Genomic DNA, 72,089 nt, shown 5'->3' with positions numbered 1-72,089 from the left:
TTTCTTCCATTATATTTCTCAACAATGGATTGCAAATACACATTTTTGACCCGCAATCAGGAAGATGGAATTTTTATCACCAGATAGGACATCTCAACTACCCCAGAGGCTTTGAAGTTCTAACTGAGTTCTTTTGTGTTTGGATGAACCAAGAGTTAATTATTAAAGCGATACTTATACCTTCTTTAATGGCATCATTTTTCAGTTATAATGTGAAGACAAGAAATTTGAGGATGATAAATGTCATAGGGCTGGGTTTGTATGACTTGCAGCCTCATGTCATTAGTTTGATTTCATGGAAAAACGTCGTGGCATAGCCATGTACAAATAGTATGGTATTTCTCATAATATGTATTTCTCTTAATTTCATTGAATAACATAATAGGTATATTTTAATTAGGGACAAAGCATGGCATTCAATGTCATAATGTAAATATTTTAGTTTTTTCTTATTGATAATATGCTTGGTGTCTATTATTTTTCCTTGTGCATGCTCAAGGGAATTTATAAGAAGAAGAATTCGATTAAAATCAATGTTGTCAATCATTTCTACACTTTTCCTAGCGCATCTCAGATGATTTGTGTGTCATCCTTCTACAACTAGATATTGATTTTGAAATTTCATTGACACACTTAACTTTGAACCTAGATTTCAAATTATTTTCATCTTAGAAACCTGAACCTTTTTTGAAGATTAACCCATCCTTTCGAGGGTTGATGCCAAATTTTAAGCCCTAACTTAACGCTTCTTTATACTTAACCTAATTGATGTGGTTGTTTTCATAAAATAATTTGCATTGTGGTTGGTTGTGTAGAGTGTACCCATCGAAGATTCAATTAAACTAGGTGCCACTAACAACTCCAAAATCTTTTCTTGATCGGCCATGGAAGAAATGCAAATTTCTTTCAAATATGAGCAATTTTTATTAATAAATATTTATAAATACAATCATTTCCTTTATACAATTGCTAGTTTTTTGTGCATAATTATTGAATAAACTATATAAATCTTTTATTATTATTATTATTATTATTATTATTCAATAAACAATGAAAGTTGTTGATTCTATTTCATAAGCACCCTCAAATATGGTACTCAAATAATTGTACTGCAGGTATGGTAAATGTAAGGACCTGCACCACTAAATAAGGAATTAAATAAAATTAATAAATGATAAGTCATAAAATTGGGAATAATGTTCTATAATTAAATTAGAATAATTATAGAGGAACCATAATGTGGAATTAAACCTCTTTTCGGAATAAAAGTGTAAACACTGGGTATTTCGCGATATAAATATGTACTGGTAAAGTAACTCGAAAAATAAAAATATTAATATTAATATTTCGAGAAAAATGTTTAAGTTAAGAATACTAAGTTTGAAAGAAAAAAATTAATAGAGCACCTAGAACAAATACTGGTAGTTTAATGAATAGTGTCTTAAATACCTAAGACTTACTCATTCCTTTCACTTTTTCATATTCTATACATAAAAGACACTTCTTAAACCCTAAAGAAGCCCTTCTTCTTTCTCCCCAAGTAACTCAAGTTTCCCTCATGAAAACTATGAAAGCTACTCACCTTCTTCATCTTTCTTTCTTGAAATCACTATAAACACTTGAGAGCTTGTGTCTCGTGGTAGAAAAACTCATTCTTTGGGTGTTTAGGTTTCTGTTTTGGTGAGTTTTGAGAGTTGTCTTCTTTGTTATAGGTGTAGGAGCCATTTCCACATACTTGAAAGCTTCAAGAAACCTTCTTTGTGGAGAAAGGACCTAACTTGTGGGCTTGAATTTGTGCAACCATTTGGACAGTAGCTTAGGATTACTTTAAGACCTCAAAGATCACCCATTTCTTCTGTTTTGAGCTTTGGGTATGTGTTCACCTTTGTTCTTGGAATTTTTTTGAGAAAGATTGAGTCTTAATAATGTAAAACTAGATAACAAAGTAACATTGGGGTAAACTAGCATGAACACACCTGAAAACAAGCGCTTGAACCTCTGTGAAGTGTAAAAGCGGGACCTTGTTGGATATCTTCGCGTGAAATGAAATTCTGCATTTTTGTCGCGATATATTCGGAAACCTCCGACAAGTATCAGGATACGGGGTATCCGGATACGTGCCGACAAGTATCAGGTTACCGGGTATCCTGATACGTCCCGACAAGTATCAGGATACATTCTGCAACTTTCGAGTTTTATGTTATCTTGTCAAAACAGAACCTATGTTGATGACCTAAGACCTCTAAATGAACAATATGAACCTTTGTAAAATGAATCTGAGTCATAATCTAGGGTATGCACTGTTTGAGGATTTGGAAAAAGCCTGTAGTATGCTAAAGGAAAAAAAAAATTTGTTTGAGATGAAATTATAAGATATGATTGTTGATGATACGTTTGCCATTAACCAGATTGTGACTTGCTGGATTGTTTGGTTGTTGGTGACCACGTTGATACTGAGTTGGTATTAGATGACTTTACCGATACAGGTAAGCTTTCGGTCCTCAGTTTTATCCATTATTTGTTCTACCGAACTGCATAATAGGTTAGTTTATATGCATAGTATATTTTTGAAAATGATATTGGTTGATACTATGATTATTGAATATATTACTGAGTTGAGGTCTGTTTATATTATGATTATTGGACATATTGTTGGTTGGACATTTGTCATAGTGCATTACCATATTATATGTATGTGGGGTATTACACACAAGATGGTAATCCTTGAGTGTAATGTGGAGCTCCACAAGATGGTAATCCCTGAGTTTGGGTATAAGGTAGAGTCCTTATGCTTTTTGGTGTACGTAGCAGACGTGCGTAAATCATACTTATTCTCTGGCCAGTAGGATGCATATACACATAACATGGATATATGTGGCATTGCTCCCCATTTGATATACTGCATTATGAACCCATTTTTATTTACTGCATTATACACTATTACAAATGGCCTGGTATAGCCATTCTACTTACCTATTTACATTTTGTTTCTTTACACTATTTTTCGAACTTATATTACACTTGTAAGTGAGCTTGGGATGGAGGATTCCTTGAGGACCCCTTTTCTTGCTAAGATTTCTATTAGAAATCTCACCCCTTTTGGGGTACATTTTTCAAGAGATGACGTTCGTGAGACAGACACTGATAGAGGCAAGAGGTCAGCATAGAGATTTCATTATTGTTATGAGCCATGCATATTATGATTATTTATTTTGCCATGATAAAACTTTATTATAACTAGACTTGATGGATTATGTTGATATTTATGGTGAGCATATGGGTTGTCTATGCCACTATTAAATATTCCATTTATTTGTTGTCTTGAGTATTTGTATTATAGCACCATGAGTTATGGATGCTTTTGAATTGTTATTTATGAATACGAGGTATTTCAGATTTTATTTTAGCATTGCAATTACATAAAGATTGTTATTAAATTCCAAGTTAATTCACCATAAGGATTAGCCTTGTTTATTTAAACAAAATAGTATATTGCTTTCGCGATTAATTGTTGCAAGCTGCACTTTAAATACCAGTGGTATATTAATACACCGGTGGCCGACATAGTGTTACATTTTATGGTATCAGAGCAAACTTTCTAGGGAAAATCCTTATGTATTGATATAATCTAGGATATCTTTTGAGTGATAAGATGTCTTGTGAGTTGCTCTTCGAACTTACCATGATGATGCATGTGTGACCACCGAGCATGGGCTTGATCAACTCATGTCTTTGTGTAACAGGTGCAGAGTTATGGTCAACCTTAAGAGTACTCGAGAGGCAACAAGATGTACCCATGGGAGTATCAATGGCCTTGGAGTTGTCCATTCCAAATTTTTTGAGTAACTCCTTGCAATATTTAGCTTGATTGATGAATATCTCATCCTTTTGTTGCTTTATTTGGAGACCAAGGAAGAAGTTTAGCTCTCCCATCATGGACATCTCAAATTCGCTTTGCATAAGATTAGCAAACTCTTAACAAAGATGAACGTTAGTCGCATCAAAGATAATATCATCAACATAGATTTGTGCAAATAATAGATGATCATTTTTCTTCTTTATAAAGAGAGTTGTGTCCACTTTTCCTCTTGAAAAACCTTTTTCTAAAAAAAATTTGCTTAATCTTTCATACAAGCTCTTGGAGCTTGTTTCAAACCATATAAAGCCTTTTTGAGTTTAAACACATGGTTAGGTAAATCATGATCTTCAAAATCGAGAGGTTGATCAACATATACTTCTTCTTGAATGTATCCATTTAGAAATTCACTTTTAACATCCATTTGAAAAAGTTTAAAATTCATTATACATGAAAATGCAAGTAATAATCTAATAGCTTCTAACCTAACAACGGGAGCATAAGTTTCATCATAATCATTACCTTCCTCTTGATTATATCCTTTAGCAACAAGTCTAGCTTTATTTCTAGTTATTATTCCGTTTTCATCAAGCTTGTTCCTAAAGACCCATTTTGTTTAAATTATTGGATAATCATTTGGTTTTGGCACAAGTTCCCAAACTTGATTTCTTTCAAATTGATTTAGTTCTTCTTGCATTGCCAAGAACCAAGGTTCATCAATAATTGCTTCATTTATGGTCTTAGGCTCAATTTGAGAGACAAATGCTAAGTGATTACAAATATTTCTAATTGAGTTTCTAGTAGTTATCCCTATGGATATATCACCAATTACCACATCAATGGTGTGTCATCTAGCTACTCTTCAATCTTGTGGTAGATTGTTTCCATTATTGGTTTGTTGACTTGGTGCTTCATCATTGTTTGCTTCCTTTTCTTTTTGCCTTTCATCTTCCTCTTTGCCATCTAAGTTTATGTTTTCCATGCTTTCTATAAGATCATCATCATGAAGTTTCTTTCTAGGCAAGGAGTTGTTAGTCTCATTAAATACAACATGAATAGACTCTTCAATGACCATTGTTCATTTATTATAGACTCTATAAACTCTACTTGTGAATGAATAGCCAAGAAATATGCCATCATCGGCTTTAGAGTCAAATTTGCCAAGGTTTTCTTTTTCATTGTTTAAAACAAAACATTTGTAACCAAATACATGAAAATATGAAATATTGGGTTTTCTTCCTTTTTGTAAAGTTCATAGGGAGTTTTCTTCAAAATAGGTCTAATTAAAGCACGGTTCATAACATAACAAGCGGTGCCAACGGCTTCCGCCCAAAAATATTTTGGAAGATCATTTTTATTTAACATGGTTCTAGTAAGTTCTTCCAATACACGATTTTTTTCCTTTCTACAACTCCATTTTGTTGTAGAGTCCTAGGAGCGAAAAAATTATGTTTAATACCATTTTCTTCACAAAAGGTTTCAAAATCTTGATTTTCAAATTCCCCACCATGATCGATTCTAATTGAAACAATATTTGAAGATTGTTCATTTTGAATAAACTTGGCTAATCTCTTGAAAGATTTAAAAGCATCGCTTTTATGTGTAAGAAATAAAGTCCAAGTATAGCAAGAATAATCATCCATAATGACCAAAGCATAGTAATTGCAACCAAAGCTTATTGTTCTAGTTGGTTCAAAAAGATCTATATGCAAAAGTTGTAAAGGCTTTGTGGTAGAAATAATATTTTTTTGATTTAAAAGAAGTCTTTACTTGTTTTTCCATTTGACAAGCATCACAAACTTTATCTTTTTTAAATTTGAGCTTTGGTAACCCAATCACTAGGTCTAAGGAAATCAATTTGCTTAATTGACCCATGTCAATGTGTGCTATTCTTCTATGCCATAACCAAGAGTCATCTTCCTTACTAATCAAACATTTATCATCATTTGAAGGCATACCATCTAAGTCTATCATATAAATGTTATCCACTCTATGACCAAGAAACTTAACTTGCCCATCAACTAGACTTTCAATTTTACAAGAGGTTGAGTCAAAAATTACTTTATAATTTTTATCACATAATTGACTAATGCTAAGCAAGTTATGTCCAAGGCCCTCAGCAAGTAAAACATTTTCTATAGAGACAGAGGAAGAATTACCAATTTTTCCAATACCAAGTATCTTTCCTTTGTTGTTATCTCTATATGAGACATGTTCATGCTCTTTCTTTGTGAATGATTGGAATTTAGTTACATCTCCTGTCATATGACTTGAGTAACCACTATCCAAGTACCACTTGGAACTCTTAGTCTTCAAACAAACCTACATCACAAAGTCAAGATTTAATCTTTGGTACCCAAACCTTGTTGGGTCCTTGTGTGTTAGTCTTGGGCTTAGTTCCCTTAGGAGCCCACACTTTCTTTTGCCCAATAATTCCTTCTTTCTAACTTTACATGTGGAAGCACTATGACCTTTTCCACCATAATGAAAACATTTAATGAATGGGCTACTTGTCATGTAGGATGGAGAAATGAAAAAAGTTTTTATATGATTTTTCTTGTGTGCTAATGTCAGAGCCTAAACCGGATTTGTTGAACATGCATCTTTGTTTACCAAGCAACACATTTAAGTTATCTCTTCCACATGTGAATTTGATTAGAATTTCATTTAAATCATCAATTTTACTGTTTAGATCTTTACATCATGTACATGATGATGAAGATGCATGATCATTTGAAGATAGGCATTTGATACAACTATTGCTAGCATTAAGTAATTTGAGAGTTTTATTTTCATCTTTCAAATCTTTCACTTTATTTTCTAAAGATGCAATTTGTTTTTCCAAAGAAATAATAGTTTTTCTTGATGCTCTAAGAGTTTTAACTTGTTCTAGTGTTTCATTATGCATTTCTTCGAACATGTCAGACAACTCATCATATCAAGGGGAAATGGTATAGCAAGATGAATTTACCTCGGTTTCGAATTCATTTTTGTCCTCACTTGCCATTAGACATATATGTTTAGTTCTTTTGCTTGATTTCTCCAGTGGTCTCCCATCTTACATGAAACATAGGTTTGCTTCTTCCTTGGAGCCATCATCGGAAGAACTAGATTCATCATCCCAAGCAAGATAAGCCTTCTTGAGATTCTTTCTATCCTTGCCTTGCTTCTTTTCATATTTGTCTTTCTTTTGAATATTTGGACAATCTGATTTATAGTGACCGATTTTTCCACATTCATAGCAAGTGATAGTGAGTTGTGAGGATCCTTCATCTTTAGATCTTCTTCTAGGAGGAAATGCAGGTCTCTTTGAAAAATTCCTCTTAAAAAATTTTCCATACTTCTTCACGAAGAGACTCATCTCATCTTCATCAAGATCACTTTCGGAATCTCCATTTTCTTTTTTCTCATTCTTCTCTTTGCTTGGTGTTGAGGTTTTTAAGGCAATTCCCTTACTTTTCTTGATGGCTTGTTCCTTCAAGGTTATTCTACTTAGCTTCATTTCATACTCTTGAAGTTTGCCGAACAAGATTGCAAGATCCATGATTTTCAAATCTTTTGATTCTGTTATAGTCGTCAACTTGGGTTGCCATTCCCTATTGTGCATGTAATAGCCCATTGTACACCGGTATTATTAACATTGATTATGATATTACGCGCAGTTACAATCACAGCAATTCATTTATAAAAATGCGAGTAAATTTTTCCTTTTTATTACGCGAGCATTTAAAACAATAAAAAGCGTAATAAATAAAAGCTATGAACGTAACTGAAAACTATTTGCAGAATAATTATTTAAACTGCCTAAATATCATATAATACTTCTCTCCAGTCACTAAGGGGTTCCCATAAACCCACTTAGCTAAAATCTCACTTTTACGTTTTCTACCTATCCGAACGTGGTTCGGTAATTTAATTACTGCGGGAAAACTGCATGCCACCAACTGCTCATCTTTTAGTATGTTATTCTAGACTTAATTTCCTTTCTAACAAGCTATCACATGATTCATAAAGTTCTTGTTTGCTCCGAATATCACCGTTTGAAGTTGGACAAGCAAATCTGTCAGCCAACGTCAAACAGGGCTTCAAACATCCATCACTCTATCAACTATTCTGGAAAATACACTCATCCAATTGCTCTCACATTTTTATAGAGTAAACTAGACACTTCAAGCTTCAATTTAACATATCATACACGTAATTTGACCAAGAAAAGAAGTGGGAATAAAATTTCCAATATCTGCCAAAAACAGCCCCTGCACAGGGGCGTCCAGAGTAGTCCATTCTCTCTGGATTCTACAGGACAGCGAACACCTTCTATGGTTCTCAAATTTTGACACAAGGTATATGACATCTCAAGCTTTAAAACTGTGTATGGTACGTCCCTATTGGACTTTTGTGAAGGGAGATATGTTCTCCCAAAGTTCACCCAAATTCTGCCAATTTCTAGAAACTTCGCCAGAGTTTTCTTTGTTTTTCCAATAAATCCCACCTTTGAAGGTGTGTTATCTAAGCTCAATTTTGTACCTAATAGTCATGGGTGGCACTCAAAGACTAGCAATGCCTTAGTGCTCTTATAACCCTTCACAATTTATATCAATTGGCTTACTTTTCCATTCAATAATTTCATTATGAAACTTAATTCATTTCAATCACATTAATTCCTTTGCATGCATTCTTCTTGACATAAAACATAAATCATATCCTAGAATAGGCTTATTTCTCTTTCATCATTTGCATGCTTCAATATTACATCAAGTCTCCATAATACAAATTACAAGCCTCTTACAAATATTACAACAATTTTTCCAAATATACATAATGATCCACCAAAATAAATCATGCTAAATAAATGACTAAACTTAGGCAAAAAGTGACATGAACAAGGATGACAGGTAATGATCCTAACTCAATACGATTTTCATGTTCTAAGTCTAGCCTAGGCCATGTGACCCCAAAATACCAAAATCTATCACAAGTCCATGAGCTCATCCTACGAGCCTCTTGTCCGCTGCTCCGACTCCACTGGCACTACCTGAAATAAAATTCCAAAAACGGGGTGAGATATACAGATATATCTCAGTAACCCAGAGGTTCTAGAGAATACTCTGCCCAATGGCTCACTTCGATGCATATCAATAACATAATACAACATTTAAAATGGGATAAAGCAAGGGATTTAGTGAAGTAGGGAAGCATAGGGAACAAAATACGATGAAACTGGAATGGTTGACGCCAATACCATGCAACATCCGGCCTAGTGGCCTCGGCACATATCCTACGGGTTCCAAACCGATGAGTGTTCCTAGAACATCAACCAAGACACCCTCCATCCATATACACCCGAGACTTCCTAGTGTGCTCCTCTCCGGATGACACACCACGACCCCAAGTCAACTGGAACTCCCTCATGGAGACCTATCCAGTGGAAGTCTATAATGCCCGAAGGCAACTGTTTACTGGCCAGAGACTCGATACATCCTATGTATGACTAAACATACAACAATGCATGAACATGTTATACTACATTACTAACATACACCTCCAACCACTACCTTCAACGGGCATGGTGGAGCACACATGAGAATCAAACTCCAGTACCAAGGGATTACCTTAATAATCTCCTCCGCTTGATAGCTCCCAATCACAGTGTCACCAAGTTTGGTTCACCAGAAATGCCTACACATAGGCCATTTTCATTTCAACATCAACCAACCAAGAACTATGCAAGTTCATCAACTACACATGCATAGGTTCAAGACCACTTACCAAAATTCCTTTGGTCCGGGACCAAAGGCAACCCACCAAGCTCACGGTTCTGAGTTCAAATCCGAGGGAGGCAACCTACAATGATCACACAAGGATCATCAATACAAGGTGACATCCACCAAGATTACAAAACATCAAAATCCTCCCCCACCACATGGTAGGTTCGGCCAACATAGGCTATTTTTTCAAAATATTTTTATTTATTTTCTTTTAATTTTTCTTTAGCATCCCAAGACTACCACGACACCATTTTAGGTCCCACTTTCCATCCTACACCATCACAACATCATTTTTCCAATTATTCTACTCTAGGTCCAAATACACATCACACACACTCCCATTATTTTTTCTTTAATTTCCAATGCATCCACTCAACCCACAACTCATCTAAATACCATTTAACAACACAACACATCAATTAAATAATTTCACAACATCAAACCCCCAATTTCCCCAATATGGCCTAATTGTTCATGGCCTTACACCAAGGGTTATTCAATTCAATTCAACATTCCCACACATCATACAATCATACTATTAACTCATACAAACACTCAACAACTCAATTACACAATCCTACAACACATCAATTTCACAAAGTCATGAAACCATACTCAAAATTCACTAAGTTAAAATCCCAATTTCACCGATAATTTTTATCACATCAATCACTCTAAAACATCATTCTAAGCCACAATTTTCTAATACACAATTTCAATTTGAGCTCTCTAACTACATTAATCATACAACTCATGCTCTAGGTTTTCAAATTTTAGATTCATGATTTACCCTATGAAATGTGTTAAAATATACTCACAAGCTAAACCAAAGACTCCTCCAAGTGATCCCCAAGCAATGGCTTGAACAAACAACTCCAAAAACTCAAGAATTCCTCCAAATTTCGTGGCTGGTTTTGCCCCTTTTTTCTCAAATGAGAGGGTTTCAAGGAAAACTAATCGGTGGGATGTGTCCAGATGATGATTTCCAACAACTTTGCTCACAAACTTTACTTGATTTGAGGTTGTATTGAAGGAGTTATGATGGAAGAAGAAATGGAAGAGAAATGGCCATGGTGGGGGGGTTGCTCACGATTTTGAGGAGAGAGAGGGAGGAAAAAGGTGATGAATAGTGGATTTGGTCCATGTGGACTAAGTCACTTAAGTGAGGTGGGCCACACCGTCACCTCACGCGATTTCAAACTAATTCAAATCTCCTGCCTATTCCGCTAAACGTCCATAATTCCATAAACTATTTAGAAACTCTAATTTTTAACATTAACCATTGTCCTTTAATTACCCTTGATCAGATGAATCCGGAGTTTTTCGGTCGTTCGGAGAAATTACAGTTTTAAGTTGTTATGCGCGCCGTGGGCACGCTTCCCCAAACACACTAAATTCCATCAATTTTCATCAAAAATCATATGTCATAGTCATATGTACCATTTATAACTTATATCCAAACCTAGAGCTCAAAATTTATTCATCACGCTTTACGGTGCAACTGTATCGCGGTATTTTTACCCGGTAAAAACACTATTCACCAAATTTTCAGAAACTTGCCTAACCAGTCAATTTTTCGTTCTGAATCCATTTTCAGAGTTAGTTTTCCCATTTGAGACCTCCTATTCAATTTTACTTTCCTAGGGTTACGTGTTTGGCTAATTACCGTTTTACCCTTCCTTTGTATTTTGGCCTTAATTTCAGGATTTTCACTAATCCTACCCTTATATCCATATTTAATATATTAATATATGTTTTAGAATTGCGAGGTGTTATAGTGCACACTTCTCATTACCTTAGCAATTAACTCAAGTTTAGTAAAAGATTTATCTAAAGCATTTAGATGAGTGACAAGGTGTGTGAACCTCTTTTCCATACTTTGAATGCTTTCATTTTCATGAATCTCAAACATTTCAAATTCTCTAGTGGGTGCATTTAATTTTATAAATTTAACATCACTAGTTCCTTCATGGGTTATTTGAAGAATATCCCACATTTCCTTAGCATTCTTAAAATTTGAAACACGAAAATATTCTTCACGACCTAAGACATTTGTGATCAAGTTTTGACCTTTAGCATTCCAATTTCCTTTCTTAACTTCATCTTCGGTGTAATCATCTATATCTTTAGGAACATATTCATTTTTCTCATTTTTTATAGTAGGTGGTTATACCCTTTTTCAACTATGTTCCACACTCTTAAATCATTAGATTGAAGAAATATTTTCATCTGACTCTTCCAATAAGAATAATCGACGCCATTGAAAAATGAAGGTCTAGTACTAGAAGATCCCTCAAGGGGCATTGGTTCAAAGAAGCCATCCCTTCTCTTGAAGCGGTTAAGCTCTTTATACAAGAGTTCAAGCTTTGATACCACTTGTTGGACAAGTGGCTTCAATACTCAAGAGAGGGTGAATTGAGTTTTACAAAATCTTTTAACAAAGTACCTCCTTTGATATTTTAAAGATTATTTCTTCAATAAAGTGATTTAATAAGGATAAATCTAAGTGTGAGAGCAAGTGTAGTGATCAATAAAGTAAGCAAGCGAATAGATAAAGACAATCTAAAAATGCAATTTCAATACTAAAGTAAAGAGGTTAAGGTTAGAGATTGGAAACTAGATGTATCCTGGTTCGGTCACCACCCCGTGACCTAAGTCTAGACTGAAGCCGCTCGATCAATCTTTTTCACTAACTATCAAGCTTGAGGGTGCTTGACAAACCACTACAACCTTTCAAGACTTCGGGCTCTTGATGCCTTACAATTTTTCACTCCAAATTTTCTTATGAATTTGGTGACCTCTCAAGTGTATAGGGTTCACTCCCCTAACTATTCAAGAAATCAAATGAGGTGTTTAACAATGGCTAAGCACTCTCAAAGTACAAATAACACAAGTTGAAGAACAATGTTTGTTGATACTCACAAGAATAAAGCTCAAAGAGAATTTATAATTAAGAAGACAAGAATAATGCAAATAGAATGATAATAAATGAGTAAATAATGATCAAGAAGTGTGTCTCATCAAGAGGAACAGTAATCTCTATTTATAGAGGGCCCCCATGGCTGTTTTTACACTCATTTTTGCAAACTAGTCGTTTTATAGCCGTTATTTTGTCTTCTGCACAGTAGGTGATCGATTACCATTGAGAGAGTAATCAATTACTAAGAAGGGTAATCGATTACCATTGTTTGGGTAATCGATTACCAACCTGTTGACAGGTTGGATTTCACCCTAAAATGGTTTTCTCAATTTAAATCAATTTCAAATACTTCTTAAACATTTGATAAACATTGAAAACTATATTTTTATGCTAGGAATGTATTTGAATGTCAAATGATGATTTAATGCATGTATTTTGAAAAATACTTTGAGCTTTGTTCATGTAAGGAATCAGTTACCCTTTCAAATAATCCTAAGTCCTATGATATGTTACTTTGAGATTGCTTGGACTTAGAGTCTTCTCTTGAAGCTTGAGTCTCGATCTTGTTTGGACTTCTTTTTTATGGTTGCACTTTGAAGTTTTCTTTCCATGCTTGTTTGTTATCATCAAAATTGTTGAACCTTTATATTCTTTTCGTAGAGTGCATTGGTTCCACAACCTTTACCAGCCCAAATATTATGGTTCGATCTAATTCCAACCTCACATTAGGTCTTGCCAAGGCAGGATGTTGATCTCACCTATGTAGCACCGATACGACACGTGACACGACACGACACTCCGACACGTCAATCCTAGAAAATTATGGATTTCGACATGTTGGGACACGTTTTAATATTAATTAATATTTTTAATTTATATAGTGTATATTTCATTTAATATTTAATAATTTAACAAAAAATGAAACTAAATTAATAATACCCATCAACACGTTATAAAGATGGAAGCTTTAATAAAAAAAAAATAAGAACTGGAATAAGAGATATATAATATCAGATAGAGAGATCAAATCATATTAGAGAGAGAGATCACAGACAAGGAGATACAACAAAAACATGATAGGAATTGACAACAATGATGCTGAGATGATCTCTTATCTACTTAAGGGGAAAAAAGAAAATAAAATAAAATTGATATGATCAGGTAGAAGCTTTATTAACATATTTTAATTTTTTTAAAATAATTTTTTTAAAAAAAATTAAAAAAAATTACGAAAATGCCATTTGACCGTGTCCGACACGGTCAAATTCGCGTGTCGGAATGGTCAACGTGTCGGAAAAAGTTGATCGCGTGTCTGACACCGTGTCGGGGTGTGGCGGAGCGTGTCGCCGTGTCGGACACGACTCTCTCTGTTTTTACAAGTGTCCGTGCTTCCTTGGATCTCACCAATATTATGCAAAAGTATCCATCATTTGGAATGGGTTATGATTAATTTTAGATCAAATTCACTCTTAAAATTATGAGTTAGGTTCGGTTCTATTTTTTTCCCCTTTCTTTTGAATTTGACTTGATTGTGGGGTGTGAGTTGGGCTAAATCAATAATTTTATTGTATGATATATATATATATATATATATATATATAACAATTTGTTTTTAACTTACTAAAATAATATTAAGAAACAGTATTAAAAATTAATTATACTTAACAAGTTTAACTAAAATTAATATTATCCCAGGTACTTAGGAAGACCCATCTGGTGAGCTAGAAGAGATTTTGTAAACCCAAGATGAATGGTGGGCTGGGGTTCAGGAACCAGAAGCTCATTAATAATGCTTTTTCCATGAAGTTGGGATTTGGGCTTCTTTCTAACAGTGAGGACTTGTGGGTTAAAGTCTTGCGCAGTAAATATAAGGTGGAGAAGGGCCATGCTCCTGCTTTATGCAGTAGCAGCAATTGCTCCAACACTTGGAAAGGGATTAAGAGAGTTTGGGAGAAGGTTCTTGAAGGTACCAGAGTCATTATTGGGGATGGGTCCACAACTATGTTCTGGTTTGATAGATGGGTTCCAAAAGCTAGCAGAGTAATTGATTTGGCTATATCTAGGGTCCCAGATGAAGCTAAGAACTGGATGGTGATGGATTGTGTTAAAGAGGATGCTTGGGATTGAAGTAAGTTTGATGCCTTCCTTTCCTAAAGTACTCTGGATGCTATTGCTAAAATTCTGCCCTGTGATAATAGGGAGGAGCAGGACAGGCTGATATGGAATCACTCTAGTTCAGGAGCTTTTTCCATATGTTCAGCCTATAAGCAGTTGTCTCTAGATGATGGGATTTCTGAATCAAAAATCTGGAATGTTGTGTGGAAGTGGGAAGGGCCTAATAGGGTCAGATTCTTCCTTTGGTTATTGGCTGGTAATAAGTTGCTCACTAATGCAGAAAGAATGAGAAGACATATGGCAGTGAATGGAGCTTGTCCTAGGTGCAATGCCTACAGTGAGGACAGTGACCATGTGTTCAGATATTGTCCCTGGATTCGGGTGGTCTGGAGTTTGTGGTTAGATAGCAAAGATATGCAATCTTTCTTGGAATGCAACATGGATACTTGGCTGCTAAAAAACTTGCGCAGGGGGGACCAGAACAAATCTTGGTGTTTGAAATTTGGTGTGATATGCTGGCTCATATGGAAGGATAAGAATAATTTAGTATTCAAAGGTGATACCTCAACTCAACTGGATTTATTTTCACAGGCTTCTCTCTTTGTGAATAATATTAAGATGGCCAATGGACTACTTATGGCTGCTGGTCTTGGGTTGGATATGGAAGAAGAAATCTGGATAAGGTGGAAAGCCCCTGCCCCTGGGTGGTTTAAGATGAATACTGATGGGTCATTTGTTAGCAGTGAGCTGAGGGCTGCTTGTGGTGGGGTTTTAAGGGATGCAGAGGGAAGATGGATTATTGGCTTTTCCAGGAAGTTGTATCCAGAGTCAGTCCTGATGGCAGAGCTCTGGGGTCTTTTTATAGGATTGGAATGGGCATGGGAGAATAATCTGAAATTGATTGTGCTGGAATGTGATTCTTTGATGGCTGTAAACTTGGTTAGAGAGAGCTGTGTTTGCTCTGATCCTTGTTTTGCAATTGTGTCCAGGTTAAAGTTGTTGCTTAAGAAGGATTAGCTTGTGGAGGTGTGCCATGCATATAGAGAGGCAAACCGAGTAGCAGACTGGCTGGCTACAGATGGGAGCAATGCTGATTGGAGTACGGTTTGGTTTGAGAATCCTCCTGATGGGTGTAGGAATTTGGTTGCTGATGATAGTAGGGGCACTGTTATGCCCAGAGTAGTTAGTGTGTAATCTTTGTTACTTTCCTTTCTATAAAAAAAATAAAATTAATATTATCCTAAAAGATTAAAAAGTAATTATGTAAGTTTCAGAGATAACTGTAGTTACATAATTCAAGTCTTCCAAAAATATGTACAAAATAAAAAATTAAGGTGACATAACAAGTTCCAAAATCATAAATAATAAGTCGATGTATGTCAATTGAATTTGGTGTTGGCACGTACAACACACGGATCGCTGTAATAATTGACTCTATAGTTATTTTTTTTTCTAAAAAAACAAAAAAACTTATTGTTAATATCCAGGTAACGTATCGATTTCTCATTAAAATATGTCATTTGTTTTCCACTTTTGCTAGGATTAAACTGAAATAACCAGTTATCCCCTCATCCAATGGATGAAGTTCAGTCTTCATAAAAATACCGAACAGAATTTGACTTTTTTCGAAAACAAATATGAATCTTAGATATGATAAAAGCAAGTTTACCTTTCAAAAATTATTAATAATATATAGAAGAAAGTATGAAGTCCACCTCCAAATGTCTTAGTTATGATAATATTCCACGTGCATATAATATATTATTCTTGAAATAAATCACATAAGATTTATTTCAACTTAAAGAATATAGAGAAAAAAAAAAGTATTGTAAGAACTAAGAAGTAAGAAAGCTTAAAAAGTTCTCTCAACAGGGTATCGTACTCTTCTGTGAATAAGGCCTTTGGCCCACAAAACATGTCAAACACGTGGGAGAATTGTTGTAAAAGGTAATCATTATTTATTCCAATTCCGCCGTCGAATTATATTCCAAGTCTCTGTTCATCTCCGTTTATGATATTATTGGTCGAGTGGACTTTTATTTTATTTTTACTAATAGGGTAGAAATTTCTATAACATAATTCAAAAGATATATATTCAAGTCGATCCTAAATCTGACCTTAGCATTGTGGAATTTAGGGGGGGGGGGGGGGGGGGGGGGGGGGGGGGGGGGAATAAGCATAACCATCCCTAATCAAAACTACAAAATGTCTCTTTTAATTTTGTTTTAATTAACTGCTATATTCTTCTTCCACTATCCAAAAAATTAACAAGTCTAAAATTGACGGCTTAATAATTCAAAAATCAGTGCGGTAAACTTTATTTATAGTATCACAAGTTTTAGTTTACTTTTAGAGATCTTGTTAATGAGTATCTTTAAAAGACGTTTATTTTGTATAAAAAAAAAAGACGTTAATTAATAAGAATTTGATTTTCTATATATCGATTTTAATTATTTGCAGAGGTGACTCAGGTAAGTAATTAGTTCTTTTGATTTTCAAACATATTACTTTTTCCATTCTAAAATGTCTACTATTTTAGAAAAATTATTTTTTCCATTTTATTTATCATTTTAAATAATTGATGAATTTTTAATTATTTTTATAATTTATTTTTATCTTAATTATGACATTTTCATTAAATAAAATGAAAAATATAAAAACTAATATCTTACTTAATTTTTTTTAATTTTACGATTTTTTATTGATTTTCCAATTTTTGATAACATGCTTGGATAAAATATTTATGCAAAAGGAAGATTGGTAAATTAAAGTCTTTGTTTTTTTGTTAATTAAAGATCTTGATTTTCAATTTTGGAAGTGAAAAACAAAATTATTATGGGAGAATCGTTTTGTATGTGTGTTTGACAAAACTAAAACTGAGTTAATTAAATAATTTATGAATTAATAAAAAAATTAAAATAAAAAGAATGGGAAATAGAGGGAAAAAATCGAAAAATTTCATAAATTTTCATAAACCCTTCTTTTAAACAATTCTCTGAATTATTTTTAAACTTGGGATGAATAACAACTCAAATTACATTTTAATAATATTTTCATGTTATTTTTAAAGGGAAAATAATTTTTAGTAAAATAAAAAATTTTGAAAGAATTTTTTTTTTTTAAATAGAAAAAATATTTTTTTAAAACTTGTGATTAAAAATATATTATATTAATTTTTTTATTAAAAAATAGTTAAATCATAATTTTTACTATAATCAATTATTATAATTTAACTATCTTTCCATTTCCTTTCCCTTATATATTTTATTGTATCTTTCTTACAATAAAATAGTAACGAGAAGATAATTGAGTATAGGAAATAATCTATTTCTTAATTCTATTACTGGTTTATGAATAATCTGAAAAAATATATAATTTTATTAAATAAGATAGAATCATATCCTGCAACCCAAAATGATTTTTTGTGGTTTGAAAAAAAAAATAGATAAAAGTTTGAAAGTTTTACTTCTCGCTTAGAACATAATTTTTCTCAAAATACCCTTTATTATTTTTTTAAAGTTTAAAATGAAGACATTTTTTATTGTAGTGTGATAAAAATAAAAATAAATCATATAATATATTACTAAATAAAGAAACTAAAAAAATAAATAATAAAGTTGGGAGATCTCAAGAAGATCACGGAAAAAAAAACAAAAACAAAAAAACATTAAATGATTATTATAATCACGATAATTGAGTATCTTAAAATTTTGAGATTCAATATAAAAAAAATCAATATTTATCCGACGGGATAGGGAGAGATCACGCTGAAGTACCACAACCAATAACCTAAGCTATACCTTTCGTAGAAAGTAGTAGCGGACCAAAAAAATTTATTTATGTCTACATATTTAGTAGCAGAGGTTGTGTTGCTCCCAAAAATTTCTTTTTAAAGAAATTTTAAAATGCATTAAAAATAAAAGAATATAAACAAAAAGAAAAAAGAAAACTATTTACATATATCAAACTTTGCTATTTCAAGCTATTTCACATATATCTCATTTTTTGTCAATGTTATTTCAAGCTAGAGTAAAGTACCTTTGGGTCCTCAATAATATCATCGGGCCTAATTTAATCCTTTAGAAAAAAAAAGTTGACTCGTGGTCACTCTGAAATTCAAAATAGACTTATGTTATTCTTTTTGAGAGACTAATGTGGGTCTTATTTGAAATTAAGAAGGACCACGATTTCGACTAAATGTGTCTATTTCGAATTTCAGAGGGATTATAAGTCGACTTCTTTCTTTCTAAGGGATTAAAATGGACTTTGTGACTTTTGTTGAGGACCCAAAAGGTACTGTACTCTTCAAGCTATTTCAAACGATTTTTTTTTTTTTGTGTTTGCACTTGCACACATAAGCAACCATGGAGGTCCGCCAATGGTAGCAAGTGTATCCGACCTTATATCTTAACTCAAAACTTTAAGTCATTTGGATCATAGGTCCTCTTATTATATAGTCTTTACTTAGTTCATTATCAACTAATATAAGACTCCGTCACACTTGAATATCTCAACAATCTCTCCCTCAAGTGTGAAACCCCATATCAGCATCCTCTCCCTCAATAGAAGCTTCTTCGAGTATTTCAAACCAAACTGTCTCTAGCCAAAATGTTGGGACCAAGCAATCATACACAGAAATGTAAAATAGATAATATAGTAGGGAAAAAAGAATGGAGACAGTGATTTATCCTAATTCACCTAATCTGGGTCACTTCTAGTAATATTTCACTATAGTATTTTCATTGTACTCAATTCAAAGCACTCAGTTTATAAGACAAATATAAATAGACATAGAAACTCTAAGGAATACTAGTTATTCATGAGCCCAAGTATAAACTACTAAATAAGAGATTAGAATAAAATAAACTTAAGGCCCATAATAGTATTAGACCTCCGCAATCTCGGCAGCATTGTATTCCCACACCTCGTTGGCTTTCTCTGCGTTCCACAAACAAGAATCATTATCTAAATGAAGTATGAGTCATACCCAATAATATTTTCTTCTAATAAAAATTACTAGATTGATTTTGTCCAACCATCTTTGATTTTCTTTGTGCCTCTACTCGGTATAACTCACGCATTCGTGTACAAACCAGTGCAGACGAAGTAACACGAATATCTCTGGTAGTCAGTCTATTTCCATCAGCCGGCCGGTGGGAGCGAGAAGTTTGGGATATGTTTGGTGATCGACTCAAATAGATGCTCATCATAAGCTTTTTTTTCCTCCTCTTCCTGTTCTATTGATCAGAAGCATCCAGCAGCGCCACGCCAGTGGATTAAGTAGCGGAGTTCTCATCGAGATCCCAGATTTCTGCTCATTGCAGTCACCTCCGGGGTTCTTCGCACCTGGATAGTTACTTTACTACATTTGTTAATATATAGAAGGAATTAATGTTTCTTATATTATAGAAAATAATTTTATCTTTTATACACATAAAAGTATGTGAGACCCATACAGAGTCATGTAAAGTGAAGAGAGATAAAAATAAAATATGAATCTCACATATACTTTTATATATATATATATATATATAAGAGTAAATACCATTTTTTGTCCTAAGCAAATTTCACGATGTCCGCTTTAGTCCCTAGCAAATAAAAAGACTATTTGTGGTACCTAAAAAATTCAAAATGAACCCATTTAGTTGAAATTTTGGTCCCTCGCAAATTCAAAAAAGACCCACATTAGTCCCTCAAAAAGACTAAAATAGGTCCACTTTGAATTTCTTAGAACCACGAATAGCCTTTTTATTTGCTAGGGACTAAAACGAGCATCGTAAAATTTGCTGAGGACCGAAAATGATATTTACTATATATATATATATATATATATATATATATATATATATATATATATATATAATATAAATAGGTAAGATCCTTTGACACCTCATCTGAGAACCGTTAAATCAAAAAAGATCAACGACTCTGATTTGTAAGCATGTGACACCATTGATCTTTTTTGATCTAACGGCTCTCAGATGAGGTGTCAAAATTGAAATTTGACACCGGTGTCAAAAGATCCTACCTCATATATCTTTTTTGATCTAACGGCTCTCAGATGAGGTGTCAAAATTGAAATTTGACACCGGTGTCAAAAGATCCTACCTCATATATATATATATAAGGTAGGATCTTTTGACACTGGTGTCAAATTTTAATTTTGACACCTCATCTGAGAGCCGTTAGATCAAAAAAGATCAATGGTGTCACATGTTTACAAATCAGAGTCGTTGATCTTTTTTTATCTAACAACTCTCAGATGAGATTTGACACTGGTGTCAAATGATCCTATCTATATATATATATATATACATATATATATATATATATATATATATATATATATATGATAAAATTATCTCTTGAAAAAACGCCCGTCCTTTTGCTTTTGGTTTTACCTTTCAAAAGAGAGGCCGAGTCTAAGCAATATCGAAGAATGGAGGGAGACGAAATTAAAAGGAGAAGATGATTTCTGTGAAATTTCCGCCTGGGCCCCAATAACTCAAGATTAAAAGTCACACTGCTCTTCGTCATTCTCTGCCATCACCCCCCACACCGTAATTGCCTCTCTGTCAGCAACCCACATCCTATCTTTATGTCCATTCTCTCCTTTCCCTAATTTTTGTTCGTTTTCCATATTCTCATCATTTTCTTCCAACTCTATTTATATTATATATATGCACCCCAAAAGATGATGTTAAAGATGAAAATGATGCAGCGAGTAGTGAAGGGATTGACTCTTTTGTTGGGCTTATTAGCCAAGGTACTGTTCAGACAGAAACCTCAGTGTCACAAACAGAGTATTACTCTTGATGATGACTCCGATGATGCCTACGGTCTCAGCTGGAGGTTGGCGGTTGAGTCCAACAATGTGCGTCCATGGCGTACGGTCCCACTTCAGTGCTACAACCACCTCCATAACTACATGACACGTGGCCAATACCATCATGACCTCAATCTCATCGTCGATCAAATTTTGTTACATTCCTCTGAGATACCCCTCTCTCCTGATGGCATGGATGCCTGGATTTTAGACGTCGATGACACTTGCATCTCTAACTTATCTTATTATCAAGCTAAGCGATTTGGGTAATTAACTACTCTTCTTCTATATTAAATCCTTATGTTAATAAAATTTTATTCATATATTTATATCTCATTTTCTTATTAATTAAAGGGAAATAGTTTTCTCATTTTACACGAGAAATTTTTTCATGTTACACTCACAATTAAAAGGTGGGATCCATCTTGATTTTTTTACTTTTTTGTGGACCTCACTCATGTATTGTGTGTGTAACATGAGAAAATATTCTCATGTAAAATAAGAAAATTAATCCCCTTAATTAAAAGGGATATGATATTATGCTTATTCTACTTATTCATTTCTAACACAATTAGAAAATAATTTCATAAAAAAAAAAAGGAGAGTGAAAGTTAGTTCAAATTCTGATTTAACGTGTTTAGAAAACACCAGATAGAATAGGCATGAAAAAAGATAAACACATAACTATAAAAAAGAAGAAGATAAATATAAAATTGATTAGTGAGATATAAAATTTATTTATTTATATTTACATTGATTCATCAATTACCCAATTAGGGACTCGAAGAACACGAGCACCAAAATTTTCTTATTAAGTTATTAACATATATATTTTGTATATCTAGAACTCGAACACACGCATGTGTTGAATATTCTTAATTATATGAATGTTGAAACTCTCTCATTATCATATTATTCATATTGCTGGTAAGTATCGAGTATTATTAATATATAAATATGTGCGAGGGTCATGAGGCACATGTATTATGAATTATATGCAATATGTGCAGGTGCGACCCGTTTGATAAAACGATATTCAAGGCATGGATAATGAAAGGAATGTGCCCGGCAAATGCAGCTGTACTAGGATTATTTAACACTTTGAGACAAAGAGGATTCAAAGTTTTCTTGCTAACAGGTAGAGACGAAGCAACACTCGGAAAAATCACCACTGACAACTTGCGTAACCAAGGATTCATCGGCTATGAGCGTCTTATTTTGAGGTATGCATATAAATTATTTGCTAGCCACCTTTAATTTTATAAAAACTATGTTTTTATATTATTATAATTTAGATTAGTATTTCTCGTTTCGTAGGAAATAATTTTATCTCTTACATATATTTTAAAATATATAAAACTTATATGAAACCATATAAAAAAGAGAAAAAATAAATAAATTCTCTAAAATTTTACGTATATATAAAAAATATTTCATTATAATATTATAGTAATTATTTGATAGCTGACGACCTATGCAGTATGCACAGTCTAATTTGTTAGCCCATGCCTGATTAGGTAGATTGGGACTCCTACCGTAGTAAGAACAAAAAAAAACTCGGTTCAGACAAAAGAGCATCTTTAGAATTTCACATGCGCCAAATATGTAGAGAAAAAATTAACTAGGACACTGTTCTATATATGATGCTTTTTAGGGTGAACATGATGTGTATCATATAATATGTGATATCTATCTCATCTTTTTAATTGAAAAAGTTATAGAAACTGCGCCTGATATATGACGTTTGGAATCACATAAGACATACGACAAAACAGGTGGCGTAATTGATGGTGTGAAGTGGATTCCAATTATGTGTTGACCTTTGAGCAACTTCCTAGAAGCACTGCTCTTTAATCGTCTCTATCCACTCATTATTTTCTATGTCGATTGGTCAAACTTTCAACATGTACTCAACAACATGCATGCCATCCCAATTTTTATTATACCAAAATATACTCCCGAAAATTCTATTTTTATTTATTTTTACCATAACTATGAAAAAGAGAAAAAAAAAAAAAAAAAAAAAATGTTGGTGAAGCCAACATTAATTTTGCATTTATGCAAATGACACACCTGCCTTATAATGTTTTACCAAGAATTTTCACTTAATATTTACTTTTAAATAAAACGGAGTATGATTAGATAATTTTCAAAATTTATATAACCATTGTAAAAAAATTATGCATAAATGAAAAAATCGAATGAAAAATTTTTGTTCATTAATTATTCTTTTCTTTCCGTTCGCCTAACTAACCCGTGTGTTTGATTTTTATTATATAGTCCACGGGAAAGTCGGCAACTAATAAAACGGGTGGTGTTAGGTATCTAAAACCGCACAAAGTGAGTTGTAAAAGAAAGCAAAACAATCCTATATAAAATATGGGATTTGCATTTGTCATTATTTAATATGACACAACAAAATTTTCTACATACACAACATTTTGCGGGGCTCACACTTTTTGAAGAAAAAAAAGAAAAAGAAAATTACGGCACGCAAAACGAATCTCTATAACATTAGACAAACATTTTTCCTACAACATAACTCTTATAAAATCCATAAAATATTATAGTTTTAAAAGTAAAGAGTTTGGGATAGGATATTTTATCTATTTTTTCATGCCTATTTTATTTACTCGTCTCTAATATTATTATATCAGGATCTCAAAAAGAGAGACAAAAATTAGAAATTAGTTGAAATTCTAATCTAATAGTGTTAGAGATGAATAGATAAGGTAGACAAAAAACTAGGTAAAATGTTTTATCCAAAATAGTTTATATATTCATTATTTAATAATAAATATTCATTTGTTCATTCAATTTACAAAAATTTCTTAAAAGGAAATAGGAGTTTCTTATAGAATATGTAATTTAAGAATAGAATATAAGATAAGCATGCATTCCCATCAATACTATCTTGAGGAGGGGTATGAAACCTTTATCTTAGATACTCGACTTAAAGAATGAAACTTGTAAGGATACCGAAGGATACCACTTGCCTTAAAGAGAGAATTAAGGTTGGTACGGAAAAAAAAAAAAGCACGATAATGATGAGGATTAGAGACTTGGCTAGTTGGAAGATGTTGTGATAGGATAACGTTACAAGTAGGACAAAAGCATAGGTTTTTGCCGTGCCTGCACTTTCTATTTTTTTTAACGGTTAGTGGATACAGGAAACTTCCTCCAATAATGCAATATTCTTTGAGAAAGATAGAGGACATGGAAAATATGCGGTGCAATCATGTTTTTCCATATGCAATTTTCCAACCCAGATACGTTTTATATTTGATGACTTGTATATGACCTGCCCCAATGCCAAATATAAATTTCATAATCATATTATATCAATGTGCACCGACCTACCTACGTGGGTTGAGGTGGAGAAGAGAACTTTTGGTATAGAGGGAGTACCTACATCCATATTAAAAAGGGAAATTTTTTTAAGATTTAATGAGAAATATAAAGAAAAGTTGGGATTGAAATTAATTTTTTTTTCTATTTAATAAAAGAGAGTACTCAGTTCGATACTCTCAATATATTGAAGAAATTTCCGCTAAGATGGTAGTAGTGTTTACTTTTGAATGTTGCAGTGCTTTCATTGAGATCATTGGATTTGATTGTTTGATATTAAATTCCTGTTTAAACTTTAAAAGAAGGGGGAAAAAAAGGCAATAGACTTGGTCAACTATCATTTATTTTTTTAAACTTATGGTTGAACTACAAAGTCTACAACGCCATGCTGAAGTTGGCACCTTCCATGTTACACATGCATGCAAATACAATAAAGAAAGATTTTGACTGCTTCCTCTTAATTTACTTTTCGTCTGGATGTGCCGTGTCAGACAACTAAAGCCAAATTAAAGGACAATCTCTTTTAGTCTTGTGTCTTGTGATTGCAAAAGTGTCACTTAGTCTAGTAATAAAATGTAACAAAGTTGGTTAATCATGTGTCTTATTAACCATTGGTTGTGATGAATGCTTCATTGTAGGACTGAACAATACAGAGGGCTAAGTGCAGTGAGATACAAGTCAGCAATTCGGAAGGAGATAGAAGGAGAAGGGTACAGGATATGGGGAAATGTGGGAGACCAGTGGAGTGATCTTCAAGGAGAGTGTTTGGGAAATCGTACTTTCAAGCTCCCTAATCCCATGTATTTCATTTCTTGAACTAGTTTTAAGTACCATCATCCATATCCATTTACAGAAGCAAGTTGTATTCAAGAAACCTATCCTTTGGTGTAATTGATGCCTCTTTGGTGTTTAAAATTAACAGTCATCTATATGAAGGTGTTCAATACTAGTTTATATTGTATCTATATATGGGAAACAAATATTTTGATAAACGTATATAATTATGGGTTTAGTAATGTCAAAGCAGTAACCAATTGACTAAACAGAAAGAAGATTGAATACAAGAATTGCGAGAAAATATTATTATTTTTTTCTAAATTTTATTAACCAAAAACAACCAAATAATAATAGGGTTCTACAAGTCTTAAATAGGCAAAACAAAACAAAACAAAATGCAATCAAAAAGGAATCATGCGCAATCAAAGGAGATAACGCACAATCAACGTACACTCAAACATAATCTTAAAATAACAAAAAAAAGAAATAACTAGCAATTATTTGAAATCCCTAAACTATGAAATAAATTATGAAAAAACTCAATCCAAGTCAGTTAGCTTGGGTGCATCATCCTCCCCTGTCAAAAGAAGATTCGTCCTCAAATCTAACGGATATTCACTGTTACTCTCACACCAGGTCCTCCTCTTCATTTTGATAAGGGGACAAGTCTGCAACATTGAAAGTACCAGAAACATATTATTTCCCAGGAAGTGAAATCTTGTAAGCGTTGACGTTGATCTTCTCGAGCACCCTGAAGGGGCCATCAGCTCTAGGCTGAAGCTTGCCAAACCTGCTAGCCGAAAAATGTTCCTTCCTAAGGTGGATCAATACCAAATCTCCTTCCTTAAACACAACTCGCTTCCTATGCTTGTCAACTTGTTACTTGTATTTCATGTTATGCCTTTGAATATGATTATGAACCCGCAAATGTAACTCCTTAATGTGATTGGCGTGATCCTCAGTATCTTCACTGAAATAGTCACATACTGATAATGGTGCTAAGTCCACACGGGTAGTTGGATTATGCCCATAAACAACTTCAAAGGAGCTCTTGCCTGTAGTGCGACTCTATGATCTATTGTAAGCAAATTTTGCTTGCGATAACACCAAGTCCCACTGCTTGGGATTCTTTCCAACCAAGCTCCGCAGCAAATTGCTCAAGTTTGTGTTCATAACTTTGATCTGACCATCAGTTTGGGGGTGGTGAGATGAACTGAATTGTAGCTTTGTCCCCATCAGCCTCCAAAGAGTGCGCCAGAAATGACTTACAAACTTCACATCACGATCGGAAGTGATGGTATTACGTATGCCATGGAGTTTCGCAACTTCCTGCAAAAACAAATTAGCTACCTACGAAGCGTCAAAAGTCTTGTTACATGGGATAAAATGAGCTATCTTTGAAAACCTATCCACCACAACCATGATAGGATCCTTATTGCGTTGGGTTCTTGGAAGGCCTAATATGAAGTCAAGACTGATATCTTCCCACGGTGCATTTGGAACAAGGAGGGGTAAATATAAGCTAGCATTAGTGCCCTTGGTTTTAGCAATGTGACAAACTCTGTACCTCTCCACAAGTCTAGCAATATCACGCTCAATTTAGGGCCAATATAAGTGTTCGCAGATCAAGGCTATTATCTTGTGAACACCAACGTGCCTTGCTAACCCTCCTGAATGTCCCTTGAGGATGATCGCCTCCGGTAGTGAACAATGAGGAATACAAAGTCTATTGCCTTTAAAAAGGAACCCATCAACTATCAAAAACTGCATATAGGGCCCTGCCTTGCATTTCTTCCAAATATCCCTAAAATCAGTATTGAAACCAACAACCTTTATCTGCATAGTGGATAATAATGAGTGCTTCCTGCCAAGTGCATCTGCGACCTTGTTCAGCGCTCCTACCTTATGTTGAATAACAAAGTTGAAAGCTTGATGGAATTCCACCCACTTAGCGTGCCTGGTATTCAGTTTGTGCTGGACATTAATATACTTCAAGGCTTCATGATCAGAAAACAGGATAGACTCCTTAGAAATTAGATAGTGCCTTCAATGCTCCAAGCTCCGAATTATAACATAAAACTCCTTGTCGTAAGTAGAATATTTCCTCTTGGCTTCATTCAACTTCATTGAAGAATGCTACAGGTTTATTCTTTTGACTGAGTACACTCATTATGCCAACTCCAGAAACATCACAATGCACTTCAAAAACATCAGAAAAATCAAGCAGCACCAGAACGGGTGCTTCAGTTACCTTCCGCTTTAGTAATTGGAATGTCGTTTCTGCCTCCTTAGTCCACTCAAACTTGCTTCCTTTCAGAAAGTCTGTAATCGGTGATATAATAGTGCTGAAATCATGAATGAACCTCATATAGAAAGAGGATAAACAATGAAAGCTTATGATGTCATATATGCTCTTAGATGTCTCCCATCCAGTAATAGCTTCAACCTTTGTTGGATCCATCCTAATACCATCAGCAGAAATTATATACCCCAAAAGGTCATAGAATTGGTGAGGAAATGACATTTCTTCAGATTTACATACAACTTCTGTTTCCTTAAGGCCTTAAACACTTTCCTCAGATGTAGTAAGTGATGATCAACAGAGGAGCTATATATCAAGATATCATCGAAACAAACTACAACAAAAGAACCAACGAAAGTTCAAAAAACCTGGTTCATCAACCGCATGAATGTGCTTGGCACATTAGATGAGCCAAATAGCATAATCATCCACTCATATAACTCATCCCTTGTCTTGAAGGTGGTCTTCCACTCATCGCCAGATCGTATTTTGATTTGATGATAACTAAATTGCAAGTCTATCTTTGAGAAGACTATTGCTCCATGAAGTTGATCAATTAAGTCATCAAAGCGAGGTATGGGAAAACGATACTTGATGGTGATCCGATTGACAGCCCTACTATCGACGCACATCCTCTAGGTTTTGTCTTTCTTAGGGACCAACAAGGCAGGTACTGCATAGCGACTCATGCTCTCCCTTACTACACCCTTCTTCAGCAGCTCCAACACCTATTTGTGTAACTCCTCATGCGCCTTAGAACTCATCCTATATGTTGCTTTGTTGGGTATAATAGCTCCTGGCACAAAATCAATGTAATGTTGGATGTCTCTCATAAGTGGCAGTCCCAGTGACATCTCCTCAGGGACCACATCAACAAAGTCTTCCAACAACGACTTAACCTACAAGGGAATGTCAGAAACATCAAAATTCTCTTCCATTATCACACAAGCAAATATCTCAACGGCATTGGCGACTTCTTGTTGGAAATATGCTCTGGATAATATAGTATTCTTTGCCTCATCCCTCAAATCAGAAGGCACAAAGTAATAGTCAATCCATCCTTCTTGAAAGTTTAAGTGTTTTTGAAGCCATCATATCACGTCTTCCTATCAAAATGTCACGGCCTACCTAACAAGATATGACATGCATCCATCGGAATGACATCACACCACACCTCATCAGTATATTTCTTGCCGATAGAAAACTAAACGAGGCACTTCTTATTCACCTTCACCTGACTTCTTTTTTTCAGCCAAGAAAGCTTGAAGGGCTATGGGTGTTCCTCAGTTTTTAGCCCTAACTTCTCGACCATGGTATTAGAGACAACATTCTCACATCTCCCTCCATCAATGATCATACTACACACCTTGCCACCAATGGTGCACTTAGTGTGGAATATATTATGTCGGAGCCACAACTCATCATCGGCTACGTCTACACTCAGAACCCTCCGAATAACTAAGGATTCTCCAACATCACCATAGATAATTTTGCTTTCTTCAGACCTTTCTTTCACCTGATCTCCTTCGCACTAATCATAGGTGGAGCCTATATCATTAGTTGGAGTATCGATAAGAATAACATATTACCGATTTGGACAATCAGCAACGAAGTGTCCTAAACCCTGACACTTGAAACACCTCTTTGCCGTAGTTCCTGTCTTGCTAGCTCCACCATTGGTCATTACCCCTTTGCTTTCTAGTTTTGGGTTAGAAGGATCCTTCCCCACACTAGTGTAGGCTGTTGAGCTTGATAACTTTCCTTTACCAAAAAATTTGGGTTGGAATTTTGAAGTACTTCTTTTTCTCTTATACTGCTCCTCTACCATCAAAGCTAATAGAACGAGAAAAATCGAATTTAATAAATTTCATTTATAGTCGACATACGTCCTCATATGACCAATATTGTTGCAAGTATACAACATCTGAGATCTCGGTCCGCAGTCCTCCTAGGTAATGAGCAACCAATTGTTTGTCCTCCTCTGCGATATCTCAGCGCATCCGCAGACGATCAAACTCAGTTGTATACTATTCAATTGATAGTCTTGCTGCTTGAGATTATGGTGCTCAATAAATGCCTCCCACCGGCAGTGAATAGGTAAAAAAATGTTGTTGCAACAGTTTCTTCGTCTTATCCCAACTCCCGATCTTCGACTTTCCTTCTTTGTTTCGCTGTTTCTTAATATATTCCCACCAAATTGAGGCATGCTTCCTCAGTTTGATAGCGACCAGATTGACCTTCTAGTCTTCTGTCAAGTCTCTGATGTCAAAGACCCTATCGATGGTGTGTAACTAGTCGATGAACTCATTTGGATGAATGGTACCCTCGAATTTTCGGATCTCAATCTTCACTGCAATATTAGCAAAAAAGGATTGATTTCTAGGTTGACTTCGTCCTCGTTGCTCCTGGTTCCAGTTCCATAATAGATTTTCGCTTCTTTCCTCCTCATGAGATGATCTTACATATTTTCTTCCTTCAACTGACTCGTCCAACTGTGTTTGGGCAAACAGTTGTTCGAGCTCCTGAATTTGTCTACCTTGTTCTGCAATTGTAGTGGCCATTGTTGCAACTGTGGCATCTCGCGCGTCGATGTGTGGTTGTTCGTCGTCGCCGTTAAGGGTGTTACCACGCCTTCTACTGCCATCGTCGCCTCGACCCCGTCGTCCACGATCTTGACCTCGACCACCATTATTCTGTTCAGCCATTTATGTGGCAACCATAGCTCTGATTACCAAATAACACGGAAGCAGTAACCAATTGGCTAAACAAAAAAAAGACTGAACATAAGGATTGCGAGAAAATACTATTTCTCTTTTCTGAATTTTATTAACCAAAAACAACCAAATAACAATAGGGTTCTCCAAGTCTTAAATAGGCAAAACAAACAAAACAAAACGAAATCAAAAAGGAATCATGCACAATCAAAGGAGATAACACACAATCAACGCACACTCAAATATAATCTTAAAATAACAAAAAAGGAAATAACTAGCAATTATTTAAAATCCCTAAATTATGAAATAAATTATGAAAAAGTCCAATCCAAGTCAGTCAGCTTGGGCGTATCATTTAGTGAGTGTCCTTTTAAAGGACACAAGCTTATATTCTTTTAGCAGTTTTAACTATGTATTCCTGGGAATTCGTAGTTATAATGTTAAAGTTGTACTTTTTTGTCTCTCTTCAGGAGCTGTCTAATGACGTGGAAAGTGAAAATAGTATAACTTTAATACTATAATTATGCATTTCCGAGAATGCATAATTAAAAACTGGTAAAAGGACATAAGTTTATGTCCTTTAAAAGAACATTCTTTTTCCATATAAATTAATCATCCAATAAGAAAATATTGATGGAAGTAATGTTACTTTTATCAAAAGTATTATCCAATCAACTGTCCCCAAAAAAAACATTGAGTATTCAATTTTTCACAAAAGCGTATACTTTTAATAAATATAAATTAATATAATCTTATACGAAAAATTATTTTCTCATACAATAGGAGATAGTTTTCTCATACTGTGATATATCGAAACCCGTGTTATTTTTTTTATTTTTTATTTTTTTTAACAAGTAGTTAGTTCCATCACTTTTTGTGTCTATGGCATAAGAGACTATATTTCATATGACATGAGAAAAGAAAAGCCTTTTTTTATATTTATTATTATATTTCTAATTTACTTATTCGTCACGCAAGTATTTATTAGACTCGAAAGATCGATGAGAAATTACGCAACTAATTCATACCGTATGCAATTAACTGCTCCAAAAGTTTAGGCATAGGAGAAATTATTCTACTATTTACGATGCATTAAAAGAAGGATGACCAATTTTGCCTGTAAATAAGAGTTTTCTCCGTCAGTTTTTATCATCCCATTTTAGGATGAAGAGTTGGCATGGGATCTGTGTGAAAGCTCAATTTTATTCCAGGGGTAGTCAAAAGTTTCAACATTGAAAAATGTATAGCGGTATTTGTTTACTACCTACCAAAAATGAATTTAAGTGAAGAATGGTTGAAATTGCATATGGGAGGAAATGCGAAAGACAACCATGACAAAGAGTATCCAGTGTGTTTTTATTTGAAGTTTCCTTTATTAAATGCTTAAAATGAGAACATTTTAGAGTGGCTGCGTAGGTCATTGTCAAAATAGCTATATATATATATATATATATATATATATATATATATATATATATATAGTGGCCACTCTGCATTCTGTTAGAAAGGCAATAGGATCAGGTAAAGAGATATGCTTATGCAGTTATGCCTCTATTTCATTGGTCGATACTAGAATTATGGAGTATACATAGGAGCACTAGTGACTGGCAAGTTAATTTGTCTATTCCTGCAAGAATAAAGGATTGACATCAATTCCGTAATAAGTTTGAGGTGCTAGCAAATAATTCTTAGTCAGATCTTTTGCTACTTTACAAATGGATGATCGTCAAGATTTGATTCAAGCATCGGATTCATATGTCACTAGTTACTTTATCTGTTTTGTAATACATGAAAAATCGTACAATTTAACTATTACTGATGGTATTTTTCTACCTTTTTATTTTTATCAGTGTTTTAAAAGTCGGATCGAACCAGCGGGGTAACCTAAGTGAGGGCACCGGTTCGAGTTGGCAATTGGATTAGGTCATATCCTCAATTGTTGGTCAAAATGAATCTTATAATATATTTAGGGGCAGGATCATCTTACAACAGTGTACGAATAATAAGTCTTATACCAAATCTTAATCACTAATTTTCTGCATCTAACGGTTAAGATTTATTAAGTCTCACTCATTAATTAAATTTTAATTCCCAATAAATCTCAATTGTTAGATGAACGGAAATCAACAGTTAAGATTTGGTGTAAGAATTATTATTTTTACACCGATGTAAGTTGATCCTATCCCATATATTTATTATATAATTTAATATAAATTTAGGACAAAATATTTTACTTTTGATAGTGACTTGAACTCGAACCCAACATATGGGAGTGGGTAGTATTACTAGTTATCATTAAGCTACCATCAATTGTTGGTCAAAATACACCTTATAATATATTTATTATATAATTTAATATAAATTTAATTAAATCAATTAAATCACTGACCCACCAATTGAATCAATAATCCAAAACCCTCAATCGGGACAAATTTTTGAAACACTAATTATTATTATTATTTTGTAGGATGAGTATTTTATATAAGATGTGGGACCCACATCTTTAAAAAAATTTCTTCCCACTCTCTTTCATGATTTATCTCTTTCTTTTACTTAAAATGACACAACTCTGTATTCTTTAAAATGATACACACTTTTTCTTTTATACGAAAGTTGCTGTTTTTCTTGTACTGTTTGTTCTGTCAATAAAACACTGTAGAGAACAACAATTTCCAATTGTCGTCATGTCAATTGGATCAAAAGCCCATATCTGGTTACTTCTTAGTTGTCTTAGACAAAATGGATTGGGCTTACCCACAGTACAACCTTCCAGCAAGTTAAGGACCATGGATTCAAATTTGTTGTCATAATTTTTTTCCTAGCTTTTTCTATTTTTTAATTGAACGAAAACAATACAAAAGATATTTTTAAATGACAATATTTTTATCTTTAATTATCAAATTTTTTAGTTGACTTGTTATTCCATTGGAGAGATAAAGAAAAGACAACATATTTGATTCCAAGAAAAATGGTGTAGTCTCTTAGCCGACACAAACGTTTACTTGTAGCAAATATAAAGAATATTCTCTAAATGGTGTCATCATGATTAGAAATATGAATTTATCTCTAGGTAATAAGAAATTAAGAATGCCTTTCACTGGTCATAGGTGTCCTTTTACTCTATGTATGTTGAATCAATAAGAAAATTGTTTGAACCGAAGAATATGCTCTACCTAACGCAAAATGAATCCACTGTGAACACGAAACTATTACGTATATACTTCGTAAGAGTTTAGTCAGCAAGAAAGTTAGTTGGGATGTGTCAATCATTTAGTTTGTTTTATGTATCCAAAAAAAATAAAAATCATTTAGTTTGTTTTATACTTTTTATCTTGTCTTTATACATGGTATGAGATATATATTACTTTAACAAGAGGAGAATTAGCTTATACCGACGACTATTTTTAATTATTACTTTTACTTGTATTTAACGCTTTTACAATTAATAAAATAAAATTATTAAATACATAACCAATAATATGGCAAACTTACACCCGTATAAGTTGAGGTTTGATGTATCTTATATTGTAGTAGATAAATTTATCTCTTATATACATATAAAAGTATGTAGAATTCATGTTTTCTTTTTTCTCATATGGGCCAACATATTTTTATGTTAGAGATAAATTTATCTCCTACATGAGCAACATTAAGAGTTTAACATTTTTGTTTTTGCTACAAAAACAATTTTTGCTTCACACACACAAAAATAAGTGGATCCCTTTATATGTCACTAACTTTCTCTTTCTTATTATTATTATTATTATGAGATTCAATCATTTTTATATAAATATGATAGGAAAAAAATTTCTGCATTTTCCTAAACATTAAACCCATAAGTTGATTCTTTTTTACATGCATTATTCATATTTTAAAAGTAGCATCAATTGATATACTTCAATTAATTCTTTAATTGACTAAAAAATTGATGATTAGTAAATGATAACGACACAATTATGTGTTTAACTTGTTAGTATGGATACAGTAGGATGTCGTTGACCTGACCATTCCATGCTTTACTAGATTTTTTCTGATTTTGATTGAAACTTGAAAGCCGGAAGTAAGAAAAGTCAGAAGTAATCAGGTTTACTTTTCAACAAAACTAGTCGCATCTACTTATATGAGAAAACGTTGTTACATTATATGTAGGTAGATTTTTGTCTAATGAGAATTTTTTGGGGGACTTAGGGCCTGTTTAGATAGGGTTTTTTTTCTTTCAAAAGCTATTTTTTTTTTTGAAAAAAAACATTTTTCAATTTTAGTTCATTTGGATAACTGCTTTTAAAAAAAACAGAAGTCACAAAAAAATTCAAAAATTTACTTTTTTCAGAAGCTAAAATTTTTAACTTCTGTAAAAAAATAGAAGTCAAAAACCAATTTTTTTTTTTCAAAAGCTAAATATTTTTATAAAAATATAAATAGCTTTAACTTTTGTAAAAAAACTTTTAAAATAAAGAAGAAATAAAAGTTACTTTTTTAAAAGGCGAAACAAATGGGCTCTTGATAAAAAAAGTATGGGTATAAATAAAAAAAAATTTAATTTGAAAAAAAGATGTAGCCAAATAAGTACATCCGAGATATTAAAAAAAAATTCCTACTTATATACATAACTTAATATCTGTACGATTCTTCTTATTTAATTATAATTAAAATTATATTGGTACAGAACTAGTGCGATTTATATCTAATTTTGTTAAAAGAAAAACCTTTTATGTGAAAAAAAATATTATTCTCAGATACAAATTAATTCTTCTAATACCTAATTTTAAAATCAATTCTAAGTCCATATGGGGCGTTGACGACCGACAGGCATATTTGCAGTGCATGCAGAACAGTAAGGAAATGGGCAGGAAACAGAGAAGTTTCTTTATAATCTTATATTATTTATATTAATTTAAGGGAAAAATATATATATTTTAAAAAGAATATTATATTTATAAATTTTTTGTTTACAAATTATATTATATCTTACCGATAACTAAGGATGTAAATGGGTAAGGCTAGTCTACAGGGATTTACGACCTAGTCTACATTAAGCCAGATTTAACTAATTACAAATAGTAAAATAAAACAGGTTTAGGCTTTTAAAAAAGGGAAATGTTATACTTACAACTTATTTTTCTTTACAACCTCTTACAACTAATATCTTAACCGTTGATTTCTGTCAATCAACGGTTAAGATTTTTGCAAATAAAATTTATTAAATAATTATTAATTCACAATAAATCTTAACCGTTGATTGACGGAAATCAACGGTTAAGATATTGGTTGTAAGAGGTTGTAAAGGAAAATAAGTTATAAGTATAACTTCTCCTTTTAAAAAAACCTATTTAGAAAATAAGCCACAAGTTTTTTTTTTGTACATGTCGGGCCTATAAGCTTACAGGCCGACTTAAATCATATTATTTAATTTAAATAAAATTATTATTTTAATAATTTTGAATAATAAAGTAATATTAATTATTTTTTTAATTGTTAAATATTTAATAGACTTAAACAGGCTACGAGGCCTACGCCAAGACTTTTAATGTTTAAATATAAGTTAGGTCAGACTATTTAAGTCAAAAACTAGTCTAGTCTATTTACACTTTTATAATATAATTTGTAAGTTTGTAAAAAAAAAAATTTCAATATAACCATTCTCGCCTAAAAAGTGTTGTATCAGAAAAACTGATAAATTATGGAGGAGAAAGAATTGGGTTTTTTTTCTTTTTTCTATCCTATCTATCTCTGTTTTTCTCTAAAAAAGGAGCATTGAAAGAATAATCATTCTTCCCTTAATTTAATAATTATATTTTGTGGTATGTTTGAATAGTTGGAGTAGTTGGGGGAAGAAACAGCCTTTGGAGTTTGATTATTATAATAATAGTAGCCATGCTTTAGGAGAGAATGATTTAAATCACTTACCCAAGTCACAAAGAATCCTTTGGAATTTTTTTTGTTAGGATTTCAGCTTCAATCTCATTCATAATTTGGAGTTTTACACATTTCAACCATCTCCACATCTCAAGTAAGAGTCAATCTTTACTACTATTATTATTACTATTTTGTATTCTTTGAACATCTTGTTTCTTTTCCAGCTGTTTTTTTTTTCTGTTTTACAGTTTATTAATGTTACCTGGGTGGGTATATGACATTACTGGGTTTCTATGTATGTTGTTTGTTACTTTGACTTGCTTCAAGAAAATTTCATGATCAATAATGTATTCGTTTTATGTTCCAAATGTTTATCCTTTACAATGTTCAAAATTTCATTTTTTCATTCCTTCTGTTTGCTTAATTTATAGGATATTGTGATGCCGGCTATGAGATTGCATGGATATGTCTTGGCTGTTTCGTATTGCTTTATCATCTTCAAAGCAGCAACACAACCAACAGATCCTTCAGAAGGTGAATTTGTTGTTAGAGCGTTCAAAATTTGGATTTTTCTGTTTCACTTTGTTCTTTTGGTGTTTATGTGAGTTTAGACTCTGAAAACAAGGGAACATGGATTCAAATCTCAGTCAAAGCTGAAAAAAAAAAAAAAAAGCTTTCAAGTTATTATAATGATAAACTTAGTGCAGGAAGTGGGGTGTATGCAAATCATTTCATTTTCCTTTATCTGCTGTCCCCGTGTAACTTGTTTTGGCATATGAAATTTGTAACCTTAATACTTGGTTTATGTATGTTCCATTTGTAGTAAATGCATTGATAGATATCAAGAAAACTTTGATTGATCCTATGGACTATCTGAGAAACTGGAATAAGGGTGACCCATGTGCACAAAATTGGACCGGGGTTTGGTGTTTTGATAGGGTCGGGATTGATGGTTACTTCCATGTAAGCGAACTGTATGGCTCTTTATCCTTCTTTTGTTTTATCAATTTCAATTTCCCCAATCTAGAATATCAAAACATGTTATTTACACAAGGAGTTAATATTATTACAGACACTTCTAATTGTTTTTCTGTCATCACCACTTTATGAAGCTACTTAATGAATGCAAATCTCTCGGGAAGTATATCACCTCAGTTTTGTCAACTATCCCAACTTAAGATACTGTGAGTTGCATCATTTGAAAAATTGTTCTCTTAAAAACAATGTAACAGAAGAGTTCCTAGTAATACCTTCTGCCGTGTTAATAACTTCATTGTTCTCTGCTTGAAGGAATTTCATGTGGAATAATCTGACAGGAAAGATACCGAAGGAGATTGGAAATATTACATCACTGACACTATTGTAAGATGACTTGAACTTTTTTTGGAGTCATGTCCTTTACACAAGAAGCTGAATTATAAGAATTGATCCTCATCGAGTTTTTTACTTTAAGGTGTTGTCTGTCCTGTTATATATTGTTGCAATTTGTGTTAAAAATAAAATATGGGTCTTATTTGGTAGGTGAGTTTGGACTTCTGCTGACCCTGAAAATTATAATTGAACATATTGTATCACTTTGTAACACAAATATTAAGTTTAGATGAGGACTACAGTTGGCTGTGACTATAGAGCAAAGACTTGTGGTAAAATTAAAGCTACTGTTTTGGAGAAATTTCTGATTTCTGCTTTCTGTATCTTAGTTGCATGATTGAAGAAAAGTGAATAGACTAACACTACAACTCAAGAAATTTTATGATGCAATCATGCAACACTATATATATTGGTTCCAACATACATTAAGTTTTTATTTTGTTGTGTAATGTATAAATAATTATTCTGATGTATTGCCTTTGCAGGCTCCTAAATGGCAATAAGTTATCTGGTAATTTACCAGAAGAGCTTGGCAACCTTTCGAACTTGACTAGACTCCAAGTTGACCAAAACCAACTCTCTGGTCCTATACCGCAAACATTATCTAACTTGGTCAAAGTTATACACCTGTGAGTGGATCTCCTACCTAAATCTGTCATAACTTGGTTTTTAGCTGGTTTTCTTACACTTACACTTTATCTGTTTTACTTGTATCTTTGCAGCCACATGAACAACAACTCATTTAATGGTCAAATTCCACATGAACTTTCAAAGCTACCCAAGATTCTGCACTTGTCAGTATTTAAGCTATTTTTTTTTAATTTCCCTTGTGGTTTAAGACTTCCATTGCTTTCTGCAATGCTTCTCCAAATTCAAACTTGTATACAAGTTTTCAGTGTCTGCTTGTTGAAATGACTTTACAGGCTTATGGACAATAATAACTTATCTGGCTATCTTCCACCAGAATTCTCCGGGATGCAGAGTTTGCGAATAATGTATGTTTTACTTCTTCATTGTTTAGATATGTGTTTTTTTTTTTTTTTTCTTTTGGTTGGTATAACGGATGTTGACATGCATCTTCTTGATTTTCAATGCCAATTCAATCGGTTTAAGGGAGTCCCTACCCCCTTCCAATTTTTGGTTTTGTGAAAAAGTAAATATCTTGCTCTGGTGCGATAAGATGGCATTCTCATGATGTTCAAACCAGTGTTTAAAAACCCGACCCGGCCGAGGTCAAGGGTCATGGGGTCACGGGTTCAACCGGGGGGTCATGGGGTCACTACGCTGACCCGGTTTTATATATTAAAAAAATATAAATATATATATCCTATATGAAAATATTAAAAAACAAATCACCAATCATCAAAGATTCAAAATATACTTAACATGCTTCACCAATTACAATTACAAGTCAATATTACACAACTTAATTAAAGTATCAAGATACCAAAGTACAAAACGTATATTCTAATGATACCAAAGTATATACCACAAGTCTAGGTCGCTGGGAGAGAAGACAACACTTAGATTTAGGTTTGTAAGCATTTTTTTTTTTTTTTTTAATAAAACGACATTGTTCATGGAATTTTCTTTAAAAAAAAATTGCAGTGACCCCTCTGACCCGGGAGTCACTGAAACCAGGCCGGGTTTTGGGAGTCGGAGGGGTCGATGTGCATATAGGGTCCAACTTGTGACCCCAACCCTCAAAGGGGAGGGGTCAGGGTCGACCCGGATCAACCCGGGGGGCGGGGTGGAGTTTTAAAACAGTGGTTCAAACTATAAGATTTATATACATGCGTTAGAATATCAGTACTCTTCTCATTTTAGGAGTCTTATTATGCTACAAGCTGAATGGTTGCATGAATACTTTTGCTTTGTCAAGAAAAGGAATTGTTTTTGTAGGTACAGTCTTATCCTTCTGATTTTCATATTTATTTTGTTTCCCCTTGCAGCCAACTTGATAACAATAACTTCAGTGGGACTGGAATTCCTCCCACCTATGCAAACTTATCCAGGCTTGTAAAACTGTAAGTGCTCAGGGATAACTACTTTTTTCCCTTTTTGTTCTTTATAATTTTATATTGGATTCCATAAGTTTGAGCTTTTAGATCAAAGGTTTTATTGACATGACCTCCAATCTGTTTTTAACCTCGTGGTTGGTGTCCTATCTTTCGTTTTTTCTTTTCAAATTTCAGTATCAATGTGAGATAGCAGGGAGTCTCTGTTCTTCCATGCTTCAAAGTCAAATGGAGGCGGATCTTCCCCCTCTCCCCACCCCCCATTTTTTTCTTGCATACATATGTGTGTGTTTGTATGTTTATTGTGATTCTTTTTATCCTTCATTGTCTGGTATAATTCGTTAGAATTTTATAGCAATTCTTCTTCCTCTTTGTTAGTAAAGCAGTTTCCTGATAAAATATTAGTGAACTTTTCATGTGTGATATTGTTAATAACACATTTAGGAGTTCATATATTCTGGTTTTGCTGACCAAGTAGTGAGTGAAGTTTTTTCATTTGATATAATGTGTAGCTAAAATTTTCATGTTAGATTAATATGGCTACTGGTTATAGTTAGTTTTCTCTAATGATTGATTATATATGTGTGTGTGTGTGTATTTTCTATTCCAAGTATGATGAAGTTCAAACAAAAAACAATTAATGCATCTTTTAAGATCGAAGCTAGTGATAAGGAAGAAAAAAAAGAAAGGAAAAAGAAATCCTTATAAAGGAAAAAAATACCTTTATCCCTTGAAACCCTAGTTTTGAAGCTAAGTATTTATAAGTGTGACTCAGGAATGAAAACAGTGTAGGAACATATACTATTTGCCACCCCCCTTCCCCCCCCCCCCCCTAAAAAAAAAAAAAAACCACACAAAAAAAAAAAAAGAACTTTCATGTAAAAGTGTGTCCAAGATATTGTAAAAATCATCAGTTAGGCTTCACATGACAGATGATAGCTCAGGCGTGTATGTTGAATGTTTGGATAACCAATTAACATGGCCAAGGAATTCACATGCCTACTTCATTAAATTAGGCCTAGGACAAAAATCAAGTGTGATGTTGATAAAAAGAATGTTGTGAGTTAGACCTAGGACAAAAATAATTCATGGAAGGAGGATATGAAGTCACAAAAGCTTACTGCTACATTTTCAATTATGAATTGAAGAATATAACTGGTTGATTTTATTTCTTGGGCTAATCCTTCCTCTTTGACTTAACAGAAGTCTAAGAAACTGTAGTTTGCAAGGAGCTGTTCCTGATTTGAGTTCAATACCCAATTTTAGCTATTTGTAAGTTTAAGCATATCTCATGGCATTGCGCCTATTGACAGTGAAATAATTTACTTCTCTTTTGTTTCGACTACCCACTAATTTGTTACTGGTTTACGTTTCAGAGATCTTAGCTGGAATCATTTGACTGGACATATACCATCAAATAAACTTTCTGACAATATGACCACTATGTATGCAAATAGCCTTTTTTTGTTTGTATAGTATTGTTTGCCTTCTCCACTTCAGAATATTTATTTATCTTAATGCTAGCTGTGATTGATTTGAGTTTGATTTTGTTATTTTCTCGCAATTGTAGTGATCTGTCCAATAATTATCTCGATGGATCTATGCCGCAAAGCTTATCAAATCTTCCTTTTCTTCAAAAATTGTGAGTAAATACTCATGAACCTGTACTTCTCATAATATATTTATGTAATTATTACGTAACAGTATCTTGGAATATCAATATAATTATTTATGGGAAACAAATTGCCATGAAGAACGTTGTTGGACTTTTACATAAATGCAATGCCTTACAGAAAGGTTTGATGTTTTCTTTTCATTGTATATTATAGGTCACTAGAGAACAATTTCTTTTCTGGGTTTATGCCGACTAGCATATGGCAGAACATGTCCTTCAGTATGAATGCTCAACTTGCAGTGTAAATTCTGAATCCAAATTGCTGCTTCTGTTTCAAAGAACATTGTTTCTTTACGTCCAACTAATGTATTTTGACTAGCAATTTATTGTTTTAAGTTGATGGAATGGATGTTGATTATGTTATTTCTAAAGCGAGTTCATTATGTCTGTCCAATCTGTGCAGTGATCTCCGTAACAACTCACTTTCAGGCATTTTAGGAAATCTGAACCCCCCAGCAAATGTCACCTTGAGGTATTCAAATTATATATGTTCAATAATACATGGACTTTTATGCATCCACAAGATCTGATTCTTTCTCTTGTTGAATTCATGTTCATAATGTAGCAATCAGTCATTTCTCTTTTTCATGTGGACATGATATGTGATCGAGATTGGAAATAATGTTGCCTTTTATCAGTTTATGTAGGGTTTAGTAGTTCTAACTTGAAAAACAGATCAGTGTAATATTCAACAGTTCTGAATGGTTCCATGTTAAAGTAACAAATTGATGGATGGAACATAATTTGAGTCTCTAGCCATCGTGTGTGTTTCATGGCAATATGGTAGGACCAATAATTGTTTCTTTATAAAGTTGATATAGTGGGATAAAGAAGAAAGAGACCAAGTCACCACTCTACCTTAGGACAGTCTCAAGGAAGCTGTGATAGAAATGGAGTGCAGTGAATCTTATATATCACTTGACCTTACTATACACATGCAAGAGCTAGTACTTCAATGAATCTTTTTGGGATGATATAGCCATAGTTGATGAGTTGATAGGAATAAATATTAAACTTGAGTTCCATCAAAGGGTTTTCAATTAAGTAGAAGTAAGACGGATTATATAAAAAGTTCCGAAGGCATGAGTTAGCAATATTTGGGAGTTGAAAATTGGGGATCATTTCATATCACAATTCCACGGTTTAGGTATATTGGATCCATATTACAAAGTGATAGGAAATTTGATAGGGATGTCACACATCGGATTCAAACTTGGTGGATATAATGGAGAAATGCTTCAGGCATAATTTGCAAGTGTAAAGAACAAACTCAGAAAAATTCTACCGAACCATACAAGAAAAGATAAGATTGGGAACAAATGTATTCTTAAAAAGGTTGGAGAAGATGATACTCGCCAAGTGTTTTAGTCATGTAAGAAGAATTCTTAAAAAGGTTGGAGAAGATGATACTCGCCAAGTGTTTTAGTCATGTAAGAAGAATACCAATATAGGGTTTAGTGAGAAAAATGAATAAAATGGAGGATAGTCTTCACAAAGAAAAAAAAAAAGATAGTCCAATTTAATGGGTAGAGATCGAAGAAAACTTTAGGAAAATTTGGTTTTTGATAGATGCCAATGGCATCAATTGATTCATGTAGCTGACTCCACCTAGTACAGTAAGTCTTTGTTGCTGTTGCTGTTTTATTTGATCTTATAAAAATAACAGCCAAAAGCTTGCAACAGACCAATGTCAATCAAAGGAGAAAATGAACAATTACACTCAATTTTGTATTAAAATGGCTCACAGACTAATGCAACGGGTGGAATTTGATCCTGAAAATGATCTCCAACAATCAAGATTGAAATTAAATTAACTCTATCTCAATGATTCCTAATAGATTCAAAGTAGTGGTCTCTAGAAGTAAGGATGCATTCTTGGTCTTGTGCACTATTCAGTTAGACTTGATGCAAAAGTTTTTATGTTATTTTCTTTTCTTTATTTTTTTCCCCCTTGAAGGCTTTCTGGCAATCCTATCTGCAAGAATGATAGCATGCAAAATATTGGTCAATATTGTGGAACTGAAGCAGATAAAGTTGCCAACAACTCAAAAAATTCGACGGTTCACTGTCCAGTTCAAGCTTGTCCAGTTGACAATTTCTACGAATATGTCCCTGCTTCCCCTGTTCCCTGCTTTTGTGCATCACCTCTGAGAATTGGATTCCAACTGAAAAGCCCAAGTTTTTCTTACTTTCCTCCCTATATAACTTCTTTTGAAGTATATATTACTCAGTCTTTAAACTTACACCTCTATCAACTATCAATATATTCATATGCTTGGGAAGCGGGACCTCGTCTTAGCATGTATTTAAAACTATTTCCTTCATTCAATGATTCCCACTCTAGTGTTTTCAATTCAAGTGAGGTCCATCGCATTTTAAGCATATTTACGTCTTGGAAATCTGATCACAACGATTTCTTTGGACCATATGAACTCCTGAACATCACTCTTCTGGGACCTTATGCAAATTGTAAGTTTCTTAATCTGCACATTTTGTTATCTATATGATCTTTTATAGTTAATATATGCCATGTGGACTATATTATTATCAATGCATTCCACCACACACATACTTCCAACGGAAATTGCTTTTGCATCTTCTAGATGTGAATGGCAATTTAATTTGACTAATGCAAAGAAATTGAACACTTTTAATGTCTTCCTATAAGTCCTGTATCAGTTGTATACCACTACTTATCAAATTATGAAGCTGCCCTATTATATATATATGTGTGTGTGTGTGTGAGATGCTGCTCAATTATTTAATAGTATCTAGCTTATGTTGTGTCATTTTTCTCATATAAAAGGAAAAGCCATGTACTTGTCTGTGTCCTCTTTTTACTCAGTTGTTCACTGCAAAGATGAGAACATATATATATATATATATATATATTGTGATCAACGGAAGAATAGACAATGTAAAAGTAGTTTTCTTTGTTTCTGCCTTTGGTAAGTGTTTATGTTGTTGAATCAGATAGAATACATTCTCACAACTGGTCAACATTTTAAGTTATTTAGAATTGGGTTCTTTCATGTATTTCCTTTTTTTGTGTTTCTTTAATTTAACTTTGTTTCAGCAGTTACTGAGTCAGAGAGGAGCAAAACAAGTGCAGGCATATTAATAGCTTCTATTCTAGCAGCTGTTGCTTGTTTTTTAGCAATATCTGCATTAGTCACTCTCCTAATCACCAGAAGACATGTCAAATACCATTGCAAGAAACATTTTTGTAAGTATTCTAAAATAATCTTTTGATTGGTGATAATTTCATTTGGACTATCTTTAAAGAAAGAGATCTAAATTCTTATTTGTTTTTACAGCCTCTAATATTTCTATCAGAATAGATGGAATGAAAGCGTTTACTTTTAAAGAATTGGCCCTTGCTACTGACAAATTTAGCAGCTCAATGAAAGTCGGCCATGGAGGTTATGGAAACGTTTATAAAGGCATTTTGTGTGATGATGCACTTGTGGCCATAAAGCGAGCAGAAGAAGGCTCCTTGCAAGGGCAAAAGGAATTTTTGACTGAGATCAAGCTTTTATCAAGGTTACACCATCGAAATCTTGTCTCGCTGATTGGGTACTGTAATGAAGCAGGGGAACAGGTATGTTACTTATCATCCAAATCAGCTTGCAGCTAGTTTTATTGAAGAATTTGAATGTAAATGAAAAAGAATGTTTTGTGTGAATGCATATATGATTAACAATAGCATTGTGTGGGGCTTAACCCCTTACGAGTACCAAAAAAAAAAATAGCATTGTGTAATTCTAGATGTTAAGTTAGAACTCCTGACAAGATAGAAAGCAATTTCTGTTAGTCCCTGAACTCAACATGCAACCAGATATTCTCCTTCAGTCTGTTTAAGCCTTCTGTTGATCTGTTCTGCTGTGTTTGTTATCAGGACTCTCTACTTAATTACCTGAGCAAATGAATTGCATGCTGTAACAAGTTTCTTTTTTATCTCTCTCCCTAGGATTTCAAATTATGTCAAAATGGACTCTACTAGTTCTTTTCTGCACTAGTTCTAAAGAAATATAAAATCATTAATGTAACCTCACCTAAAAAGCTTAAGTTTTTGAGTTGAATTGGTTCTTTACATGGTATCAAAGCCTCGGTGTCATGGGTTTGATCCTCACTGCCCTCCATTTAATTAATAATTAATTAAGTCTTGAGTCGTTTTTTAGCACAAGTAGGTGCGCCTGTGCATTGTCCACCCTTCAAGCCCTGTGGGCTCTCGTGTGAAGGGGTGTGTTAGAGAAGTGTCATAAGGGTTGAATTGGTTCTTTATATCGTATCAGACACTAAGTATCACGGGTTTGATCCTCATCGCCCTTATTTAGTTAATGATTAATTAATTATTGTGGAGTCTCTTAGCACAGATAGGTGAGCCTGTGTATTATCCACTCTCTAAGCCCAATAGGATCTCGTGTGTGGGGGTTGTATTTGAGAAATATAAAACTATGAATGTAACCTCGCCTAACCGTTTAAATATTTTGGGTTGAATTGGTTCTTTACAACTTTTGAAGAAAGCTTGTCTTTGGAACTCACCTGTGCTATTCTAATTTAGACAAGTTTTCCATATTAGCTTGACATCAATATTTTTCTGATATACTCTTTCTCTACTGGTTCAGATGCTGATTTATGAATTCATGCCCAACGGCACCCTACGGGACTGGATTTTTGGTATGAAAATGTTGGACTTTTTTGTATTAAAACAAAAAATGTTTTCTATGCCAAACATAAATAGATATCTATTACTTTATTTTATTTTGTGTATATTTTCTATTTCTCTTCTTCTTGCATTCTGCTCTTCAGTTTTAGACTTCATTTGCAAAAATATTGTAATTATATGATTAGACAAAATCTGATCTCTTTGGAAAAATATTTCAATGAAAACTTCCTACAAACCCATTTTCACTTATATATTTGATTCCAAGCCATGATTTTGATTTTTTATTTATTTTATTTTTTTTAATGTTTTCAATTGTGCGTATAAGCTGTGATCTAAGTTAAGGATACTATGATGTTGCAGGTAAAAGCAGAACTGAGGATAGCCTAAATTTTGGCATGAGATTGCGAATTGCAATAGGTTCAGCCAAAGGCATATTATATCTGCATACTGAGGCTGACCCTCCTATATTTCATAGAGATATTAAATCCAGTAACATACTTCTCGACTCCAATTTTACTGCAAAAATAGCTGACTTTGGACTCTCACGGCTTATACCATACCTAGATGATGAAGGAACTATGCCTGAGTATGTGTCGACAGTTGTAAGGGGAACACCAGTAAGTTTGTTAAAGATAATTTAGTGATAATTTCAATTCCAATATTGAGACTTGAAGTGTTGAGGAAGTATCTGATTACATTAATTATGCAACTGATACACTTTATGCAATATTTTTATGGCTGATCTGTTGGAAATAATCAAGTATGAGTTATAAAGAAGTACCACATAGACTAGACATAGACCAAGTGATGACCATATAAGTGTGAAAGACCCATAAACCTGCAGCCTTAAGGTTTTGGGTTGAGATGTGGCGTCGGCCCACTTATTGTGGTTTGTCATTTGGCCCATTGGTGGATGTACCCTTTGCAAAGGGTTTTGGGCTCCTCGTATCATTCCCAACAGTGGTATCAGAGCCAACGATTTGAGACAAGTGTTTGGAAGGCCTCTGCAGAAGGCTAGTGTGACCCTAATATTTGAAGAGAAAAAAAGACTTCCGCAGAAGTTGACTTTAGAGTAAGAATGATATTGGGCCTCACACTTGAGGGAGGATGTTGGAAATAATCAAGTGTGAGTTATAAAGAAGTACCACATAGACTAGACATAGACCAAGTGATGACCATATAAGTGTGAAAGACCCATAAACCTGCAGCCTTAAGGTTTTGGGTTGAGATGTGGCGTCGGCCCACTTATTGTGGTTTGTCATTTGGCCCATTGGTGGATGTACCCTTTGACAACCAACCGTGCTTTGTGCTTGTCAATTTCACCATTTTCCTTTAACTTTGTTTTAAACACCCACTTCACACCAATGATTTTGTGTCCATTTGGAAGATCAGTTAACTCCCAAGTATCATTCCTCTCAATTGCATCAATTTCAGCATCCATTGCTTTTCGCCATTTTTCTTCTTTGACAGCACTCTCAAAAGTCACGGGATCACATTCTGAAAACAAAACAAAGTGAGTAATTGGATCTTCAATTCCAGTTACCTCATAATCTTCCATCCAAGCAGGCCTTCTTCTAACACGACGAAGAGATTGAGTTTCTTCTTCGTTAACTCCAACTACTGTTGGTGAGGATTGACTAGCTGAAGAAGTTGCAATAGACGAATTTTCAGGCATACTAGATGCTGAAATTTGCTCTTGTTCAGAATCAATATCACAACAATTAATTTTGAGTGGTTTTAAGTTTGAGTGGTTTTATCTGCCATTGGTTCCTCAAATAATCCTCGTAATCTAAAACCGACCGCACCTAGCTTGTCCTAAACAGCTCAAATTCTGTGCAATGTCCCATGCGGCCATGCAATTCATTTCCTTTGTTGTTTTTAGATTCTTGTGTAGTTAAAAATGATGCATTTAATTTTCATACCTTCTATTATTTGATTATTATGGGTGGGGCAATTTTTGTTTTTGCTTTGTTTCCTTTTTCTCTCCTGGAAAGGGAATTCATAACAATTTTTTTTGCTATCATGCTGTGTCAGAATGGTATTGGATTATTCTTGAGTTGCAGACTTGCAGTGTTAAACAGTTCAATATTTCCCCAATGACTACTTTGCTAAAATTGTCAAAACTTAGAGGCAATACAGTCTAAATATAATGATTTCTTTATGAACTTGGCCTGCAGGGTTACCTGGACCCCGAGTACTTGTTGACTCATAAGTTGACAGACAAATCTGATGTTTACAGCTTGGGAATTGTGTTTCTGGAGCTTTTGACCGCCATGAAACCAATCTCACATGGGAAAAACATTGTTCGCGAGGTACTTCTTTAATAGCCCCACTAGTCCTCTTTCTTATCTCTGGTCACGTTAGAAGTTATGCCAGGTAAAGGACAAATAAAAAGGGAGGGGGAAGTTAATAACTATACCTGATGAAACAAATGGTTTTCTCTTTGTTTGTTATGAAGAAATGATGAAAAAGACAACTATCATCCCAGTTTGATGATGAAAGTTTTGGATAAAAATAGTATTGGAAATTTTATTATAATGCCAGCACAATGTGCAGAAAAGGGAACATTTTGAATTTGCAATGTCCAATATTATGTATTTAAATGTGACTAAAGGGTCACGGATTTGAATTCAGGAAATAGCCATTTGCAAATATGCAATAATAAGACTGTGTACAACGATTGCCAGCACCCCTATCCTCGCTCGTCGAGGTTTAATGGGAAGTGGTTTTCTGTGTATTTAAATATGAGATCCTGTTAGATATCTGATTTACATAGCCTTTAGAAAGAAATACTATGCACAACACTATTTACTAATGGTACACTGTTATGTCAGGTTAATGTGTCGCGTCAGTCTGGTGCGATACTTTCCATCATTGACAGCAGGATGGGTTGCTGTCCATCTGATTGTTTGGAGAAGTTTGTAACTTTGGCTCTTAGTTGTTGCCATGACAAACCAGAGGAGCGACCATCAATGCTAGATGTGGTGAGGGAGCTGGAAAATATTCTTGAAATGTTGCAAGAAACTGAAAGTATTTCCTCAGACGTCACCTCTGAAAATTCTGGTAAATTGGTACCATCATCATCATATATGGAAGACCAGAACATGTCCTCAAATTTGTGAGGCTGCAATCTTGTCAGTGGTGTTATTCTAACAATTCATCCTCTTTGATATCATGCATGCTGGTCTCTTGGACATATTCTACTTTGTTGTTCCACAGTCATACAAAATGTAATTATACCAATTAACTATCATTTTATAATACTTAGACTATATATATTAAGGGGAAGGTTATATTTACAAATTTTTTGTTTACAAACTACACTAAGTATGACCGGTCATACTTCAATCACGAGTGTATGACCGGTCATACTTAGTGTAATTTGTAAAAAAAAAATTGTAAATGGATCATTCCCCATATATTAAAGATGGGAAGTTCATTAGGGACAGAGCTAATGCTAGTAGTTCCCAAATGGGATTTTGTAAATATATTGAAGATTGTTGCTACATTTTCATACGTATCTATAAGATAGTTAAATGCTGACAATTATGCAAACATAAGCTTTTGTTTCATGATTACAATTTACATAGACGTTTATATTTCGATCAAATAGCTGAGAGAAGCATTGTTTCGTGGAAAGCCATCATTGCATTTGCCTAAGACTTTAACATAAGTAGTCGTTTTGCATGTACCAGCTGTTCAGAAACTCTATTCAAACTTTGTAGCCTATCTCTTTACTTTCATCTTGCGTGCTTACATTTATGCGTTACTTTCTCACGATTTCATCAAGTGGATGCTATTGTTTGAAGTGAAAAAAACAAACTCTCTGTTCATATTCAGTTTTTTAACCTCTATTTTTGTTTCCCCTACCTTGTGTTTGTTGTTCAAGGTGTCTTGTTCCTTGCCTAAAATAATACTTTGTATTACTATATTATTGTTTTTTTAACAAAAGTTTCATGTTTGTGTGTGGTTTCTCCCAAGTTTACTTAAGCTTTTGAGCTGGTCCAAACCCGAATGAAAAACCTTTCGTTCACGCAAAGCAAACACTTTGTTTTGTTGGTATACGATAACCGTGTGTTAAAAAATTGGGACAACACGACCCCTTCTCCAATTACCTTAACAACAATTTACAACTAATTTTATTTATTTTATAAATATACACAAATAAATTAATTAAACCAGCATATAAAATATGACAACTTTTTTTACTATGCATATACTCTGTGTGTTTCATCCAATACTCTGCTAGTTGGGTTTAATAGAGAGTTATTTTATATATTCTGAGTGGGTACTAATTATCAGTTATTATAATATTTGATAAATGATATATATAATTGTATGATACAAGAAAATCGTGTTTTTTTTTTTTTGGTTTTCCAATGTATTCTCCTGCCGATAGCTGAAGACTAATCCTTTTGAGGCGGGAGATCACATTAAGTGGGTAAACCTCTCCCAACAAAGCTTTCTCCGTACACACAGCCAAGAATCGAACTCCTGTCAATATGTTTAAGAAATCTAACTACCTACCAAATCCAGCTATCTACCAATTGTGCTGGGCTTTGTTGGTAGAAAATCGTGTTTAGTATGATGCCAACCAGCGATTTCTATGGAGCAGATGACCGCAAGGATAACAGATCGCTAAATACATTATGTTGCGACTGAAGTTGGGATATTTGCGCAATAACAATGGAAGACTAGGGTTTTAGAGATATGTTACTCGAATATGTAACTCTATATACATAGGTAAAGTTGGGATAGGATATTGTGACACCCAAGTTATGTTACACCCATGTGACACCCAGTCAATCTCACCGTTAGATCGCTTATGTTGATCAACGGTTATATTTATTTCCATCTTTGTATGGTCATGATTTCCCAAATTTAATATTTTATATTTATTTCTACCTTTGTATGGTTATGATTTTCCATATTTAATGCTTTCACTTTAAATTTGGGAAATCATGACCATACAAAGATGGAAATAAATATAACCGTTGGATCAACATAAGCGATCTAACGGTGAGATTAACTGGGTGTCACATAAGTGTAACATAACTTGGGTGTCACAATATCTTATCCCGGTAAAGTTTACCAAAAGTGGAGATTATTTATTGTGATGCGGGATCAACATTTTTTAGGTGATTCCCTTAGTGTAAATGAAATGGTAAAATTAAAAAAGAAAAAAAATAACAGAGATAAAAAGGGAAAAAAAAATTGATGTTATGAAAGGAAGCACCAGATTATTGAGTGGTCTTGGATCATAAAAAATATTTCCCTAAAAATGATAATATTTGTGTAGGACATAGCTTCTTTAATGATAAATAACGCCTTTTATCCATTAGTTTGTATTTGAATGTGAGGCAACGTTAGCACTAATCTTTTAGAAAATATAAAACCCACTATGCTCGTCCAAATAATAATAAATGAATTTAATATTATGTGAAGCAACAAAATTTGGCCTCGAATAATTAACGAATAATCTAATTTTTTTTGCAAAATGTGTATTTTTATAGAGAGAATTGTGGAAAAGATAAGGCAAAGAAGTATGATACAGTAAACAAAATTGATTAGCAATATCAGTTAATTAATATTATCTATCTAACAAATTTACGTTTGAGAAAATGGTCACAAACGGAAGTTGTATAGTGGGTTGATTTGCACAGTCAATAACAATTCACAACCGATTTTTTTTTTTAAATATACCTTAATTATTTTTATGAGGCGAGTAGGTTTCTTCTAGTTTTATTATAAGTTTTGACTTTTAGAGCCAGCTACTTGACTAATTTGGAGTACGGAACCAATGTTGTGAAAATCGGATCGGATCAGCCGGATTGACCAGGAATTCGATGAATTGGTCATCTGACCGGTCCGATTATCACATTGGATCGGTCAAGTATCAGACCCAGTACGACCCGGTGCGACTTGGTCGATTTTGGTGAAAAATACTTATAAAAAAAAAGTTTTTCAAAAAAAATATCATAATTGACATATTTGAGTGATCTGTTACTTATTGACTTAAATAAGTTATGTACTTACAATACTAATATTATCTCAGTTGTGCAAGGAATTTTGATTTGATAGTTAGAGATGTCGTTTACCGAACCTGAAACACCAATATAACAAGCATTATGTGTTTGTTTGATCCTTTATAGGACAATAATGTATAATTTATTGTTTTTTTATATTAAAATATTTAGAGTTTATATTATTTTTTTAGCTATTTGAGTATATTTATTATTTTTTTATATAAATTATAGATTTATATATAATTATCGAATTATGCGGTTGAACCAGTGACTCAGAGATCCGGTACCTCGACCTGGTTATTGACGGGACCAATTTTAATAACATTATACGGAACAGATTAGAAATAAAAAATTTAATTCCCTCCCAAAAATAATATAGGAGAATGAAACTAAAATCCTTTACTTTCCATTGCTCAATTTTTATGCAACAACTGATTTACCATTGTTTGGTTACAAGTGGTACTAGGAAACCGGTTCGGTGACGTCAACAACGGTCCGTGCGTTTTCAATTGTTGTATTCATAGAAGAGAATAAGACATCACAATTCAAAAAAGAAAACAGGCTTAACATAACATTAAACGGGGGACTAATATTTTTTATGTTATAAAAAATAATATATAATTAAAAGTATATGAAATTTATGTGGATCAATGTAATTAGAAGAGTGAGGAAAAAAAAAATTATTTCTTATTACATAAAAAATAGTAATTCGATATTTATGTTTATTTTTGCCCCAAAGCCTATTTGGTAATTTCAACAAATATGAGTGGTGGTTGCATGGCAGACGATTTCAAAGCGGAATTCCCATTCATAAGTAACCAACCAAACAATAAACAAAGAGATATTCCTTCCTTATTCTGATTCATATTCCATTCAACTCCCACGCCACTACCTCTACAACAAGTAGGGTTTTAAAATTAAAAAAGCCTTCACCTTTTCTTTTTTGTCATCTTATCCCCCCATCAATCATCAAATTACACATCTCATTAATCATATTCAATTCTGATTTCCCAGTTCACTTTGATTTCAGTGCACATTCTTCTTTTTAAGGATCATGCATCTATGTGATTTGGTGTCAATTTTGGGTTTTAATTTTGTGTTATTCCAAGGGGATATCATGTATATTGTTCCTCCTTCTTTCATTTAACAAGTGTTATGCATATATGTTATTGTAATGCATTATGTTATCTCTGAATGCATGTTGTATGGGGTGTTAATATGAAGCAAGTTATCATTCTTTAAATATTTTGATTTCAACAAGTGCTTTCCTGAATTCTTTGTGCAAAAATCTTTTGTTCTGCTTCCTCCGTTTCTTATGGAGTTGTAGCTTCTGCAAATTTTGCATTGGGGCCGTTGGATGGTTTAAAAAGGAAACACTCTATCTAAGAGAAGATTGTATTATATTCCACATGGCTCCAAATATGAGGCCTAAGTTATTTGTTCCATTCTTCTTGCTACTGTTAATGGCTCTTTGCTTTGGTGGTTCAAAAGCTGAATTCGAGCATCAAGTTTCACAAAAGCTCAGAGCTGCTCCGCATAAGAATGCAGGAACCAATGTAATTGATGGCACTGGTGTTGAGAATTCCTTCAAGTTTGAGGAACCCAATAATGTGCTAGGTAACAGAAAAGGTGGAAGCAGTAAAGTTTCGGTTTCAACGGTTGCATTGTTTACATTAGCAATGGCAGCTGCCACTGGTTTAGGTGCTGTGCCTTTCTTCTTTGTGGAGCTTGATCCACAATGGGCTGGATTATGCAATGGAATGGCAGCAGGTGTTATGTTGGCTGCAAGCTTTGATCTCATACAGGAAGGGCAGGATTATGGAGCTGGAAATTGGGTTGTGACTGGGATTTTAGCTGGTGGCATCTTTATTTGGTTATGTAAGAAGGTAATGATGATTTTTCCTGATCTTTGTATCACTATCTTTCTCCTTCTTGCACAGGAGAAAAAGGTGCTTTTCTGTTGTTGCTGTCTTTGTTGAGTGCTGCTTCTATGCAAGGTCATGGATACATTTAGTTTTCTTTTATGTTGTGTGAATTTGCAAACCATTTTAATTTCCTTTTCTCCCTGGTTTACACTATATGTAACTTATAAGGAAATGCCTTAAGGGTATTTGATGACTTGGCTTCAAGTATAGCACTACTAAAGATAAATATCTAAGTAGTTATACTCTCAGCTCATATAGATCATGTTCTATACACTCCTGTTCACCCTGTACTGTTTTCCTATTGGTAAGATTAGCTCCCTGTCTAATTTTCTTATTTTTTTTGGAATTTCAAATTTGAAAAAGGGCTTACATATTCACTTTTCTTGTTAGAAGCCATCAACATCATTTTTCAATGAATCTCACAAGTCACAATCAATCTACTTACGGAATGTTAGCAATTTTGATGACTGTTGTTATGTAATACCCAAATTTTAAGTAGCTTTGTCGTGGTCTCATTTGTGTCTTTCATAATCTTATGGGTTTTAGTTTCTCGAGCAATGTGGGGAAGTAAGTATGTTGGATATAAAGGGCGCTGATGCAACCAAAGTTGTTCTTGTAATTGGAATAATGACTCTCCATTCTTTTGGGGAGGGATCTGGAGTTGGGGTCTCCTTTGCTGGATCAAAGGGTTTCTCGCAAGGCCTGTTGGTAACTTTAGCTATTGCCGTACACAACATACCAGAGGGGTTGGCTGTGAGCATGGTGCTGGCATCAAGGGGTGTTTCCCCACAGAATGCTATGTTATGGAGCATTATTACATCTTTACCTCAGGTACATGTTAATTTAAAAGTTGAAATATATTACATTGTGAAGAAGAAAATATTATAGATTCAGTTTGAAGAGCTATCTTTCTGAAATTTTGTAGTAAATCTTTTGTCCCATCAGTCAGTTGTTGAAAGCCTCAATTTTGTCTTCTGTAATTGAGCTACAGTATGTTAAAATTATTCATAGGAGTATGTTTGGGTAGGTCTTGGTTGTTGCAACTTGCAACTTGTACGTGTACTGTACTTAGGTAGGCTTTAGTCTGAATCAAGTGAGGCATAATATGTTAAGTGGTTAGTCCATTTGGTTCTATGGTTTATTAACTTTCTTGCAACTCAGTCCTTTTATATGAAAATAACACAAAATTTTTGGTTGAGTGTTTCACTGTTGGCTAGCTTCATTCTATCCAATAACAGACTAATCTGTTCTTGTGTTATCACATAGTCCCGTCAAAGATATGCTCCCAGTGGCTACTAAAGTTGGGCCGAAAATACCTCTACAAGTATATTCTCGGAGACCAAAACACTAATTAGGGAGGATGAGACATATGGAACACTGCTCTTACATTTCTGTATTTCCTTCTAGTTTCTACTAGTGATACAATCATCCCTTGTTTGGATAGGATATGTTTCCTATCAGATATGGGTAGGAATAGCTTGAAATTCTCAATGTTCTCAAGCCTAATGGAATCAAATCCAACGTAAAACTGCTTGTGTCATGCGGCCAAGTCGGCAGTCGCATGGCCAGTCACTCTATACCTTAGGGCATCCAATTAGTTTAGTGTTTTTCATTAATACTATTAATATGTCCATTAATCCTAATAATTTAGTGAATAAAAAATGGTTAACTGTTACAAAATTTTTATAATTTTTTACCTGATAAAGTTGCTTCAGTAGTGGCTAAAAAATATTATCTTTAGGCTTGAGCTAGGACTATTAGGATTATTGCATATTGGTATGAGTGGATACTATGCTCTTCTAAAACTAGCCTAGTGGTCTTAATGTGTATAGTGTATACTATGCCTTATTTGTTAAAGTCAGCAAAAGAAACTTAATATATTGGACAATAATTCTTAAGACTTTTTTCTGATAACTTTTTTAAACTTGTTTTTGCACTCTTTGACCTGGCCTCTTTAAACATGTATAATGTTAATGCAGCCAATCGTAGCTGTTCCTTCATTTATTTGTGCTGATGCATTTAGTAAGTTCCTGCCTTTCTGTACGGGGTTTGCTGCTGGATGCATGATCTGGATGGTTGTTGCAGAAGTACTTCCTGATGCATTCAAGGTATGTACTTTTAATTTTTCATAAAATTGGATCTTCTGATCCTTTCATCTCGCATGACAATTTTAAGAATTGAAGTTGGCTTTCAATAACTACTATATTTTAGTTCTTTTTTTTTTAATGTTTTTACAACTGGTAAAGTAAGCCATTTGTGTCTGCCAAAAAAATAAATAAATAAGCAAGCCATTTGTCCATCTTTGATTTTGAACCTTCAAATTAAATATGCAGCAGTACTGTTTGGTTGCAAGAAGAATAAGCCTCCATTTGGAAATGATATGGCTCTTCGAGCCCTTGCTTTGCACAATCAAAAGCTACAATGTTTATGAAAACTTATTCTGTGCTTTTTACAAGTCATAGGTACTTCTGCATACCACCCCTAATGGATGGTCAAAGTTGTTGTGTGGCTGTAAAAAATGTGAAACGCCTAAACAAACGTTAATGTTTCTTAAATCTTAACAATCATAGTTATCCTCTTCATAAATGACTTGCTTACCAAACAAATTTTTAACATTCTTCTGCATTTGCTTTTGCACAGAATAGCAGCTTTTGAAAAGTCATAAATCTTGGAATTCCTAAATCCAGCACTGCTGTCATTTTTATTTCAAGCCCTGGTTCTAAGTAGTTGAATAGGTTAAAACATTACTTGAATGGTTTTTGTAATAAAATACAGTTTAGTTTGGTAATCAAGTTAGTTTATTGTATCATCTGATAGAAACCCAGACATTTGATTACAGAATGAGGGAAAATTACTGTACATTCAGATTCAAAGAAAAAATTATTTCAATCTAACACTCATGACACCAATATCAATAATACTTTTATCCCAAGTCGATGGCAGATGAATCCAAATGAAAAGTAGGAAAAGATTGATAAAAAAGATTAAATTCTTTTTTGACATCGGTTTCAAACTAAAAAGTTTAATACCAAATCTTAATCGTTAATTTTGGTGAATCTAACGGTTATAATTTATTGAATTATACTTATTAATTCCCAATAAGTTATAACCATTAGTTTGATAGAAATCAAATGTTAGTATTTGGTGTTAAAGGATCCAGTCTATATATATATATATATATATATATATATATAACATTATCCATAAAAAAAAATAGCAGTAAACAATTAAAAGGAAAAATAAATTAAAATAAAGATATATAAAAGGACAAAAGAGAATAAGAAAGTAAAAAAAAAAGACATAGAGGGACAACAAAAAAAAGAAGGAAAAATACATAAATAAATAAATCAGAGAAAAAAGATTGAAAGGAAAAAAGAAATAAAAAAAAAAGTTTTTTTTTTTTTTACCATTTTGTACCAACCTAGAGTGACCAGAGTATAGCATACTCATTAAATGACTAACTTGGAAACACTAATGTGAAGAGGGATGGCGACATCTTAATTTCTAAACTGGGTGGTTGGTGTATATCTTTGTTCTTTTACCACCCGTTTTCTTCCAGGGATTTGTAGGATTTTAGCTCTTTGTGCCAAACCTATAGACCTTTTGTACAATCCTGTTTTCAGATATATAATATTCGTTCCTCTTGCTTTTGGATACAGGAAGCCAATGCTTCGCAGGTTGCATCAGCAGCAACACTTTCGGTAGCATTTATGGAAGCTCTCAGCACCCTCTTTCAGAATTTCAACCGTGACTATAAGTGAGTTTGTATATTGTATTTTAATCAGCTACATTAGGTTGTATTCGGTTAGGAAAATACCAGAATTTTTAACATAGTGAGTTGGCATGCTTATTGACTCTTGGATTGATGAGTAGCCTCTACCACTATCTTATCCAATAAATACCCTTAAATCTAGTTGAATTCTGTCAAAATCTTTGCTGACTTTTCGTTGCTGTGTAGCATTACTCGCTCAGTTTTATTAGTTGTATGGATAGTATTAATCATCATTCCTCAAGGTGTTCGGTTTTGTTGCTGAATTTTAAAGATCAGAAATGTTGCTTAAATTTACTTTTTCCTTCTGCTATAGTTTTTTTATAATGACTGTAATATGAAGCTGAACTTCTTTGTTTTCCACATCAACACTACCACAGAAGTTAAGACTTTTTACTGATTTTTTTTTTTTTTTTATGTTGCAGCTCTGAGGATGCTTCTGGCTTCTTTGTTTCATTACTTTTTGGTGTTGGCCCATTACTTGGTGGGATTATTCTGGTTGCATTTGCTCTTGCTTTTCGTCTTCAGCATGCTCTTCTCATGGGCACAGCATGTGGTATTGCCTTTGTCCTTGGTGCCTGGCGACCAGTACAGCTTATTTTGTCTTCAAAATTGGGATTTGTTCCCGTTGTGACACTCCTTGCTATGGGTGCTGCTTTTATCCATGTTTCTAGCTCTGGTGTATTGAAGGTGGCAAGTCGCAAAAAAGCCTCAGTCAATGACTTACCAACAGTCACTGGCTTCCCAGTGAGTGTTCACACCCTTCAATCATTCATATCATGCGGTGCAGTTGCTTTACATGCTTTGGCTGAAGGACTTGCATTGGGAGTAGCTGCACCAAAAGCATATGGACTTGGTCGTCACATGGTCCTTCCAGTCTCTCTACACGGGCTTCCTCGAGGTGCTGCTGTCGCTAGCTGCATATTTGGTGCCACTGACAGTTGGCATGGTTCTCTTGCAACAGCTGCCATAATTGGATTTATGGGTCCAATATCAGCAATTGGATCTATTCTCTCTGGTATTGATTATAGTGGTCTTGATCACATAATGGTTCTGGCTTGTGGAGGATTAATTCCAAGTTTTGGAAATGTAGTTGTGAGAGCACTTAGCCTGGACAAGCGGAAGAGCACCTTCGGCCTCATTATGGGAATTGGGTTTGCTACTTTATGCTTAACATTCACTAGGCTGGTTTGCTTGCATACACCTTACTGCAATTCTGCGCCTGAGGCTGTCAGATAAGACGATAGTGCTGCATTTCCTGGATCCTCTATTGTTATGTGCTTACAACAGAAGTATACATTTCTCTAGTTTGATCTCCCAAGACATGTTGCCCAAATTTGAAGAGATCCTTAATAGAAGATTTAGAAGGAGTGAATTCAAGTGGAAGTGCCTTCTGAGGATTTATTGCCATGCACAGAAGATTGTAATGTATACCGACAGAACATTAGTTTTTTCTTTATTTTAGTGACAGGCTTTCTCCTTTGGTCTCATTTGTTTTGGGGCAGCCCCTCAAAATGGGGTGTGGGGGGAACTTCGGGCAGATTTACAAGTGACCAAGTTCCATTCAGATCATGTATATAGAATGTAAATAGTCATGCTCTAAATTGCCTACTTGATGATGAGCAATGTAAAACTGAAAAATGGATCAAATAGAACCAACACTTTCCTTTATCTTAAACTAGCATTTTGCTAGTTGTGTTCCAAGATATTTTATGACAATTGTTTATAATATATAAATAGCTATGGATGGTTAATTGTTTTTCTCTTATGCTTATGAGAAATAGCACTTGCGGCAGTGAAATAATTTTTTTTCTTTCTTTCAATTTTTACATCAGTAATTGTAAATTAATGAACAATTGGAAATTGCCTCTGGCAACTCAATAAAATAATAGTTCAACCTTGCTGTCCTCCAAGACTAGCTTGCTTTTAATGTAGGTCACAATATCACTATTAAGTCCCACGAACATTTAAAGTTGAATGAGTTTGAGGATAGCCCAAGAAGTTAGTAAACTCACGCAAACTAAAATGATTTAGAAACGCCCATGATTTTGTATTCGTGAAAATGGAGTGAATTAGGGCGGGAACACCTACCCTAGAAATAACAGGGGCCTAAGGTTGTCTATGGCTGCGACTAGTTAATGTTGGGATTAGTAGATCTTCTAAACATGTGAGATTTGTCAAATGCTTTTCATAATCATTATAATTCAAAAAACAGAAAAAGAAAGCATCTGATAAATTTTGGCATGTTGTTTATGTCATTATATTATAATTTGTAACACTGAACAAACAAGTGCCAGATTTTGGTGAGCATTCAAGTTATGAACAGTAGCAAAAGCAAAGCTAGAGAAAACTAAGAAAAGACAGTCTCTCCTATACTCTACAACAAACCAAATTGAATTGAATTGAATTGAATTGAATGTCAATGATGCCATCACTTGTAAAAATCCTCTTTGCTGTCTTCCACAGTGACCGGCTTGGGTTGGCCAACATTCTGTGACCCTGTAAACCTTGCCAATATGACAAAGGTCATCCCTCCAAGAACATTGTTCAAGAGTCTAAGAACCAACACAGAGGACTTGAATGCCAAGGGAGGAAGACCTTTCTCCAACATGAACTCAACACCATTCAGAGTTTGGTATCTGAGATTGCTACTAAAACCCATATGAGCAGCCCAAGTAAGAGCATTCAAAAGAGTAGGAGGAGGCTTGTTGGGTGTCTCAAAATTAGGATCCATCTTCTTCCTCATCATAATCAAACCATTGGAAATGGCAGTTCCAACAAGGCCAACAGCAAAGCCAACAAGAGCAAACACAGCTCCCTTGTAGACAAGAGTTCCAAAGCGGTCCATAATGCCATAAGGACCCGGTTCAAACATGTGACTGTTGGGGCAAGTAGCAAACATTGCTGGCAGATTTGATGAAGAAGAGGACAAGGTTGGTGCCAAGAGATACATGAGTGTGAAATTGAGAATAGAACCAACAACAAGAGTTGAAAAAACAAAGTCAAGCTCATTCAAACCGAAATTGGGACGAGTAGCCATGTCACCAAGAACACATGCACTCACACCCACCAACTCCTCCATCAAAACCTTGAAAGGAAATTGTGGATCAGCTGCAACCCTTGATCTCCATCCATTTACAACCATACCCAGAACCCCAAATCCATCACCATCACCATCACCGTTATTCAAGTCCCCATCAGAGTCTCCTCCTCCGCCGCGGCCGCAGCCGCCGCCTCCTCCTCCGCCGTGGCCTGCAGAGAAGGAAAGGTGCAATCTTTGGTTGGGCTTGATGGAGAGAATGCGAGGAGGCCGCCAAGGGAAAGAAGGGGCATTATGGTAATAACGGTAGTGACCGGAGAGAGGAGAAAAACGCATGGCTTGTGCTGCCATTGCCATTGTTACTATGAATCAAATCCCTGAAATGTAACAACACACATCAACACAACAATTCGAAGAGGCAACAAAAAAGATTGGAAATTGAAAACAGAAAATCACATTATAATGATTTTAATTGAATATTGAAGAAATGCAGATAATACAACAACAAATGAGCGAACAACTATAACCTTCAAAACCCTACTAGATACGCCCTAAACAAAGATAGTGAGTGTCTCAGTGACGAAACTAGCGAATTGAAACTCGTCAGCTGCCACGTGGATTACGCTAAATCGGAGAGAAACAAGATATTTCAATATTACACTGTATAAAGATATAATAATATTTTTGTCCCCCCCAGAAAGCTTACTTTTTCGGGTCATTATAAAGGTAAGGAGGGCTTTCCATTTTAAACCCAAACAATCCCACGTGATGCAACACTTCAACATAATGGGTGACAATCATTTTTCATCACTAAAAGTTGTACTCTTAATTTTATCTATTGAATTTATTTATATCTAACAACTCAAATTTTTTAGTAATGTAAGTCATTGGATACAAGTGGGTCAATAATCAAGATTGAGTGTAAGACTTCTAATTCTTATACCGATGTAAGAATATATTGCCCCTATTATAATTTATAATGATGAGATTATATTAAGTAATTTGATAGTATTAACTTTTCTTATGCGAAGAAAAAAACAATAAAAAGTAAAGTGGGCATTTTTGAAAAAAAATATATATATTTTCATAAATTATTTAATAATTTTTTGGAGTTACCCAACCCTAATTATCTCTTTGAGACGAGTTGGCTCCCTCCGATATCCCCACGGGCTTCGACTCTTTGAGTCGGCTATGAGACTCTTCGACTCTTTAATAATTTTAATCACGAGGCAGTTTGTAAATTGAATTCAAAGTGAATAATCTTCCTTGCTCCCACTATATAAATATTTCTTATTGCCTATAGCAATGTTATTAAATTTGAACCCATTATCGACTCGGTCAAAATATCAATGGATCGTTGGTTGAACTGTTCAAGTTAATTTTATATAAAAACATATAATAAATTTATAAATAGAAATAATATAACAATCAAATTAATTTCCCTTATTAATTAGCATGTCACTCCTCTTCTTTTATATGCAAAGTTCAAATCTCAAAAGTGCAATTATAATGGAATATTTTGCTATAATTTTCAAAAATTGGTTCAATCAAAAAATTGATACAAAATTAATACGATTGAGCCCAATTTTTTACCAATTTATTGATTCTTGACCGAATTACATATATTTTTTACCAATTTACCGATTCTTCTTGACCGGATTACATATATAACTACATAATTGACTGTGGAACCGATTTTAATAACACTAGTCTCTAGTTGCTAGCAGCAGAAAACCCAAGTCCTTATTTCTCAAGAAATTCAAATAGAAGCATCTATATCTATTATATATATATTCTACTTCCTTTTTGTGCCAATGGGTTATCAATGAAGTAGGTTCAATATTTTGGTGTAGGACTTAATATCCTTTTGTTCACGGAACTAATCTCTAATGTTGCGCAGGTTCAGGCATAGTTATGTACTATGCTCAAACTACTCTGAGCATGTAACCTCTCTTAAAAACGACTAACGTTTAGCCCGAAAAAGAGAAAATAAAACAAATAAAAAAAGAAAAGAAAAGGAAGAACAATACCCCGTATTTGCACTTTAACAAGATGGCATAAATATCAAACACTTGCTCAAGAAATAAGATATGTACTATTCTATATATAAAGGAATACCACGGTTTTTCATTTGATGAGACATGGTTAGATATCTGTATGTATGACATGCCTCGTTCCAACTTCAGTGCATAGCTGTGGAAGAGAATACAAATGCTTGTGACAAATAACCAAAAAGAATCCACCCTACACTAACTTGACATGTCACATGCCCACAAAACTTGATCCACTTGGACCTAAAACTTCACCCATCACATGTATATTCCACACTTCTCATGAGTTACTGACGCAAGAATAAATCCAATAAATGTATCAAGTTTACAAAAGACTGATCTGAACAAAGCCTATTCTCAATACCCAACTATGTATCTTTCTTTTTCTTCTTTTTTAAAATTTTTTTTTTTTTCTGAAAACCTTTCTAGCTTTGCCTCCTTTTGTTTAAGAAGAAAAATGTAGGATGAAAAGGAGGGGGGGGAATGAAAAACCACCAGAATACTAGACAGCAATAATTGTTAGCCTATTCTTTAAAAGCTGCATTGATTGAGATGTACTGGAAGATACTCCCAGCAATGAAACCGTCCACAACAAGAAGGAAACCCCTTTCATCTACCAGTTTTTGCTCTTTTCATTCCACTAGAATTGAATGGAGATACACTACCGCTTGGTCCAGGACTCTCTTCTCTGAAATTTGAATTCAGCAATGCTAATTCCCGCAACTGCTGCCTCTTAATAAAGTCCTGGGACTCATCCTGCATATCACAAGTTGACATTCAAGAGAAAGTAAATATTAAAAACTTCTCACAACATTGATGAATCAACAAAGTGGTTACCATATCGAAGTTTCCGTTTTCCTGATTTCCAACCAAAAGATGGTTTGAGTCAAGGAATATATTGTTCTAAACAGTAGAACTTGGGAAAAGGGTTTAAATTGCACCATATTTTTAAGATATTATCCACCAATTTAATCAGCTAGGTTAAAGTGATTCCAACAGAATGTTTCAGGAAAAAGGGAAAGGTAAAAGGAAAATCATCTGGTCTCCAACTGAATGATAATAAGTCAACCTACAAGGGTTTGAATCCTTTAAAGTTCAAGGCAAACTTTAGAAAGTAAAATGTAAAGTGGAAAACCTTGGATGAGAAAACAAAAGGAGTGGTTTCTGTTAGGAGTCCCCCATTGATTATGTAGGCAACTAGTGTGGGATTTATAAGGCCTTGGACACTCTTACTCTTTCAGCTAGCTTTTAGGGTGGTGATCCCATGGGTCCCTATCATTTAGTGCTCTCGTTGAGAGCCGGATCGCGAAAAGGGCTACCTGATAGGTGGGTGAAGCTGCCCAAAGGGGGAAAGGGCTACCACCGGGTTAGAGTGAGCCGCCATGGACGTCGGCCTTAAAGGGGGGTGGCAATGTTAGGAGTCCTATATTGATTGTGTAGGCAACTAGTGTGGGATTTATAAGGCCTTGGGCACATCCACCCTTTGAGCTAGCTTTTGGGGTGGTGATCCCATGGATCCTTATCAGTTTCCCTAACCCAATAATTGTTATCAAGTCACTTAATATCTAGCTTCGAAACTTTTATTCCTCACTTCAAAAAATCAAATGATATCACTTGTAGTTGTATCCACGGAATTAACTATTCACCTTACAAACTTAAAAACATTAAAGATAAGCTGTTTATTTACATTTACTTTTTCAAATGTGTCTACACTTTCCTAGATCAGTAATGTTAATACTGGCCTTAAACAAAGTGAAGTAGAATAGCAGCCAGCTCACCCAACATCATGTAGAGAGAAGATTAAGATACAGGGTCAAGGAACTCACCACAGGTTTGAGCAATTCTTCTATAACTTCCTGAGCCTGCCTGAGCCTTATATCAACAATATTAGCAGGTAAATCAGCCTCAATTAAAATGTGTAGTGGCTCATTGAGATGCTCATAGCCTGGTCTTCCTCTTAATTTCTCTTCCTTAAGATCAAAAAGGATAATAATCTCAGTTATTACACAAAAAATAAAATATATAGATTAATAAAAAAGGAAGCATCAATTTTTTTTTATGCATTTTTCAATATAAGACCTGGAAAATCATATGAAGGTCTTCATTACCTTGTCTGGATCCTTTATTGATCCCTTTCCTCTAATATACACCCGGCAACCTGTAGTAGCTTCTACCCGTTTCAGGGAATTGCCTCGAGGTCCCAGAAGTCTTCCAACAAAATTGAACTAATGCAACAAAGACAAAGAGAAATATATTTAAATTACTTTAGTTGATAGAACCTTCAGTTTCAGGAAAGATAAAATACAGCGGTCTGACCAAGTAATTAATTGCCTATGTTAAACTAGAATTTGTATAAAAGCTTACATTGGGGTATGTATCAACTGGAATTTCCAAGCGCAAAATCCTCTTAACAGTGTATGAACTGGGACTTGCAGGAGCAACTTGCCAGTCCATTGTCATTCCAGGAGTTCCACATAATCTCTGCTTTGCATAAAAAAAGTTACGTTATCTGAGATGCATAAAAGCTCATATAGTGCAGAAAAAGAACATGGTGAAGAACAAGAACAAGAACAAGAACAAATGATAAAGGTTTTTGTTATTAAAAAAAAAAAAAAAAAACTAGAAAAGAACTAGCATTATCAATCCAGGTAGCCAACGATCCAGGAAGTTAAGAAGTTACATACTGAAAAGTGAGGCAACCAGATCAAAATAGAGATAATTGAACGAAGCAGTGTCAAAGTTTTCAGCAGGTCATATAGTTTGCTTTCATGGATAATATGATCAGTCATATTCTCTATTACCTATACCCACCTTTGCTTTCAGCAGTTCACGTTACTACTTTAAAGTATTATCGCATTGGGACGTTGAACAACAAGATAATGCCAATATCACCATACCACAAAGTGTTCTGACTTAGATCACAGAGAAGATTGGATCTGTCTGCCCTTTTCTCAAAATTTTCATTTTTTTTCTGAGAGTTGGAAGCGCTTATTGGTTTGCTTGTTTTTACTCATCCCTCTTCTCATAAAATTCCTTCTAATTAATGAATGCGTTCAAACTTCAGTCATGCCCTTCTATTATTTAACATTTTTTGACATACAAGATCCTTGACTAAATTAAACTACATGGCCTCACATCCTGTCTCGAGTCAGGGTCCTGTTTCTCAGGAAATTAATATGAAGTTTTAAGAATGAATGAGCACAGAGCCTGCATCTGCTCCGATCTCAAACCTGATCTTATGGCACTCACTCACACACGCATATATCACAGTCCAAGCCTTGCTCACAATGCCATGTGTCAAATTCCTGAGATAAATTTCAACCAAAACTTCACTCCTCCCCCCTTCTTTATAGAAAGCTTCATACATGAGTAAGCCATTTCATCAAATTGATGTGTTCCATCTTAATTGTCTTCCCCAATCTTTCTTAATCAATATTTTAGGTATTTTCAACCCATTATTATGGGGAAACCCAAAAATTCATTTTTTTTATCTTTTCCAATGAGTTTGACCCTTCCCTGGACCCTGTGCATAGTGGAAGCTTTATAGTACCAGGCAAGGTATAGGTATTACTCCCACTATATTATCCTAAAACTTTATATTTTAATAATAACTTTCTTTGAGCCTGTTTGGCACTTTTTTTTTAAGCTAAAAGCTACTTTTAAGCTAAAGTTAAAAAAAAAAAAAGAGCTTGAAAAATAAAGCTAAAGCTGTTTGATGATTATATTGAAGGAGGGAAAGTGAAATAATTTGTTATTAAGGTGGATTATTAGGGTAAAGGATAAAATTTACAAAAACAAGTTTAGAATAAAGGTAAAATTGTAAAATAAATATGAGGACTCCAAAAAGCTGATATACATCTTAAAAAAAACTCCTCTTGGGAGCTTTTAACTTTTAGCTTTTTTCTTTATTATATTATATATATATATATATATATATATATATACATATTTATAATAAAAGCTTTTATAAAATTATATTTGGTTAAACTTCTATTTTTAAGGAGACAATAAGTTAAAAATAAGACATGCTAAACAGGCACTTTGTGTTGTGGTATGTGATAATAAATATTATCCTAAACCATCAACAACTTGCTGGCGATATACTACCTACTACTACTATTATTAATGAATGGATGCAAGGAATAAGCACAATATGCCATGAGTTGAATACTTCTTACATCACAATCCAGACCATTGGGCTAACTGTAAATGACAAAATCTTAACATTGTCCAACTGTAGGAATTAAACAAGTAAATGAGAATTTATAGTCTTATATAAGAGTCACTTACTAGTCATGCACTATAGAAAGTAGCATAACAAAATTTGTATCTAACTGTAGATGACAAAATCTTAACATTGTCCAACTGTAGGAATTAAACAAGTAAATAAGAACTTAATAGTCTTATATAAGAGTCACTTACTAGTCATGCACTATAGAAAGTAGCATAAAAAAATTTGTATCTACATGAACAAATGATACTCAAACTATGACAAGCATAAGTTGTGGATATAAATTTCAGATGTAAAGATAAATAATTTGAATAGCAGTCACCTCCTGCTGAAGACCATTCCATCCACCCAATCCTGTCCCAGTGACATTTGACATGAGGTTGGAAGATGCCAAAGGACTAGGGCTTCTATGCCGCAGTCGGTCAAAGTCACCAAAACCTTGATTGGACAACATTCCAGAAGCTCTTATTATTTCTGCACAAGGAGAACCAATGTAATAAGAAACCTATGGCTATATGTACTATTTAAAATCATAACTATTGAATAGAAAAGGATCTTGCTGTAAAAAATATATTTAAATTTATTTTATGAAAAAAAAAATGGAGCAATGAACAGATATTGTGGAACAAACTATATCAAAAAGAAGACAACATCATTTGTAACGAACTTATCAAAGTCCTTCTTTCCTAAAAGATTAAGCTATTACATGAAGGTACATGAATGGTTTAATATCCCTAACATGCTCCCTCGTGCAAGAGAGCTTTGAGCTTGATGTGTGAACAATCCAATGGGCCTACTTTACCTTGTGCTGAAATTCAACTTCTATTAAGAAGAAGGAAAGCAACAAAGATCGAATTCCTCAACACTTGGTCAATGAGTCTTTAATACCATGTTAAGTACCAACTCTCATAAAAGCTTAAGTTGTTTGGTTAAGACACATGAATGGTTTATATCTCTAACAGAACTACATCAGCCGAAGTTCAATATTGACAGAAACTGAACAGCATATGCAAGGCCTAAGTTTTTGTGAGCAAGATCCCTTGCAGTCAACTCCCCCTATATTAAAGGTACCAGGCCAGTAGTGCAGTACCCTGCATAATATTTAAACACCAAGTTCTTCTCCTTAATGCTATATTTGGAACATTTTGATTTTTGAGTGGATAGCAAGAGACCTGAAAGGAAGGAAAGGAAGGGGATACAAAAATTACTTCCCTTGTTTGGATGTTTGAGAAAGGAAATCACAGAAACCTCTACCCATAGCTTGGGAGTATACGTTAAAGTGAGGGGCGCAGAAATGTTAGCTCAAATGGTACTAAGCCCTTACGGGGCCTGCTTGATCACAGGATCGAATGCTTTTCTCCTCCCTTCCCCCTCTTTACCTCTCATCCAAGCATAGCATAAGGCCCAAAATCACAAATGAAAAATAATGTCAAATACTTCTAATCTGACATTTTCATTTTCCCATACAGAATATAAGCAAGGTCCCTTTGTAAGGATCTTCTATTAGTCATCAAAAGATAATGAAGGATATCCGTACTTCAAAACTAACCCAACAGATTTATACTTTTCAGATTCTTAAATCATAAACGCAGAGGAACATTATCAACATCAAAATTTCCATTGCTTATTTTACATTTGATTTACCTGTAAATTTGTCAAATTTACAACAAAGAAAATCCAGTTAATATTTACAAGGTTAAAACTATGAAGTGCATTATACAAAAGACCCAACCCAACCATCACTCACCACAACAACAACTTCAATGATCAAATAACATAGAAAACGGTCTAATTGGGGTTTTAATCCCCCACCACTAAACTCGCAGTTTTCTCAAAGAAAAAGAAACATCAGTGTACTGTCAAGTGAATTGAGAAGAAAACCATGTCACCCCAATCAACACTGAAGGGTGGGAAAGGGAAAGGAAAAAGCAATCGATGCATGATCAATAGGATAATAAAGGCGATCTGGGCACATTAAGCATGCTGCTATATACAAGAAAAAGTGAAAATAACAAAGAAAGAGAGACAGATCCACAACTAAACCTTGATTCAATAGACGAGTGCATATGGGAAGAACTTGCATGAAAGGTCCAAGCTTTTGATGCTCTGCCAACAACTCAGTCACGTACTGACTGAAAAAAAAAAAAAGAATCCCAAGTAATGAACAATACCAAAGGGAAATTCAAAATTTGAAGAATGAAATGAATGAGATGAATTCACCAAGATTGTATTTTTATACCTGTCCACATCTGGGGTGGTTCTAATCTGAGGAGAAGCAGCTCTAGCTGGTGAGAAATTGGGATTATACAAACCAGACATGGCTAATTTCTCAGGAAGAAAAAAAAGTGACTTAGGTTTAGTTGGTGTGGTTGGTTCTACTTCTTATAGAAGAAAAGGGACAAACGCAGCAACATCTGTAATTAGGAGGAAAAAGGGTAGACAGATATCTGAATTTTACACAAGGGGAGGCAACAAAATCCTTTTTTTTATTTTTTTTCCTTTTTTTTTTCATAAGTTTTCCTTTCAAATTTGATAATATTATATTATATGATTACTTCTTTGTCATAAGCTAAGAACAAGAATAATAAAAGTTAAAGAGAGGTGGAGGAGCGGAATGGGATACTGTAGCTAAAATTAATGTGGTAAAAGATAGATATTTTTTGAGTGCGAGAAAAGATTATGACAGTGGGGTAGAAGGTGAAGAAAATTGACCGGTGGAAAAGGTGTAGAAGGATGCAAGATTTTTTTATTTTTTTTTATTTTTTTTTATCTGAATGAATAATGGTATGTGGTGTGACTGTTTGTGAACTCATAGAGACTGTGAAGCAGGTCTAGACACGTGTTAGGCATGCATACAATCATAGGTTTTATGCTAACTAATGATTAGGGATTACAATTTACAAACAAATAATAAGGTTTGTGTCTTAAGATTATAGTAGAGAGAGAGACAAAGGAAAGGAGAGACCAATGAGCAACGATAATGATATTTGCCAACGCGCTCTTAGCTGGACCCAGTCACTACACACACTACTCTTTTACAATTTTTAGCCTATGAGAATGATTTAGGTTATTTTTATTTTTATCAAATTAATCTATTGTCAATTTAATATAATTATATATTTTGAAGAGTATATTAAAAACTGTTTTTTTCTTCTTTTTCAAAAAAATTTCAAAAATTGTCAGTTGAAAAATGAAATCTAACGGTAATTAAAATAATAATAAATTAGTAATAAAAATATTTGATAATAAAGATATCCTGCGTAACTCAATGGGTGCAGCTCAGTTGGTAACTTGACGTTGAGTTAGTGGGGTTGGATATGTGTTCGATTCCCGCTGAATGCATTCTTGGGGAGGGGGTTGAACCTTTAGCCATCACTGTTCCCCAGCACTCTGGATTAGTCTCATAGTCGGCTCAAAGAGTCGAAGCTCGTGGGGATACCGGAGGGAGCCAACTCATCTCAAAGAGATAATTAGGGTTGGGTAACTCCAAAAGAAAAGATATTTTTCGTGTTATTAGTATCTTCTTATTCAAAATCTATAAATAATATCCGTATCTTATTCTATATGACATTTTTTATAATATTTCTTCGGCGCTTAAAATTTTATACTTGACTTGTATTATTAGTAATGAGTGAATTCTTAAAAATTTAAAAACATATTATTAATATGTTAAGTAAATAATACACATTATTAATAATTCACTACTTGTTAACATGCATAGGATTTTGAATATATAAATAACATTGCTACATTTTTTTCTTTAACATTCTATTTGACAGTTTTTTACTTTCTGTACTTCATATTTTAAGTAATCAATATTCAAAATATCTCTAAAATGAACCATTTCAATATCATCCGTGATTGAATAAAATTCTTTTAAGATAAAAAATATTAAAAATGATTTTTTCGAACATTTAATGATTAATATATCAGATTATTCAGTTGTTTAAATATTTATGTTTTACAACATAAGATCTCACTGGGAATTGTAGACCAAATCAAGGTTTATCCCAATGACTATGGCCCTGTTTTGTAAAATAATTTTTTATTTTTAAAAACAAAAAAATTTGTTTGATGACCTTAGTTTTGTAAAACTGATTTTGAAAACAATTTCCTTTTTCTTGTTTTTAGAACAGAAATTGGAGAACAACTCTAAGTTGTTTTTGTTTTCATTTCTAATTTTTTTTGTTCCCAAAACATTGAAAACACGGAGAACGGCATATTCTCATTAATAACATTTGTGTAATTATCCAGTCACTTTCATATTATACTTTCGACAAGGAGCCATAACTGCATCTTCGAAAAATTGTGCAAATCTCTTCTGAGCTTTCTTGCGGGCCTTGTCGCTCCATGAACCGATAACAAGGTAATCGGTGTAAAACCATGTATATGTCTCATGTATGAAAGTAGTGTTATTTTGATTTAACGAGAAAAGGGCAAAAAGGTAACATTGGTGTAAGAGTTATTAGAAGGTATTAAATAGTTAAATGTTATTGATAACTGTTGATAGGTGGAGTTATCAAAAGTTATAAAGCATTTAGTTTTCATAAAAAAGATATAGAAAACGTAAAAGAGAAACTTTTCACCATTAAAGATCTTCCGCAATCATGGATAAAGGTTAGTGAGTTCAATGGTAAAAATTGTGAAAGCCATGAATTTCTAAGATCCTTTTATTACTTACATGTGGTATCAGAGCTCATGTGTTTGGAAATTCATACTTTCCTGTATTTGAATTATTGATTTGACTTCTAAAATCAATGTTCAAACAACCAAATAACTTTTGAAATTTATTTAAAAGAATTTATTTTTCTTTTCTTTTTTCGAAAAATCGA

The 72,089-nt window shown here is 33.8% G+C and overlaps 5 protein-coding genes and 1 pseudogene across 6 annotated transcripts in view; 4 read left to right on the top strand and 2 right to left on the bottom strand.

The window, feature by feature from the left end:
* Positions 1-21,311: 21,311 nt before the first annotated feature.
* Positions 21,312-25,672, top strand: LOC133301988 (acid phosphatase 1-like). Its single transcript, XM_061501696.1, has 3 exons — positions 21,312-21,751; positions 22,496-22,708; positions 25,472-25,672. The coding sequence occupies exons 1-3, from the start codon at positions 21,354-21,356 to the stop codon at positions 25,647-25,649; spliced, it is 789 nt and encodes a 262-aa protein (XP_061357680.1). The 5' UTR covers positions 21,312-21,353; the 3' UTR covers positions 25,650-25,672.
* A 10,783-nt stretch (positions 25,673-36,455) lies between these two features.
* LOC133301981 (probable LRR receptor-like serine/threonine-protein kinase At1g06840) lies at positions 36,456-49,531 on the top strand (annotated as a pseudogene).
* Positions 49,532-53,109: 3,578 nt separating this feature from the next.
* Positions 53,110-59,589, top strand: LOC133301983 (putative zinc transporter At3g08650). Its single transcript, XM_061501691.1, has 5 exons — positions 53,110-54,127; positions 54,713-54,997; positions 56,146-56,274; positions 57,826-57,923; positions 58,361-59,589. The coding sequence occupies exons 1-5, from the start codon at positions 53,651-53,653 to the stop codon at positions 59,172-59,174; spliced, it is 1,803 nt and encodes a 600-aa protein (XP_061357675.1). The 5' UTR covers positions 53,110-53,650; the 3' UTR covers positions 59,175-59,589.
* Positions 59,590-60,240: 651 nt separating this feature from the next.
* LOC133301987 (protein RETICULATA-RELATED 3, chloroplastic-like) lies at positions 60,241-61,582 on the bottom strand. Of its 2 annotated transcripts, none has more exons than XM_061501694.1 (2): positions 61,503-61,582; positions 60,241-61,352 (listed from the first exon to the last, which is right to left on the bottom strand). In XM_061501694.1, the coding sequence occupies exon 2, from the start codon at positions 61,330-61,332 to the stop codon at positions 60,367-60,369; it is 966 nt and encodes a 321-aa protein (XP_061357678.1). In that variant the 5' UTR covers positions 61,333-61,352; positions 61,503-61,582; the 3' UTR covers positions 60,241-60,366. The 2 variants fall into 2 exon arrangements, with proteins under 2 accessions (XP_061357678.1, XP_061357679.1); XM_061501695.1 differs by lacking the exon at positions 61,503-61,582 and adding an exon at positions 61,432-61,496.
* A 1,473-nt stretch (positions 61,583-63,055) lies between these two features.
* LOC133301982 (KH domain-containing protein At2g38610) lies at positions 63,056-69,772 on the bottom strand. Its single transcript, XM_061501690.1, has 7 exons — positions 69,497-69,772; positions 69,301-69,389; positions 67,580-67,731; positions 65,391-65,507; positions 65,135-65,251; positions 64,853-64,996; positions 63,056-63,782 (listed from the first exon to the last, which is right to left on the bottom strand). The coding sequence occupies exons 1-7, from the start codon at positions 69,574-69,576 to the stop codon at positions 63,636-63,638; spliced, it is 846 nt and encodes a 281-aa protein (XP_061357674.1). The 5' UTR covers positions 69,577-69,772; the 3' UTR covers positions 63,056-63,635.
* A 2,092-nt stretch (positions 69,773-71,864) lies between these two features.
* Positions 71,865-72,089, top strand: part of LOC133301984 (uncharacterized) — a 2,008-nt gene continuing 1,783 nt past the window's right edge. The window contains exon 1 of the mRNA XM_061501692.1: positions 71,865-71,874. Coding sequence (XP_061357676.1) covers positions 71,865-71,874 — 10 coding nt within the window. The remainder of the gene's footprint in view (positions 71,875-72,089) is intronic.

The sequence above is a fragment of the Gastrolobium bilobum genome, unplaced genomic scaffold (genome assembly GCF_033153095.1).
Source record: "Gastrolobium bilobum isolate Gb01-03AN ecotype WA unplaced genomic scaffold, APGP_CSIRO_Gbil_v1 utg3596, whole genome shotgun sequence".
NCBI classification, from domain to species: Eukaryota; Viridiplantae; Streptophyta; class Magnoliopsida; order Fabales; family Fabaceae; genus Gastrolobium; species Gastrolobium bilobum.
This window is presented reverse-complemented; position numbering and strand designations above follow the sequence as displayed.

Excerpts from the sequence above, each read along its gene's own strand:
- LOC133301983 (XM_061501691.1), top strand. The coding sequence starts at position 53,651 with ATGGCTCCAAATATGAGGCCTAAGTTATTTGTTCCATTCTTCTTGCTA. Across the intron at positions 54,128-54,712 it reads TTATTTGGTTATGTAAGAAG|TTTCTCGAGCAATGTGGGGA; the intron begins GTAATGATGATT and ends TATGGGTTTTAG. Across the intron at positions 56,275-57,825 it reads TACTTCCTGATGCATTCAAG|GAAGCCAATGCTTCGCAGGT; the intron begins GTATGTACTTTT and ends TTTTGGATACAG.
- LOC133301982 (XM_061501690.1), bottom strand. The coding sequence starts at position 69,576 with ATGTCTGGTTTGTATAATCCCAATTTCTCACCAGCTAGAGCTGCTTCT. Across the intron at positions 64,997-65,134 it reads CAATAAAGGATCCAGACAAG|GAAGAGAAATTAAGAGGAAG; the intron begins GTAATGAAGACC and ends TTTGATCTTAAG. Across the intron at positions 63,783-64,852 it reads AAGAATTGCTCAAACCTGTG|GATGAGTCCCAGGACTTTAT; the intron begins GTGAGTTCCTTG and ends TGTGATATGCAG.
- LOC133301988 (XM_061501696.1), top strand. The coding sequence starts at position 21,354 with ATGATGTTAAAGATGAAAATGATGCAGCGAGTAGTGAAGGGATTGACT. Across the intron at positions 21,752-22,495 it reads TATCAAGCTAAGCGATTTGG|GTGCGACCCGTTTGATAAAA; the intron begins GTAATTAACTAC and ends CAATATGTGCAG. Across the intron at positions 22,709-25,471 it reads TATGAGCGTCTTATTTTGAG|GACTGAACAATACAGAGGGC; the intron begins GTATGCATATAA and ends GCTTCATTGTAG.
- LOC133301987 (XM_061501694.1), bottom strand. The coding sequence starts at position 61,332 with ATGGCAATGGCAGCACAAGCCATGCGTTTTTCTCCTCTCTCCGGTCAC.